General features: G+C 45.8%; 1 pseudogene; it reads right to left on the minus strand.

Annotated features, from left to right (window-relative positions):
- Window positions 1-7,991: 7,991 nt before the first annotated feature.
- On the minus strand, window positions 7,992-55,407 carry LOC129812500 (ras-related GTP-binding protein D-like; annotated as a pseudogene).
- Window positions 55,408-72,089: the final 16,682 nt, after the last annotated feature.

Below are 72,089 nucleotides of genomic sequence, written 5' to 3' on the forward strand. Positions count from 1 at the left end.
GTAGATATTCCATAAAAAAATATTCCATTTCCAACTACAATAGTCATTTACAACATTGACAATGTCTACACTGTGTTTCTGATCAATTTAATGTTATTTTAATGTACAAAAAAATTAGCTTTTCTTTCAAAAACAAGAACATTTCTAAGTGACCCCAAACTTTTGAACGGTAGTGTTTATATATTATACTGTACATATAGTATATTTTATTTTATTGGTTCTCTATTGAAACATGTTTATTCCGAATGAGACTAACCAGAAAATATAAAAGGTTAAATCAATCAAATATTGCATTGTTGAAACCCACTCAGGAAACCCTTTCTCTCTCTCTCTCTCTCTCTCTCTCTGTGTGTGTGTAGAGCACCCTACAGAGCTCCCCACTGTGTGTGTGTGACAGCTAGCTATGCCTTAGAAACAGCCTGATCTACACTGACAGTCTCTGACACACAACCTGCTGAGTACACACGCAGACAAACGGACACACACACACACGGACACACACACACACACACACACACACACACACACACACACTGTGGAAACATGTCGTGCATGCATACATTTTCTGTAATGGTTTGTGATTATGGTAACATTGAGATTCATCAACGTAAACACATTTTTGTTGACAAATACAAAAAATAAATTACATTTTGAAACAAATAAAATGTTTCAGTAAATGAGTGAAGTAATAAAATGATGGGTAAAAAGAAACAGGCTTCAAGACCAAACTGCTTCCAAAGTCAAGTCAACAAGCTGTAGGTAGAACATTTTAGAATGGTGAAAATGGTATCATTGATGCCTTGACAGAACAACTGTAAGACACCACAATTATGATAGAAACCTTTGATTGTAATTGCTAGTCATTTAGATTTGGTGTTCCTATTAAAAAACGGTGACAATATACAGCATATATAAAATATACAGTACATATACAATATACAGTACCTATATACAGTACATATACAGTACATATACAGTACCTATATACAGTACCTATATACAATACCTATATACATTATACAGCACATATACAGTACATATATACAATATACAGTACATATACAGTACATATATACAATATACAGTACATATACAGTACATATACAATATACAGTACCTATATACAGTACATATACAGTACCTATATACAGTACATATACAGTACATATACAGTACCTATATACAGTACCTATATACAATATCTATATACAGTATACAGTACATATACAATATACAGTACCTATATACAATATACAGTACATATGCAATATACAGTACACATTTGCAATGTACAGTAAATATACAGTATACAGTACAGTAAGCTCTGTCAGGCTGGATGGGAGCATTGCAGCACAGCTATTTTCAGGTCTCTCCAGAGATGTTCGATTGGGTTCAAGTCCAGGTTCTGGTTGGGCCACTCAAGAACATTCAGAGACTTGTCTCAAAGCCACTCCTGCATCTTGGCTGTGTGCTGAAGGTTGTTGTCCTGTTGGAAGGTGAACCTTCAACCCAGCCTGAGGTCCTGAGCACTCTGGAGCAGGTTTTCATCAAGGATCTCTCTATACTTTGTTCTGTTCATCTTTCCCTTGATCCTGACTACTCTCCCAGTCCCTGTCACTGAAAAACATCCCCACAGCATGATGCTGCCACCACCATGCTTCACCGTAGGAATGGTGCCAGGTTTCCTCCAGACGTGACGCTTGGCATTCAGGCCAAATACTTCAATCTTGGTTTCATCAGACCAGAGAATCTTGTTTCTCATCGTCTGAGAGTCTTTATGGGCCTTTTGGCAAACTCCAAGCGGGTTGTCATGTGCCTTTTACTGAGGAGTGGTGTCTGGCCACTCTACCATAAAGGCCTGATTGGTGGAGTGCTGACGAGATGGTTGTCCTTCTGGAAGGTTCTCCTATCTCAACAGAGGAACTCTAGAGCTCTGTCAGAGTGACCATCGGCTTCCTTGTCACCTCCCTGATCAAGGCCCTTTTTATTTTATTTATTTTTATTTCACCTTTATTTAACCAGGTAGGCAAATTGAGAACACGTTCTCATTTACAATTGCGACCTGGCCAAGATAAAGCAAAGCAGTTCGACACATACAACAACACATAGTTACACATGGAGTAAAACAAACATACAGTCAATAATACAGTGAAAAATAAGTCTATATACAATATGAGCAAGTGAGGTGAGATAAGGGAGGTGAAGGCAAACAAAATATATATATAAATAAATAAAAATATAAAAAGGCCATGGTGGCGAAGTAAATACAATATGGCAAGTAAAAAAAAAAGTAAAAAAAAGTAGAGATAGTAGAGATAGAAAAAGTAGAGATAGAAATAATGGGGTGCAAAGGAGCAAAATAAATAAATACAGTAGGTAAAGAGGTAGTTGTTAGGGCTAAATTATAGATGGGCTATGTACAGGTGCAGTAATCTATGAGCTGCTCTGACAGCTGGTGCTTAAAGCTAGTTAGGGAGATAAGTGTTTCCAGTTTCAGAGATTTTTGTAGTTCGTTCCAGTCATTGGCAGCAGAGAACTGGAAGGAGAGGCGGCCAAAGGAAGAATTGGTTTTGGGGGTGACCAGAGAGATATACCTGCTGGAGCGCGTTGTCACGTTCCTGACCTGTTTTCCTTTGTTTTGTATTCATTTTAGTTGGTCAGGGCGTGAGTTGGGTGGGTTTGTCTATGTTTGTATTTCTATGTGGGGTTTTGTGTTCGGCCTGGTATGATTCTCAATTAGAGACAGGTGTGTATTGTTTGTCTCTAATTGAGAGTCATACAAAGGCAGCCAGGGTTTCACTGGTGTTTTGTGGGTGTTTGTTCCTGTGTCCTCACAGGACAGTTGAAGGTTAGTCACGTTTGTTGTTTTGTAGTTTTTGTAGTGTCTTGTTTTGCTGTGTTCATTAAAAGATGGCTTATTTCCCTCAATCCGCATCTTGGTCCTATCCATGCTCCTCCTCGTTTGAGGAGGAGAACAACAATGACTGCCTTTACACGCGTGCTACAGGTAGGTGCTGCTATGGTGACCAGCAAGCTGAGATAAGGGGGGACTTTACCTAGCAGGGTCTTGTAGATGACCTGGAGCCAGTGGGTTTGACGACAAGTATGAAGCGAGGGCCAGCCAACGAGTGTGTACAGGTCGCAGTGGTGGGTAGTATATGGGGCTTTGGTGACAAAACGGATGGCACTGTGATAGACTGCATCCAATTTATTGAGTAGGGTTTTGGAGGCTATTTTGTAAATGACATCACCGAAGTCGAGGATTGGTAGGATGGTCAGTTTTACAAGGGTATGTTTGGCAGCATGAGTGAAGGATGCTTTGTTGCGGAATAGGAAGCCAATTCTAGATTTAACTTTGGATTGGAGATGTTTGATGTGAGTCTGGAAGGAGAGTTTACAGTCTAACCAGACACCTAGGTATTTGTAGTTGTCCACATATTCTAAGTCAGAGCCGTCCAGAGTAGTGATGTTGGACAGGCGGGCAGGTGCAGGCAGCGATCGGTTGAAGAGCATGCATTTAGTTTTACTTGTATTTAAGAGCAAATGGAGGCCACGGAAGGAGAGTTGTATGGCATTGAAGCTCGCCTGGAGGGTTGTTAACACAGTGTCAAAAGAAGGGCCAGAAGTATACAGAATAGTGTCGTCTGCGTAGAGATGGATCAGAGAATCACCAGCAGCAAGAGCGACATCATTGATGTATACAGAGAAGAGAGTCGGTCCAAGAATTGAACCCTGTGGCACCCCCATAGAGACTGCCAGAGGCCCTTCTCCCCAGATTGCTCAGTTTGGCCAGGCCGCCTGCTTTAGGAAGAGTCTTGGTGGTTCCAATTTTCTTCCATTAAAGAAAGATGGAAGCCACTGTGTTCTTGGGGACCTTCAATGCTGCATAATTTTTTGGTACCCTTCCCCAGATCTCTGCCTCGACACAATCCTGTCTCGGAGCTCTACGGACAATTGCTTCAACCTCATGGTTTGATTTTTGCTCTGACACGCACTGTCAACTGTGGGACCTTATATAGACAGGTGTGTGCCTTTCCAAATCATGTTCAATCAACTGAATTTTCCACAGGTGGAATCCAATCAAGTGTTGGAAACATCTTAAGGATGATCAATGGAAACAGGATAGACCTGAGCTGAATTTCGAGTCTCATATTGAAGGGTCTGAATACTTATGTAAACAAGGTATCTGTTTTTTATTTGTAATAAATTCACAAACATTTCTAAAAAACTGTTTTCGCTTTGTCATTATGAGTTATTGTGTAGATTGCTGAGGATTTTATTTATTAATCCATTTTAGATTAAGGCTGTAACATAATTAAATGTGGAAAAAGCGAAGGGGTCTGAATACTTTCCAAAGGCACTGTATATTGTATTATACAATATTGATTTGTATATATTGTATGGATTTGTATATATTGTATGCAGACTTCACAAAATGAATTTCCATATAAATTGACAATTAAGTTATTGTATTGTACTGTATGAAATGGAAGTGTTACAGGAACAATTGATGTATAGTTCACAGTACAGTTCACATTACAGCTGGTAAATGTGAACTGTACATATATTTGCTATATTTGATTATGAATTTGCATTCTGTGTCAAAAATGTAATAAAGCACTTTTCAAAAACATAACATTGACATTCTGTGAGCTGACATTCTGTGAGCTGACCAAATCAAATCAAATGTATTTATATAGCCCTTCTTACAACAGCTGATATCGCAAGGTGCTGTACAGAAACCCAGCCTAAAACCCCAAACAGCAAGCAATGCAGGTGTAGAAGCACGGTGGCTAGGAAAAACTCCCTAGAAAGGCCAAAACCTAGGAAGAAACCTAGAGAGGAACCAGGCTATGAGGGGTGGCCAGTCCTCTTCTGGCTGTGCCAGGTAGAGATTATAACAGAACATGGCCAAGATGTTCAAATGTTCATACATGACCAGCATGGTCAAATAATAATAATCACAGTAGTTATCGACGGTGCAGCAAGTCAGCACCTCAGGAGTAAATGTCAGTTGGCTTTTCATAGCCGATCATTAAGAGTATCTCTACCGCTCCTGCGGTCTCTAGAGAGTTGAAAACAGCAAGTCTGGGACAGGTAGCACTTCCGGTGGACAGGTCAGGGTTCCATAGCCACAGGCAGAACAGTTGAAACTGGAGCAGAAGCACGGCCAGGTGGACTGGGGACAGCAAAGAGTCATCATGCCAGGTTGTCCTGAGGCATGGTCCTAGGGCTCAGGTCCCCTGAGAGAGAAAGAAAGAAAGAGAGAAAGAGAGAATTAGAGAGAGCATACTTAAATTCACACAGGACACCGGATAAGACAGGAGAAATACTCCAGATATAACAGACTGACCCTAGCCACCCGACACATAAACTACTGCTGCATAAATACTGGAGGCTGAGACAGGAGGGGTCAGGAGACACTGTGGCCCCATCCGATGATACCCCCGGACAGGGCCAAACAGGAAGGATATAACCCCACCCACTTTGCCAAAGCACAGCCCCCACACCACTAGAGGGATATCTTCAACCACCAGCTTACCCTCCTGAGACAAGGCCGAGTATAGCCCACAAAGATCACCGCCACGGCACAACCCAAGGGGGGGCGCCAACCCAGACAGGAAGACCACGTCAGTGACTCAACCCACTCAAGTGACGCACCCCACCTAGGGACGGCATGGAAGAGCACCAGTAAGCCAGTGACTCAGCCCCTGTAATAGGGTTAGAGGCAGAGAATCCCAGTGGAGAGAGGGGAACCAGCCAGGCAGAGACAGCAAGGGCGGTTCGTTGCTCCAGAGCCTTTCCGTTCACCTTCACACTCCTGGGCCAGATTACACTCAATCATAGGACCTACTGAAGAGATGAGTCTGACATTCTGTGAGCTGACATTCAGTGAGCTGACATTCTGTGAGCTGACATTCTGTGCCTGTGAATAAATACTTTGAGAGTTTACTTCAGTCTGCCTGGAGTGCCAGGTAGGCGGGGTTTGCACTTTTGTTTATTTTATTTAACCTTTATTTAACTAGGCAAGTCAGTTAAGAACAAATTCTTATTTCCAATGACGGCCGAGGAACAGTGGGTTAACTGCCTTGTTCAGGGGCAGAACGACAGATTTTTACCTTGTCAGCTCGAGGATTCGATCTAGCAACCTTTCGGTTACTGGCCCAATGTCTAACCCCTGGCCTACTTGCCGCACTTGATGGGACTTTTCTATTGATTCCATTACAACAGGCAAGCTAAATCAAAAACAGAAATCGTATAATTATTTAAATGATTTCAAATTGTGTTGGAACCCGGTCTGGTAGCTTTATGAACATCTGTTCATACAATCTGTTTCTTAGGTGGGCTGCTTTCATAAAGATCATGACTGCATCCCAAATGGCATCCTATTCCCTATATAGTGCACTACATTTGACCAGAGACTATGGGGCTTATAGACTATAAAGAGAATAGGGTGCCATTTGGGAAACAGTCGGTGTGATTTCAGTATCCGCCCTTCATCTGCAGTATTTAAAAGGCCCATCCATATTAATTTGACTATGGCCATGCATTATTACAAGTGATACATAAAAAAACACCTTATGGAACAGCGGGGTCTGTGAAGCAACACAAACATTGGCACAGACACACAGACACACACACAGACACACACACACACACACACACACACACACACACACACACACACACACACACACACACACACACACACACACACACACACACACACACACACACGCATGGATTTGGTACTGTAGATATGTGGTAGTGGTGGAGTAGGGGCCTGAGGGCACACAGTGTGTTGTGAAACCTGTGAATGTCTTGTAATGTTTTTAAAACTGTATAAACTGCCTTAATTTGGCTGGACCCCAGGAAGAGTAGCTGCTGCTTTGGCAGGAACTAATGGGGACCCATAATAAATACAATCAAATGACATGATGGCCTGTTCTTTCCTCAATTATTACAAAACTGTAAAATGTTAGCTTCCTTATTATCAACATACAGCTCAAATGTAACACATTTAGTCATTTAAAATATGCAATAATATGATTGGGGCACAGATAGAGATGTCCCTTGGTCTTGTGATTAAGAAAATCTTCTGGCCCCCAAGTTACAGTGGTGGAGAAAGTAAAGATACCTTAACAGAAAATGACTCAAGTAAAAGTGAAAGTCACCAGTAAAATACTACTTGAGTAAAAGTCTTAGAGTATTAAAGTATTTAAAGTATTTTATATACTTTTTCTTAAAGTATTTAAATATACTTAAGTATCAAAAGTGAAAGTAAAAGTATAAATAATTTCAAAATCCTTATATTAGGCAAACCAGACAGATCGCCAGGGGGACACTCCAACATTCAGACATAATTTACAAACTAAACATTTGTGTTTAGTGAGTATACCAGATCAGAGGCAGTAGGGATGACGAGGCATGTTCTCTTGGTAAGTATTTGAATTGGACCATTATCCTGTCAAAATGTAACGAGTACTTTTGGGTGTAAGTGAAAATGTATGGAGTAAAAAGTACATTATTTTCTTTAGGAATGTAGTGAAGTAAAAGTTGTCAAAAATATAAATAGTGAAGTAAAGTACAGATACCCCAAAAATTGACTTAAGTAAAAAATACTTTAAAGTACTTCTTAAATACTTTATACCACTTCCTAGTTATTGGCTATAGATAGGTTATGACTGAAATTCAAACTCAAATTATTGTTGTGCACAGTTGTGTACACTTGCTAGGGTTTAAAAATTCTGGAAACTGAAATTCCCAGGTTTTCCAGGCATCTTGATTGGTGGATTTCCTGATATCCTGTTATTCCCTTCTGATTCCAGGAATCTTCCAACCAGGATTTATGGAAAGTTACCATACTTTTACCACCTTTACACTTGCTCTTTGAGCCCAGGAGTAGAGAGGCACAAGTTCTCACATACCACCTACAAGTTACTGTATTAAAGATGGATGATTGACATGTGAGGACACCAATGGGGCGGCATTCAGTGCGGGTTGCTGAGAACATCATTGGGTGTTCTCAGCCAGTCTGCTCCACCTCCTCTGACTAAGGAGCTTCCTGTTTTCCTGCATCTTCACTTGTACATCAAACACCTCCTGAAAAGCGTTCTTGAAACAGTGGAAGTTGCAGTCGATAAGCCCTGTGGGAGACAGACGGGTAACACTTTACTTAAAGGGTGTATACATAAGGCGTTCAAAACCCTTTTATGAAACCATTCACAACACCTTTATGAGTGTTATAGTCTTTTTCATAACAACATTTATAGCACATGTATTCAGCATCATTCATGAGGAGTCTTACAAATAAAAGTCCCTTCCATGAGATCTTTGTTTTATCCATTGAAGATAGGATGAGATCAGTATTCAGACGGTACAAGCAGTTACCAAAGCCAGCCATTATCATGTGAATATTGGAAATTCATTTCATTCCAATTATGAGCTAAAATACCCTAAAGAATCAGACAACTTAATTTCATAACTTAAATCTTGTGTCTCATTTACGCTTGTTAGCTTAAAATTTAAAATAAATGTTGAATTTATGTGCCAAATTATCAAAGCTATATCTAATTATTTAGATAGCATTGCTCTGAATGTGCATATTTGACTATTGCCATGAGAATTGAATGTCTTTTATGTCACTGAATTTGAAGAGAAGCTAAATGTACCATTGTTGAGTGGTATTTGTCTAGAGAGTTGAAATTCTCAAATCACATAATGAAGACTTAAATATTATTTTACAATTGAAGGGAACATATTGCAGATGAATGCATGCTTTGAAGACAACTTTTACCTCCAGTCCTAATGAGTTTTGGAGGGTAAAGTTATTCGAAACTGCAGGTGAAAACAAAGCCTTCAGTAATATCTTGTGTATGATTTAACCTGGTGTAAGAACCCTGATGTTAATGAATACATTCAACATAATAATAACAAGAATAATATGTTAATGAATACATTCAACATAATAATAACAATAATAATATGTTAATGAATACATTCAACATAATAATAACAATAATAATATGTTCATTGGTGTAACCTTTTCATTGTTATTTTGGGGGAAATTAGATATTGTGTGGCTCATTGACAAACTGTTTGCCAGATGTACAAAGCTTCCATGCTTTTGTTCTGCTGACAACATTTATTACAGCTTTGTTTGTCCATCAAAGAGACAATGGAGGGGGGAAAGCAAAGCTGTCAATGCCAATGGAAATGTTAAAATGTGCTACACCAAAAAAGTTGAAGGCCATACTGTTGAATAGAATACACACAATACGATGACAGTACTCTGTTCCCATAGTTTGTGTGCCATACATCCACATGTAGTGTACCAAGAGAACACACCTATGAATGCCTATTAACTTGAAAGGAATATATTTCAAAGAAATCCTATTCTATTGTCACAAGGGGTGTGTCAGCTGTCTCCTAGCAGAAGAGCTGTCACAGACAGCCAAGGCTCAATCTAACCAGCGGGGAGGAATTCACAAGTTCACAACTTGAAAGAAAGCTTAGAGCCTTTGATCAGGGGTGCGAAGGTAACCATACTCTACTCATTATGAGAAAGAGAGAGATTCAAATATATACACTGTAATGACTTTATTATTTTGGAACTTCTATAAGTGTAATGTTTACTGTTAATTTTGATTGTTTATTTCACTTCTGTATATTATCTACTTCACTTGCTTTGGCAATATTAACATATGTTTCCCATGCCAATAAACCCCCTTGAATTCAATTGAATTGAGGGGGGGGGGGGGGGGGGGAGAAAGAGAGAGTTGGGGGAGTGAGAGAGAGAGAGACACAGGGGGACAAACACCTACCTGGAGGTGACAGCATTCCCTCCCCCATATGCCCCCCTAGACACAACTACGGGACCATAATCAACAAAAACGGGTCACAACTCCTGCAGCTCTGTCGCACGCTGGGTATGTGCATAGTCAATGGTAGGCTTCGTGGTGACTCCTACGGTAGGTACACCCAGGGTTGAGAAGTAACGGATTAGATGTTATCCGTTAGGTGTAAGGGATTACAACAAACGGTAACTATAACTCAGATTACAGATACTTTTGAAATACGAGATGATTACTTAGAGGATTACTGTTAAATGCAGAAATGGTGTTTGTGAGAAATGTTTGTGTTTTTCAATAACATTCAAATCAGCATTGAAAATGTTTAAGTTTGTTCCACCTGAGTGAGTCTGAGCACAAGTCAGAGCCCACTATGATGACACACCAGATGTGTTTGATGGATCATGGGAAAAGAGCAGAATAGGTTTTTGTAGGCTACAGTTCAAGCCATGTCTTCCACTGCTGAGACTGCTGAGGTAAGGATGACAGCAGTGTAGTCTACGGCGATATGGATACCACTTATTATTACTTGTTTATATATAAATAGAGCATTGACGTGAATCACACTGCTGCAATCTCATTTAGCTATTTGCGCCTAACGGATTGTGGTTGTTGTGGATGGCTGTTCACAAATCTAAATGTGTATTTGAACACAATAATGGTTGAATTTAAGCTGCCTATCAATCATTGTTTTTGAAGCCAGTGAACAGCCAGTGAAAATTCGCTCTTGCAACAGCTGCACAGTGTGGATCGCAGCCTATGGAATAAAAGTGGGGTATTTAATGCTCAATCTAATTCATGTTGAAACAAAAAAAATCCATAGGCCTAATGGAACGATGCTCAAACGCACACATTTTCGATAGACTTAATTAAAGGGGCAATCTTTAGCTGCTATATCCATTTTTGGACTTCTAAATATACATATCCATTGATTCCTGAAGAATATAACTTATAAATGCCTCATGAGCTTAGTTCAACTGTCACACCCATACCCATGAGAACCCAAAATATAAGCTTGTTTTTCTCTAATGTTTGTAAACACTGTAAATGTAAAAAAACACTGTATAGTCTCATAACATGGTTAAAACAATAATTTTGATATCATGGATGGCCAGTCCTTGCATCCATAGCTCTATTAATCTGAGAGTGGTTTCATTTCTCAAGGCCCATCCTTCAGCTTTTTTACCAAAACAGAGGTGGGGCTTCTGTTTTTTTTTTTTTTACCTTTATTTAACCAGGCAAGTCAGTTAAGAACAAATTCTTATTTTCAATGACGGCCTAGGAACAGTGGGTTAACTGCCTTGTTCAGAGGAAGAAAAACATATATTTTTTTACCTTGTCAGCTCGGGGATTCGATCTAGCAACCTTTCAGTTACTAGTCCAATGCTCTAACCACTAGGGTACCTGCCACCCCATTTTGTTATTGTTTCATCTGTGGATTTGCCCTTTAAACAGCTGCATATTATCAAGATATCAAAGTGTCACCAACAAAAAGGTAAACAAGGGGCCTATAGCAAATGCAGCATATGGCATTCATTTTTCACATGTAAATAGCACTTTTCAGTAGTGCTCAAAGCATGCCATTCCATGAGCACAGCATTTATTTTTCAACTCGAATAAATGAGCCCAATCAGTCCTGCATGACAACAAAATCATAAACAACAGAGAAGGGCTGGCTAGTAAGTCCTTAGTTGTGGGGTTATGCTCAGGTAAAACAATTTGGCTAATCTATACTTCCATATTTTCAAGTCCTATTCTAGAAGATCAAGGGGTATAACATTTATTGGAATGACTGGAATTCTGATAGACTTTGGTTTTTAATGTAAAGTTATAATTGAATCGTATTATTATATGTAGTAGAAAGTGATGGGTTAGGAGAAGCCTACATAATCAACCCATAAAGTAAAATGTAACATCTATTTACAGCCAGCTATGTAAACTTAAACATTGATTTATCCTGCAATAGATGTCGTTCATTTGGTAACATACATTTTTGTCTTCTTCTAACGCCTCTAAAGGGGAAAGTAATCTAAAAGTAACTGAATGTAATCAGATTACATTACTGAGTTTGCGAAATCCAAAAGCTTCGTTAAAGATTACTATTTTGCACAGGTAACTATTAGAAAGTGACCTATTCAACCCTGGGTACACCTGTAGCCCATCTCTTGGTAGTAGTACTGTAGACTTTATTAATGACCTCAACCCAGAGTCTCTTAGAGCGTTTACAGTCAGCCTACTGACACCACTATCAGATTACAGCAAAATCACAGTCTACTTGAACAGAGCAACAATCATGAGGCATCAAAGCAGAACAAACTGCATACTATAAAGAAATGCTATAGATGGAAGGAAAGTAGTGTGGAAACCTACCTTAAAACAATTAGGCATCAATAAATTAAAATCATTTCAGACAACTTCCTGGACAAATATTTCACTGTAATAGTGAATGTGTAAACTTGGCAGAAGAAAACCTAAACAGTATACTGTATTTTACCTCCCAGCTTCCCTATTAAATCTAAAAATGACAAGGAGACTACCTAAGAAAATTAACAACAATGACAAATGGTTAGATTAAGAATGCAAAAACCTGAGAAAGAAATGGAGAAACCTATCCAACCAATAAAATAGAGACCCAGAAAACCTGAACCAACGCCTTGACTATGGTGAATCCCTAAAACAATACAGAAATACACTACGGAAAAAGAAGAACAGCAAGTCAGAAATCAGCTCAATGTAATTGAAGAATCCATAGACTCCAACTACTTCTGGGAAAATTGGAACACACTAAACAACCAACACAATTAGACCCAAACAAATTGTGAGAAAATAAAAAGATAATTACTTGACACATCTCAAGAGAAGACTATTTGAACACTGCCCATAAAATGAAGTGGAAACTAAGCTGCACTTCCTTACCTCCTGCCAAATGTATGACGATACTAGAGACACATATTTCCCGGAGACACACAGACCCACAAAGAAATTGAAAACAAATCCAATATTGATAAACTCCCATATCTATTAGGTGAAATACCACAGTGTGCCATCACAGCAGCAAGATTTGTGACCTGTGCCACAAGAAAAGGGCAACCAGAGATGAACAAACACCATGGTAAATACAATCCGTATTTCTGTTTATTTATTTTCCCTTTTGTACTTTAACTATTTGGACATGGTTACAACACTGTATATATACATAATATGACATTTGAATTGTCTCTATTCCTTTGAAAATGTTGTGAGTGTAATGTTTACTGTACATTTTTTATTGTGTAGGGTGCCGTCTTTCGGATGGGACGTTGAAACAGGTGTCCTGACTCTCTGAGGTCATTAAAGATCCCAGGGCACTTCACGGTCACCTAATAATCCCCAGTTTACAATTGGCTCTTTCATCCCCCTCCTCTCCCTTGTAACTATTTCCCAGTCGTTGATGTAAATGAGAATGTGTTCTCAGCCAACTTACCTGGTAAAATAATGGATAAATAAATAAAATAGTTAATTTCATTTTTGTTCATTATTTATTTAATGTAAACATACATTGCCATGCCAATAAAGCCCATTGAATTGAGAGAGAGAAGGAGGTAAAGTGTCCATGGAATAATGAGTTCTCTATTGTAATTTATTGACTTTAGGTAGTGATACAGAGCCGTGAAAAATAATTTGCCAACTTTCTGATTTTCTCTATTTTTGATCTTCAACCAAAACCTAATATTAGATAAAGGGAACCTGAGTTCACAAATAACAAACAATGTTGGTACTTCCTTTATTAATTGAATCAACAAACTTATGCAACACCCAATTCCCCTGTATGAAAAAGTAATTGCCCCTTTACATCTAATAACTGGTTGTGTCACCTTCAGCTGCATTGATTGCAACCAAATGATTGCTGTAGTTGTTGATCAGTCTCCCATGTCGTCCAAAAAGTTGACTAAAGTTTGCCAAAAGCCCCTGGATGGTCATTTTTTATTGTATATTTTATTTCACCTTTATTTAACCAGGTAGGCTAGTTGAGAACAAGTTCTCATTTACAACTGTGACCTGGCCAAGATAAAGCAAAGCAGTGTGACACAAACAACAACAGAGTTACACATGGAATAAACAAACATACAGTCAATAATATAATAGAAAAAAAAAGAAAGTCTATATACAGTGTGTGCAAATGGCGTGAGGAGGTAAGGCAATAAATAGGCCATGGTAGCGAAGTAATTACAATTTAGCAGATTAACACTGGAGTGATAGATGAGCAAATGATGATTTGCAAGTAGTGATACTGGTGTGCAAAAGAGCAGAAAAGTAAATTAAAACAATATGGTGATGAGTTAAGTAGAATGGGTGGGCTATTTACAGATGGACTATGTACAGCTGCAGCGATCAGTTAGCTGCTCAGATAGCTGATGTTTAAAGTTAATAAGTCTCCAGCTTCAGCAATTTTCACAATTCGTTCCAGTCGCAGGCAGCAGAGAACTGGAAGGAAAGGCAGCCAAAGGAGGTGTTGGCTTTGGGGATGACCAGTGAGATATACCTGCTGGAGCGCATGCTACGGGTGGGTGTTGTTGAGGTTTACATAGCATAGACTTATAGATGACCTGGAGCCAGTGGGTCTGGCGACGAATATGTAGCGAGGGCCAGCCGACTAGAGCATAGAGGTCGCAGTGGTGGGTGGTATAAGGTGATTTAGTAAAAAAAAAAAACAGATGGCACTGTGATAGACTGCATCCAGTTTGCTGAGTAGAGTATTGGAAGCTATTTTGTAGATGACATCGCCGAAGTCGAGGATCGGTAGGATAGTCAGTTTTACTAGGGTAAGTATGGTGGCGTGAGAGAAGGAGGCTTTGTTGCAAAATAGAAAGTCGATTCTAGATTTGATTTTGGATTGGAGATGTTTAATATGAGAATGGAGGGATAGTTTACAGTCTAGCCAGACACCTAGGTATTTGTAGTTGTCCACATATTCTAGGTCAGAACCGTCCAGAGTAGTGACGCTAATCGGCGGGTGTGGGCAGCAAACGGTTGAAAAGCATGCATTTGGTTTTACTAGCGTTTAAGAGCAGTTGGAGGCCACGGAAGGAGAGCTGTATGGCATTGAAGCTCGTTTGGAGATCAGTTAACACAGTGGGCAAAGAAGGGCCAGATGTATACAGAATGGTGTCGTCTGCGTAGAGGTGGATCGGGGAATCAGAGAGCAACATCGTTGATGTATACAGAGAAAAGAGTCTGCCCGAGAATTGAACCCTGTGGCACCCCCATAGAGACTGCCAGAGGTCCGGACAGCAGGCCCTCCGATTTGACACACTGAACTCTGTCTGCAAAGTAGTTGGTGAACCAGGTGAGGCAGCCATTTGAGAAACCAAGGCTATTGAGTCTGCAGATAGAATATGGTGATTGACAGAGTCAAAAGCCTTGGCCAGGTCGATGAAGACGGCTGCACAGTATTGTATTTTATCGACGGCGGTTATGATATCGTTTAGTACCTTGAGCGTGGCTGAACCGCACCTGTGACCAGCTCGGAAACCGGATTGCACACCGGAGAAGGTACGTTGGGATTCGAAATGGTCGGTGATCTGTTTATTAAATTGGCTTTCAAAGACTTTGGAAAGACAGGGCAGGATGGATATAGGTCTATAACAGTTTGGGTCTAGAGTGTCACCCCCTTTGAAGAGGGGCATGACCGCACCAGCTTTCCAATCTTTAGGGATCTCGGACAATACGAAAAAGAGGTTGAACAGACTGGTAATAGGGGTTGCAACAATGGCGGCAGATAATTTTAGAAAGAGAGGGTCCAGATTGTCTAGCCCAGCTGATTTGTACGGGTCCAGGTTTTGCAGCTCTTTCAGAACATCTGCTATCTGGATTTGGGTGAAGGAGAAGCTGGGGAGGCTCGGGCAAGTAGCTGCGGGGGGTGCGGAGCTGTTGGCCGGGGTTGGGGTAGCCAGGAGGAAAGCATGTCCAGCTGTAGAGAAATGCTTCTTGAAATTTTTGATTATCATGGATTTATTGGTGGTGACCGTGTTACCTAGCCTCAGTGCAGTGGGCAGCTGGGAGTAGGTGCTCTTGTTCTCCATAGACTTTACAGTGTACCAACCCTAGTTAGAGCTACAGGATGCAAATATCTGTTTTTAAAAGCTAGCCATTGCTTTCCTGAGTGATTGCGTGTATTGGTTCCTGACTTCCCTGAAAAGTTTAATATCGTGGGGGCTATTCGATGCTATTGCAGTCTGCCACAGGATGTTTTTGTGCTGTTCAAGGGCACTCAGGTCTGGAGTGAACCAAGGGCTATATCTGTTCTTAGTTCTACATTTTTTGAAAAGGGCATGCTTGTTTAAGATGGTGAGGAAATTACTTTTAAAGAACGACCAGGCATCCTCGACTGAGGATGCCTGGTCGTCCTTCCAGGATACCTGGGCCAGGTCGATTAGAGGTCGATTAGAAAGGCCTGCTCGCAGAAGTGTTATAGGGAGCATTTGACAACATCTAATCAGCTAAGACAACAACAACAGGTAAAATGGCGATGAATAGGCAGAGAGGGTCGGTTAACTACACACAGGGCCTGGGTTCGGGGCTAGGGCCAACAGATAAATAAAAAATAAAGTGGAATGCCGTGATAAATTAACAGTCCAGCAGGCATCAGCTATGTAGCCAAGTGATCAAAGGGTCCAGTGAACAGCAATAGATGCAACAGGGAAGCCGCGGGGTAGTCGCTATTACGCTAGCTCCCGGGAGACACAGCGTTTAAAGTTAGCAGGCCGGGGTAAGTAGAAGCGTCTGCTCCGACGTCCGGCAAAGGCCGGTTGAGTGCACAGCGGATGGAATTATGTCTGCAGACCAGTCGTGGTGGTACGGCGGGGTGCCGTGTCGACAAAGGGTCCGGGCCAGATGGCAAAAGAGGTATTGTAGTTGTAGTAATTTCATTTGCTAGCCGGGAGATGCGCCTGACTCGCGGCAAACTGGTGCTAGCTTCAGGGCAGGGGCATTAGCCACTATAGCCACTCGGTAGCAGCTAGCTAGCAGCGATGATCCGATGCAAAGGTCCAGAACTTACGGCAAGTATCCGGTGGAGTAGTGGATTCTAGCCGTGTTGGGGGTAGAGTCCGGGACGCATCTGCTGAGTAGTCGGGTGATCACAGAGTGGGCCGGGAGGTGTGCCTGGCTCAGGGCTAGCTTCGGGGCTGGGTCACTCGGTGGCAGCTAGCTGTGATGATCAGGAGTAACGGCCCAGGGTTTACGGCAGGAAACCGGCGTTGTAGTGGAGAACAACAGTCTGAGGCTGGCAGGTATTATCCAGGCTAAAAAAATGGCTCATCCAGACTCTTTGAAGAATGTTTTATGGACAGATGGGTCCCATTACACCTGGCGAAAAACAAACATTCCACAGTAAGAACCTCATACCAACGGTCAGCATGATAGTGTGACGGTTTGGGGATGCTTTGCTGCCTCAGGATGACTTGCCTTCATCGAAGGAACCACAAATTCTGCTCTGTATCGGAGGATTCTACAGGAGAATGTCAGGCCATCCGTCTCTGAGCTGAAGCTGAAGTGCAGCTGGTTTGAGTCATTGCAACTGAAGGTGGCACGACCAGATATTGAGTGCAAGGGGCATTTACTCTTTCACAAAGGCATTGGGTGTTGACTACTTTTTTTATGAAATAAGTATGTAATTGTTGTGTTGTTTGTTCACTCAGTTTCCTTTTATCTAATATTAGGTTTTGGTTGAAGATCTGATAAAATTCAGTATCAAAAATATGCAAAAGTAGAGATAATTAGAAAGGGGCAAGTACTTTTTCACAGCACTGTATATACAGTACACTGTATGTAGTCTCTGGAGAATGTCAGGCAACATTTTGCTGTACCTTAATTTCATCATGATATTATGTTTTGCCAGCTGTCAATTAACACCCATCACTGTGCTCATCACAGATCACACCCCACGTTAGATACGGGCGGTTGGATTAGAAATACATGTTTTTCAGTTGTTAGTCTTTGGAACCATGTAGAGCAGCAGGAGAACTAGCATCAGCATGTATTCAGTACTGTACATGTGGATTCATGTTATGTCTTGTCGTCGTGATATCTGAACTTCACATATGCGCATGTACCTCTGCTAACTCAGATCATGGCATAAATCATGCATTGATGTAATTCGGATTTTTGCATAAATCATGCATTGGTGTCAACGGGAGACATGCATGAACAGCACCTAATTTCCTGGAAAACCTTTTGTATCGCAGATGACACAGCTAAATACGAGATATGAAACGTGAAACTTTGCGTTAGTACAAGCGCATGATATTCAAAGTTAGGATTCATCAGCACAAATCCCCTGTAAGGCTAGGGGTTCTTCTTGGGCCAGGTCCTGGTCAAAAGTAGTGCACTATAAAGTAAATAGGTGCAATTTGGGACGAAGACTGTCTCTCTCTCAATTTTCCTCTCGAAGCGCTCCTCCCTAACTCTCTCACCTTTCCTCTCGAAGCGCTCCTCCCTAACTCTCTCACCTTTCCTCTCGAAGCGCTCCTCCCTAACTCTCTCACCTTTCCTATCGAAGCGCTCCTCCCTACCTCTCTCACCTTTCCTCTCGAAGCGCTACTCCCTAACTCTCTCACCTTTCCACTCGAAGCTCTCCTCCCTAACTCTCTCACCTTTCCTCTCGAAGCGCTCCTCCCTAACTCTCTCACCTTTCCTCTCGAAGCGCTCCTCCCTAACTCTCTCACCTTTCCTCTCGAAGCGCTCCTCCCTAAGTCTCTCACCTTTCCTCTCGAAGCGCTACTCCCTAACTCTCTCTCACTCTTCCTCTCGAAGCGCTACTCCCTAACTCTCTCACCTTTCCTCTCGAAGCGCTCCTCCCTAACTCTCTCTCACCTTTCCTCTCAAAGCGCTCCTCCCTAACTCTCTCTCACCTTTCGTCTCGAAGCGCTCCTCCCTAACTCTCTCACCTTTCCTCTCGAAGCGCTATTCCCTAACTCTCTCACCTTTCCTCTCGAAGCGCTATTCCCTAACTCTCTCACCTTTCCTCTCGAAGCTCACCTTTCCTCTCGAAGCGCTCCTCCCTAACTCTCTCACCTTTCCTCTCGAAGCGCCCCTCCCTAACTCTCTCACCATTCCTCTCGAAGCGCTACTCCCTAACTCTCTCACCTTTCCTCTCGAAGCGCTACTCCCTAACTCTCTCTCACCTTTCCTCTCGAAGCGCTACTCCCTAACTCTCTCACCTTTCCTCTCGAAGCGCTCCTCCCTAACTCTCTCACCTTTCCTCTCGAAGCTCACCTTTCCTCTCGAAGCGCTCCTCCCTAACTCTCTCACCTTTCCTCTCGAAGCGCTACTCCCTAACTCTCTCACCTTTCCTCTCGAAGCTCACCTTTCCTCTCGAAGCGCTCCTCCCTAACTCTCTCACCTTTCCTCTCGAAGCGCTACTCCCTAACTCTCTCACCTTTCCTCTCGAAGCGCCCCTCCCTATCTCTCTCACATTTCCTCTCGAAGCGCTCCTCCCTAACGCTCTCACCTTTCCTCTCGAAGCGCTCCTCCCTAACTCTCTCACCTTTCCTCTCGAAGCACTCCTCCCTAACTCTCTCACCTTTCCTCTCGAAGCGTCCCTCCCTATCTCTCTCACATTTCCTCTCGAAGCGCTCCTCCCTAACTCTCTCTCACCTTTCCTCTCGAAGCGCTACTCCCTAACTCTCTCACCTTTCCTCTCGAAGCGCTCCTCCCTACCTCTCTCACCCTTCCGCTCAAAGTGCTCCTCCCTAACTCTCTCTCACCTATCCTCTCGAAGCGCTACTCCCTAACTCTCTCACCTTTCCTCTCGAAGCTCACCTTTCCTCTCGAAGCGCTCCTCCCTAACTCTCTCACCTTTCCTCTCGAAGCGCTCCTCCCTAACTCTCTCACCTTTCCTCTCGAAGCGCTACTCCGTAACTCTCTCACCTTTCCACTCGAAGCTCTCCTCCCTAACTCTCTCACCTTTCCTCTCGAAGCGCTCCTCCCTAACTCTCTCACCTTTCCTCTCGAAGCGCTACTCCCTAACTCTCTCTCACCCTTCCTCTCGAAGCGCTACTCCCTAACTCTCTCACCTTTCCTCTCGAAGCGCTCCTCCCTAACTCTCTCTCACCTTTCCTCTCGAAGCGCTCCTCCCTAACTCTCTCTCACCTTTCGTCTCGAAGCGCTACTCCCTAACTCTCTCATCTTTCCTCTCGAAGCGCTATTCCCTAACTCTCTCACCTTTCCTCTCGAAGCTCACCTTTCCTCTCGAAGCGCTACTCCCTAACTCTCTCTCACCTTTCCTCTCGAAGCGCTCCTCCCTTACTCTCTCACCTTTCCTCTCGAAGCGCTATTCCCTAACTCTCTCTCACCTTTCCTCTCGAAGCGCTACTCCCTAACTCTCTCACCTTTCCTCTCGAAGCGCTCCTCCCTAACTCTCTCACCTTTCCTCTCGAAGCTCACCTTTCCTCTCGAAGCGCTCCTCCCTAACTCTCACACCTTTCCTCTCAAAGCGCTACTCCCTAACTCTCTCACCTTTCCTCTCGAAGCTCATTTTTCCTCTCGAAGCGCTCCTCCCTAACTCTCTCACCTTTCCTCTCGAAGCGCTACTCCCTAACTCTCTCACCTTTCCTCTCGAAGCGCTCCTCCCTAACTCTCTCACCTTTCCTCTCGAAGCGCCCATCCCTATCTCTCTCACATTTCCTCTCGAAGCGCTCCTCCCTAACTCTCTCTCACCTTTCCTCTCGAAGCGCTACTCCCTAACTCTCTCACCTTTCCTCTCGAAGCGCTCCTCCCTACCTCTCTCACCCTTCCTCTCGAAGCGCTCCTCCCTAACTCTCTCTCACCTTTCCTCTCGAAGCGCTACTCCCTAACTCTCTCACCTTTCCTCTAGAAGCTCACCTTTCCTCTCGAAGCGCTCCTCCCTAACTCTCTCACCTTTCCTCTCGAAGCGCTCCTCCCTAACTCTCTCACCTTTCCTCTCGAAGTGCTCCTCCCTAACTCTCTCACCTTTCCTCTCGAAGCGCTCCTCCCTAACTCTCTCACATTTCCTCTCGAAGCGCTCCTCCCTAACTCTCTCTCACCTTTCCTCTCGAAGCGCTACTCCCTAACTCTCTCACCTTTCCTCTCGAAGCGCTACTCCCTAACTCTCTCACCTTTCCTCTCGAAGCGCTCCTCCATAACTCTCTCACCTTTCCTCTCGAAGCGCTCCTCCCTAACTCTCTCACCTTTCCTCTCGAAGCGCTCCTCCCTAACTCTCTCTCACCTTTCCCCTCGAAGCGCTACTCCCTAACTCTCTCACCTTTCCTCTCGAAGCGCTACTCCCTAACTCTCTCACCTTTCCACTCGAAGCGCTCCTCCCTAACTCTCTCACCTTTCCTCTCGAAGCGCTCCTCCCTAACTCTCTCACCTTTCCTCTCGAAGCGCTACTCCCTAACTCTCTCTCACCTTTCCTCTCGAAGCGCTACTCCCTAACTCTCTCACCTTTCCTCTCGAAGCGCTCCTCCCTAACTCTCTCACCTTTCCTCTCGAAGCTCACCTTTCCTCTCGAAGCGCTACTCCCTAACTCTCACACCTTTTCTCTCGAAGCTCTACTCCCTAACTCTCTCACCTTTCCTCTCGAAGCTCACCTTTCCTCTCGAAGCGCTACTCCCTAACTCTCTCACCTTTCCTCTCGAAGCGCTACTCCCTAACTCTCTCACCTTTCCTCTCGAAGCGCTCCTCCCTAACTCTCTCACCTTTCCTCTCGAAGCGCTCCTCCCTAACTCTCTCACATTTCCTCTCGAAGCGCTCCTCCCTAACTCTCTCTCACCTTTCCTCTCGAAGCGCTACTCCCTAACTCTCTCACCTTTCCTCTCGAAGCGCTCCTCCCTACCTCTCTCACCCTTCCTCTCGAAGCGCTCCTCCCTAACTCTCTCTCACCTTTCCTCTCGAAGCGCTACTCCCTAACTCTCTCACCTTTCCTCTCGAAGCTCACCTTTCCTCTCGAAGCGCTCCTCCCTAACTCTCTCACCTTTCCTCTTGAAGCGCTCCTCCCTAACTCTCTCACCTTTCCTCTCGAAGCGCTCCTCCCTAACTCTCTCACCTTTCCTCTCGAAGCGCTCCTCCCTAACTCTCTCACATTTCCTCTCGAAGCGCTCCTCCCTAACTCTCTCTCACCTTTCCTCTCGAAGCGCTACTCCCTAACTCTCTCACCTTTCCTCTCGAAGCGCTACTCCCTAACTCTCTCACCTTTCCTCTCGAAGCACTCCTCCCTAACTCTCTCACCTTTCCTCTCGAAGCGCTCCTCCCTAACTCTCTCACCTTTCCTCTCGAAGCGCTCCTCCCTAACTCTCTCTCACCTTTCCCCTCGAAGCGCTACTCCCTAACTCTCTCACCTTTCCTCTCGAAGCGCTACTCCCTAACTCTCTCACCTTTCCTCTCGAAGCGCTCCTCCCTAACTCTCTCACCTTTCCTCTCGAAGCGCTCCCCCCTTACTCTCTCACCTTTTCTCTCGAAGCGCTCCTCCCTAACTCTCTCACCTTTCCTCTCGAAGCGCTACTCCCTAACTCTCTCTCACCTTTCCTCTCGAAGCGCTCCTCCCTAACTCTCTCTCACCTTTCCTCTCGAAGCGCTACTCCCTAACTCTCTCACCTTTCCTCTCGAAGCGCTATTCCCTAACTCTCTCACCTTTCCTCTCGAAGCTCACCTTTCCTCTCGAAGCGCTCCTCCCTAACTCTCTCACCTTTCCTCTCGAAGCTCACCTTTCCTCTCGAAGCGCTACTCCCTAACTCTCACACCTTTTCTCTCGAAGCTCTACTCCCTAACTCTCTCACCTTTCCTCTCGAAGCTCACCTTTCCTCTCGAAGCGCTACTCCCTAACTCTCTCACCTTTCCTCTCGAAGCGCTACTCCCTAACTCTCTCACCTTTCCTCTCGAAGCGCTCCTCCCTAACTCTCTCACCTTTCCTCTCGAAGCGCTCCTCCCTAACTCTCTCACATTTCCTCTCGAAGCGCTCCTCCCTAACTCTCTCTCACCTTTCCTCTCGAAGCGCTACTCCCTAACTCTCTCACCTTTCCTCTCGAAGCGCTCCTCCCTACCTCTCTTACCCTTCCTCTCGAAGCGCTCCTCCCTAACTCTCTCTCACCTTTCCTCTCGAAGCGCTACTCCCTAACTCTCTCACCTTTCCTCTCGAAGCTCACCTTTCCTCTCGAAGCGCTCCTCCCTAACTCTCTCACCTTTCCTCTTGAAGCGCTCCTCCCTAACTCTCTCACCTTTCCTCTCGAAGCGCTCCTCCCTAACTCTCTCACCTTTCCTCTCGAAGCGCTCCTCCCTAACTCTCTCACATTTCCTCTCGAAGCGCTCCTCCCTAACTCTCTCTCACCTTTCCTCTCGAAGCGCTACTCCCTAACTCTCTCACCTTTCCTCTCGAAGCGCTACTCCCTAACTCTCTCACCTTTCCTCTCGAAGCACTCCTCCATAACTCTCTCACCTTTCCTCTCGAAGCGCTCCTCCCTAACTCTCTCACCTTTCCTCTCGAAGCGCTCCTCCCTAACTCTCTCTCACCTTTCCCCTCGAAGCGCTACTCCCTAACTCTCTCACCTTTCCTCTCGAAGCGCTACTCCCTAACTCTCTCACCTTTCCTCTCGAAGCGCTCCTCCCTAACTCTCTCACCTTTCCTCTCGAAGCGCTCCCCCCTTACTCTCTCACCTTTTCTCTCGAAGCGCTCCTCCCTAACTCTCTCACCTTTCCTCTCGAAGCGCTACTCCCTAACTCTCTCTCACCTTTCCTCTCGAAGCGCTCCTCCCTAACTCTCTCTCACCTTTCCTCTCGAAGCGCTACTCCCTAACTCTCTCACCTTTCCTCTCGAAGCGCTATTCCCTAACTCTCTCACCTTTCCTCTCGAAGCTCACCTTTCCTCTCGAAGCGCTCCTCCCTAACTCTCTCTCACCTTTCCTCTCGAATCGCTACTCCCTAACTCTCTCACCTTCCCTCTCGAAGCGCTCCTCCCTTACTCTCTCACCTTTCCTCTCGAAGCGCCCCTCCCTAACTCTCTCACCTTTCCTCTCGAAGCGCTCCTCCCTAACTCTCTCACCGTTCCTCTCGAAGCGCTACTCCCTAACTCTCTCACCTTTCCTCTCGAAGCGCTACTCCCTAACTCTCTCTCACCTTTCCTCTCGAAGCGCTACTCCCTTTCTCTCTCACCTTTCCTCTCGAAGCGCTACTCCCTAACTCTCTCACCTTTCCTCTCGAAGCGCTCCTCCCTAACTCTCTCACCTTTCCTCTCGAAGCGCTCCTCCCTAACTCTCTCACCTTTCCTCTCGAAGCTCACCTTTCCTCTCGAAGCGCTACTCCCTCACTCTCTCACCTTTCCTCTCGAAGCGCTACTCCCTAACTCTCTCACCTTTCCTCTCGAAGCGCTACTCCCTAACTCTCTCTCACCTTTCCTCTCGAAGCGCTACTCCCTAACTCTCTCACCTTTCCTCTCGAAGCGCTACTCCCTAACGCTCTCACCTTTCCTCTCGAAGCTCACCTTTCCTCTCGAAGCGCTCCTCCCTAACTCTCTCACCTTTCCTCTCGAAGCGCTACTCCCTAACTCTCTCACCTTTCCTCTCGAAGCGCTCCTCCCTAACTCTCTCTCACCTTTCGTCTCGAAGCGCTACTCCCTAACACTCTCACCTTTCCTCTCGAAGCGCTATTCCCTAACTCTCTCACCTTTCCTCTCGAAGCTCACCTTTCTCTCGAAGCGCTCCTCCCTAACTCTCTCACCTTTCCTCTCGAAGCGCCCCTCCCTAACTCTCTCACCGTTCCTCTCGAAGCGCTACTCCCTAACTCTCTCACATTTCCTCTCGAAGCGCTACTCCCTAGCTCTCTCTCACCTTTTCTCTCGAAGCGCTACTCCCTAACTCTCTCACCTTTCCTCTCGAAGCGCTCCTCCCTAACTCTCTCACCTTTCCTCTCGAAGCTCACCTCTCGAAGCGCTCCTCCCTAACTCTCTCACCTTTCCTCTCGAAGCGCTACTCCCTAACTCTCTCACCTTTCCTCTCGAAGCTCACCTTTCCTCTCGAAGCGCTCCTCCCTAACTCTCTCACCTTTCCTCTCGAAGCGCTACTCCCTAACTCTCTCACCTTTCCTCTCGAAGCGCTCCTCCCTAACTCTCTCACATTTCCTCTCGAAGCGCCCCTCCCTATCTCTCTCACATTTCCTCTCGAAGCGCTCCTCCCTAACTCTCTCTCAACTTTCCTCTCGAAGCGCTACTCCCTAACTCTCTCACCTTTCCTCTCGAAGCGCTCCTCCCTACCTCTCTCACCCTTCCTCTCGAAGCGCTCCTCCCTAACTCTCTCTCACCTTTCCTCTCTAAGCGCTACTCCCTAACTCTCTCACCTTTCCTCTCAAAGCTCACCTTTCCTCTCGAAGCGCTCCTCCCTAACTCTCTCACCTTTCCTCTCGAAGCGCTACTCCCTAACTCTCTCACCTTTCCTCTCGAAGCGCTCCTCCCTAACTCTCTCACCTTTCCTCTCGAAGCGCTCCTCCCTAACTCTCTCACATTTCCTCTCGAAGCGCTCCTCCCTAACTCTCTCTCACCTTTCCTCTCGAAGCGCTACTCCCTAACTCTCTCACCTTTCCTCTCGAAGCGCTCCTCGCTAACTCTCTCTCACCTTTCCTCTCGAAGCGCTACTCCCTAACTGTCTCACCTTTCCTCTCGAAGCGCTCCTCCCTAACTCTCTCACCTTTCCTCTCGAAGCGCTCCCCCTAACTCTCTCTCACCTTTCCCCTCGAAGCGCTACTCCCTAACTCTCTCACCTTTCCTCTCGAAGCGCTCCTCCCTAACTCTCTCTCACCTTTCCTCTCGAAGCGCTACTCCCTAACTCTCTCACCTTTCCACTCGAAGCGCTCCTCCCTAACTCTCTCACCTTTCCTCTGGAAGCGCTCCTCCCTAACTCTCTCACCTTTCCTCTCGAAGCGCTCCTCCCTAACTCTCTCTCACCTTTCCTCTCGAAGCGCTACTCCCTAACTCTCTCACCTTTCCTCTCGAAGCGCTATTCCCTAACTCTCTCACCTTTCCTCTCGAAGCTCACCTTTCCTCTCGAAGCGCTCCTCCCTAACTCTCTCTCACCTTTCCTCTCGAATCGCTACTCCCTAACTCTCTCACCTTCCCTCTCGAAGCGCTCCTCCCTTACTCTCTCACCTTTCCTCTCGAAGCGCCCCTCCCTAACTCTCTCACCTTTCCTCTCGAAGCGCTCCACCCTAACTCTCTCACCGTTCCTCTCGAAGCGCTACTCCCTAACTCTCTCACCTTTCCTCTCGAAGCGCTACTCCCTTTCTCTCTCACCTTTCCTCTCGAAGCGCTACTCCCTAACTCTCTCACCTTTCCTCTCGAAGCGCTCCTCCCTAACTCTCTCACCTTTCCTCTCGAAGCGCTCCTCCCTAACTCTCTCACCTTTCCTCTCGAAGCGCCCCTCCCTATCTCTCTCACATTTCCTCTCGAAGCGCTCCTCCCTAACTTTCTCTCAACTTTCCTCTCGAAGCGCTACTCCCTAACTCTCTCACCTTTCCTCTCGAAGCGCTCCTCCCTACCTCTCTCACCCTTCCTCTCGAAGCGCTCCTCCCTAACTCTCTCTCACCTTTCCTCTCGAAGCGCTACTCCCTAACTCTCTCACCTTTCCTCTCAAAGCTCACCTTTCCTCTCGAAGCGCTCCTCCCTAACTCTCTCACCTTTCCTCTCGAAGCGCTACTCCCTAACTCTCTCACCTTTCCTCTCGAAGCGCTACTCCCTAACTCTCTCACCTTTCCTCTCGAAGCGCTCCTCCCTAACTCTCTCACATTTCCTCTCGAAGCGCTCCTCCCTAACTCTCTCTCACCTTTCCTCTCGAAGCGCTACTCCCTAACTCTCTCACCTTTCCTCTCGAAGCGCTCCTCCCTAACTCTCTCACCTTTCCTCTCGAAGCGCTACTCCCTAACTCTCTCTCACCTTTCCCCTCGAAGCGCTACTCCCTAACTCTCTCACCTTTCCTCTCGAAGCGCTCCTCCCTAACTCTCTATCACCTTTCCTCTCGAAGCGCTACTCCCTAACTCTCTCACCTTTCCACTCGAAGCGCTCCTCCCTAACTCTCTCACCTTTCCTCTCGAAGCGCTCCTCCCTAACTCTCTCACCTTTCCTCTCGAAGCGCTCCTCCCTAACTCTCTCTCACCTTTCCTCTCGAAGCGCTACTCCCTAACTCTCTCACCTTTCCTCTCGAAGCGCTACTCCCTAACTCTCTCTCACCTTTCCTCTCGAAGCGCTAATCCCTTTCTCTCTCACCTTTCCTCTCGAAGCGCTACTCCCTAACTCTCTCACCTTTCCTCTCGAAGCGCTCCTCCCTAACTCTCTCACCTTTCCTCTCGAAGCTCACCTTTCCTCTCGAAGCGCTACTCCCTAACTCTCTCACCTTTCCTCTCGAAGCGCTACTCCCTAACTCTCTCACCTTTCCTCTCGAAGCGCTACTCCCTAACTCTCTCTCACCTTTCCTCTCGAAGCGCTACTCCCTAACTCTCTCACCTTTCCTCTCGAAGCGCTACTCCCTAACTCTCTCACCTTTCCTCTCGAAGCGCTACTCCCTAACGCTCTCACTTTTCCTCTCGAAGCTCACCTTTCCTCTCGAAGCGCTCCTCCCTAACTCTCTCACCTTTCCTCTCGAGGCGCTACTCCCTAACTCTCTCACCTTTCCTCTTGAAGCGCTCCTCCCTAACTCTCTCTCACCTTTCGTCTCGAAGCGCTACTCCCTAACTCTCTCACCTTTCCTCTCGAAGCGCTATTCCCTAACTCTCTCACCTTTCCTCTCGAAGCTCACCTTTCTCTCGAAGCGCTCCTCCCTAACTCTCTCTCAACTTTCCTCTCGAAGCGCTCCTCCCTTACTCTCTCACCTTTCCTCTCGAAGCGCCCCTCCCTAACTCTCTCACCGTTCCTCTCGAAGCGCTACTCCCTAACTCTCTCACATTTCCTCTCGAAGCGCTACTCCCTAACTCTCTCTCACCTTTTCTCTCGAAGCGCTACTCCCTAACTCTCTCTCACCTTTTCTCTCGAAGCGCTACTCCCTAACTCTCTCACCTTTCCTCTCGAAGCGCTCCTCCCTAACTCTCTCACCTTTCCTCTCGAAGCTCACCTTTCTTCTCGAAGCGCTCCTCCCTAACTCTCTCACCTTTCCTCTCGAAGCGCTACTCCCTAACTCTCTCACCTTTCCTCTCGCAGCTCACCTTTCCTCTCGAAGCGCTCCTCCCTAACTCTCTCACCTTTCCTCTCGAAGCGCTACTCCCTAACTCTCTCACCTTTCCTCTCGAAGCGCTCCTCCCTAACTCTCTCACCTTTCCTCTCGAAGCGCTCCTCCCTAACTCTCTCTCACCTTTCCTCTCGAAGCGCTACTCCCTAACTCTCTCACCTTTCCTCTCGAAGCGCTATTCCCTAACTCTCTCACCTTTCCTCTCGAAGCTCACCTTTCCTCTCGAAGCGCTCCTCCCTAACTCTCTCTCACCTTTCCTCTCGAATCGCTACTCCCTAACTCTCTCACCTTCCCTCTCGAAGCGCTCCTCCCTTACTCTCTCACCTTTCCTCTCGAAGCGCCCCTCCCTAACTCTCTCACCTTTCCTCTCGAAGCGCTCCTCCCTAACTCTCTCACCGTTCCTCTCGAAGCGCTACTCCCTCACTCTCTCACCTTTCCTCTCGAAGCGCTACTCCCTAACTCTCTCTCACCTTTCCTCTCGAAGCTCTACTCCCTTTCTCTTTCACCTTTCCTCTCGAAGCGCTACTCCCTAACTCTCTCACCTTTCCTCTCGAAGCGCTCCTCCCTAACTCTCTCACCTTTCCTCTCGAAGCGCTCCTCCCTAACTCTCTCACCTTTCCTCTCGAAGCTCACCTTTCCTCTCGAAGCGCTACTCCCTCACTCTCTCACCTTTCCTCTCGAAGCGCTACTCCCTAACTCTCTCACCTTTCCTCTCGAAGCGCTACTCCCTAACTCTCTCTCACCTTTCCTCTCGAAGCGCTACTCCCTAACTCTCTCACCTTTCCTCTCGAAGCGCTACTCCCTAACGCTCTCACCTTTCCTCTCGAAGCTCACCTTTCCTCTCGAAGCGCTCCTCCCTAACTCTCTCACCTTTCCTCTCGAAGCGCTACTCCCTAACTCTCTCACCTTTCCTCTCGAAGCGCTTCTCCCTAACTCTCTCTCACCTTTCGTCTCGAAGCGCTACTCCCTAACTCTCTCACCTTTCCTCTCGAAGCGCTATTCCCTAACTCTCTCACCTTTCCTCTCGAAGCTCACCTTTCTCTCGAAGCGCTCCTCCCTAACTCTCTCACCTTTCCTCTCGAAGCGCCCCTCCCTAACTCTCTCGAAGCGCTACTCCCTAACTCTCTCACATTTCCTCTCGAAGCGCTACTCCCTAACTCTCTCTCACCTTTTCTCTCGAAGCGCTACTCCCTAACTCTCTCACCTTTCCTCTCGAAGCGCTCCTCCCTAACTCTCTCACCTTTCCTCTCGAAGCTCACCTTTCCTCTCGAAGCGCTCCTCCCTAACTCTCTCACCTTTCCTCTCGAAGCGCTACTCCCTAACTCTCTCACCTTTCCTCTCGAAGCTCACCTTTCCTCTCGAAGCGCTCCTCCCTAACTCTCTCACCTTTCCTCTCGAAGCGCTACTCCCTAACTCTCTCACCTTTCCTCTCGAAGCGCTACTCCCTAACTCTCTCACCTTTCCTCTCGAAGCGCCCCTCCCTATCTCTCTCACATTTCCTCTCGAAGCGCTCCTCCCTAACTCTCTCTCAACTTTCCTCTCGAAGCGCTACTCCCTAACTCTCTCACCTTTCCTCTCGAAGCGCTCCTCCCTACCTCTCTCACCCTTCCTCTCGAAGCGCTCCTCCCTAACTCTCTCTCACCTTTCCTCTCTAAGCGCTACTCCCTAACTCTCTCACCTTTCCTCTCAAAGCTCACCTTTCCTCTCGAAGCTCTCCTCCCTAACTCTCTCACCTTTCCTCTCGAAGCGCTACTCCCTAACTCTCTCATCTTTCCTCTCGAAGCGCTCCTCCCTAACTCTCTCACCTTTCCTCTCGAAGCGCTCCTCCCTAACTCTCTCACATTTCCTCTCGAAGCGCTCCTCCCTAACTCTCTCTCACCTTTCCTCTCGAAGCGCTACTCCCTAACTCTCTCACCTTTCCTCTCGAAGCGCTCCTCGCTAACTCTCTCTCACCTTTCCTCTCGAAGCGCTACTCCCTAACTGTCTCACCTTTCCTCTCGAAGCGCTCCTCCCTAACTCTCTCACCTTTCCTCTCGAAGCGCTCCTCCCTAACTCTCTCTCACCTTTCCCCTCGAAGCGCTACTCCCTAACTCTCTCACCTTTCCTCTCGAAGCGCTCCTCCCTAACTCTCTCTCACCTTTCCTCTCGAAGCGCTACTCCCTAACTCTCTCACCTTTCCACTCGAAGCGCTCCTCCCTAACTCTCTCACCTTTCCTCTCGAAGCGCTCCTCCATAACTCTCTCACCTTTCCTCTCGAAGCGCTCCTCCCTAACTCTCTCTCACCTTTCCCCTCGAAGCGCTACTCCCTAACTCTCTCACCTTTCCTCTCGAAGCGCTCCTCCCTAACTCTCTCTCACCTTTCCTCTCGAAGCGCTACTCCCTAACTCTCTCACCTTTCCACTCGAAGCGCTCCTCCCTAACTCTCTCACCTTTCCTCTCGAAGCGCTCCTCCCTAACTCTCTCACCTTTCCTCTCGAAGCGCTCCTCCCTAACTCTCTCTCACCTTTCCTCTCGAAGCGCTACTCCCTAACTCTCTCACCTTTCCTCTCGAAGCGCTATTCCCTAACTCTCTCACCTTTCCTCTCGAAGCTCACCTTTCCTCTCGAAGCGCTCCTCCCTAACTCTCTCTCACCTTTCCTCTCGAATCGCTACTCCCTAACTCTCTCACCTTCCCTCTCGAAGCGCTCCTCCCTTACTCTCTCACCTTTCCTCTCGAAGCGCCCCTCCCTAACTCTCTCACCTTTCCTCTCGAAGCGCTCCACCCTAACTCTCTCACCGTTCCTCTCGAAGCGCTACTCCCTAACTCTCTCACCTTTCCTCTCGAAGCGCTACTCCCTAACTCTCTCTCACCTTTCCTCTCGAAGCGCTACTCCCTTTCTCTCTCACCTTTCCTCTCGAAGCGCTACTCCCTAACTCTCTCACCTTTCCTCTCGAAGCGCTCCTCCCTAACTCTCTCACCTTTCCTCTCGAAGCGCTCCTCCCTAACTCTCTCACCTTTCCTCTCGAAGCGCTCCTCCCTAACTCTCTCACCTTTCCTCTCGAAGCGCTCCTCCCTAACTCTCTCTCACCTTTCCTCTCGAAGTGCTACTCCCTAACTCTCTCACCTTTCCTCTCGAAGCGCTATTCCCTAACTCTCTCACCTTTCCTCTCGAAGCTCACCTTTCCTCTCGAAGCGCTCCTCCCTAACTCTCTCTCACCTTTCCTCTCGAATCGCTACTCCCTAACTCTCTCACCTTCCCTCTCGAAGCGCTCCTCCCTTACTCTCTCACCTTTCCTCTCGAAACGCCCCTCCCTAACTCTCTCACCTTTCCTCTCGAAGCGCTCCACCCTAACTCTCTCACCGTTCCTCTCGAAGCGCTACTCCCTAACTCTCTCACCTTTCCTCTCGAAGCGCTACTCCCTAACTCTCTCTCACCTTTCCTCTCGAAGCGCTACTCCCTTTCTCTCTCACCTTTCCTCTCGAAGCGCTACTCCCTAACTCTCTCACCTTTCCTCTCGAAGCGCTCCTCCCTAACTCTCTCACCTTTCCTCTCGAAGCGCTCCTCCCTAACTCTCTCACCTTTCCTCTCGAAGCGCCCCTCCCTATCTCTCTCACATTTCCTCTCGAAGCGCTCCTCCCTAACTCTCTCTCAACTTTCCTCTCGAAGCGCTACTCCCTAACTCTCTCACCTTTCCTCTCGAAGCGCTCCTCCCTACCTCTCTCACCCTTCCTCTCGAAGCGCTCCTCCCTAACTCTCTCTCACCTTTCCTCTCGAAGCGCTACTCCCTAACTCTCTCACCTTTCCTCTCAAAGCTCACCTTTCCTCTCGAAGCGCTCCTCCCTAACTCTCTCACCTTTCCTCTCGAAGCGCTACTCCCTAACTCTCTCACCTTTCCTCTCGAAGCGCTACTCCCTAACTCTCTCACCTTTCCTCTCGAAGCGCTCCTCCCTAACTCTCTCACATTTCCTCTCGAAGCGCTCCTCCCTAACTCTCTCTCACCTTTCCTCTCGAAGCGCTACTCCCTAACTCTCTCACCTTTCCTCTCGAAGCGCTCCTCCCTAACTCTCTCACCTTTCCTCTCGAAGCGCTACTCCCTAACTCTCTCTCACCTTTCCCCTCGAAGCGCTACTCCCTAACTCTCTCACCTTTCCTCTCGAAGCGCTCCTCCCTAACTCTCTCTCACCTTTCCTCTCGAAGCGCTACTCCCTAACTCTCTCACCTTTCCACTCGAAGCGCTCCTCCCTAACTCTCTCACCTTTCCTCTCGAAGCGCTCCTCCCTAACTCTCTCACCTTTCCTCTCGAAGCGCTCCTCCCTAACTCTCTCTCACCTTTCCTCTCGAAGCGCTACTCCCTAACTCTCTCACCTTTCCTCTCGAAGCGCTACTCCCTAACTCTCTCTCACCTTTCCTCTCGAAGCGCTACTCCCTTTCTCTCTCACCTTTCCTCTCGAAGCGCTACTCCCTAACTCTCTCACCTTTCCTCTCGAAGCGCTCCTCCCTAACTCTCTCACCTTTCCTCTCGAAGCGCTCCTCCCTAACTCTCTCACCTTTCCTCTCGAAGCTCACCTTTCCTCTCGAAGCGCTACTCCCTAACTCTCTCACCTTTCCTCTCGAAGCGCTACTCCCTAACTCTCTCACCTTTCCTCTCGAAGCGCTACTCCCTAACTCTCTCTCACCTTTCCTCTCGAAGCGCTACTCCCTAACTCTCTCACCTTTCCTCTCGAAGCGCTACTCCCTAACGCTCTCACTTTTCCTCTCGAAGCTCACCTTTCCTCTCGAAGCGCTCCTCCCTAACTCTCTCACCTTTCCTCTCGAAGAGCTACTCCCTAACTCTCTCACCTTTCCTCTCGAAGCGCTCCTCCCTAACTCTCTCTTACCTTTCGTCTCGAAGCGCTACTCCCTAACTCTCTCACCTTTCCTCTCGAAGCGCTATTCCCTAACTCTCTCACCTTTCCTCTCGAAGCTCACCTTTCTCTCGAAGCGCTCCTCCCTAACCCTCTCTCAACTTTCCTCTCGAAGCGCTCCTCCCTTACTCTCTCACCTTTCCTCTCGAAGCGCTCCTCCCTAACTCTCTCACCGTTCCTCTCGAAGCGCTACTCCCTAACTCTCTCACATTTCCTCTCGAAGCGCTACTCCCTAACTCTCTCTCACCTTTTCTCTCGAAGCGCTACTCCCTAACTCTCTCTCACCTTTTCTCTCGAAGCGCTACTCCCTAACTCTCTCACCTTTCCTCTCGAAGCGCTCCTCCCTAACTCTCTCACCTTTCCTCTCGAAGCTCACCTTTCTTCTCGAAGCGCTCCTCCCTAACTCTCTCACCTTTCCTCTCGAAGCGCTACTCCCTAACTCTCTCACCTTTCCTCTCGAAGCTCACCTTTCCTCTCGAAGCGCTCCTCCCTAACTCTCTCACCTTTCCTCTCGAAGCGCTACTCCCTAACTCTCTCACCTTTCCTCTCGAAGCGCTCCTCCCTAACTCTCTCACCTTTCCTCTCGAAGCGCCCCTCCCTATCTCTCTCACATTTCTTCTCGAAGCGCTCCTCCCTATCTCTCTCTCAACTTTCCTCTCGAAGCGCTACTCCCTAACTCTCTCACCTTTCCTCTCGAAGCGCTCCTCCCTACCTCTCTCACCCTTCCTCTCGAAGCGCTCCTCCCTAACTCTCTCTCACCTTTCCTCTCGAAGCGCTACTCCCTAACTCTCTCACCTTTCCTCTCGAAGCTCACCTTTCCTCTCGAAGCGCTCCTCCCTAACTCTCTCACCTTTCCTCTCGAAGCGCTACTCCCTAACTCTCTCACCTTTCCTCTCGAAGCGCTCCTCCCTAACTCTCTCACCTTTCCTCTCGAAGCGCTACTCCCTAACTCTCTCACATTTCCTCTCGAAGCGCTCCTCCCTAACTCTCTCTCACCTTTCCACTCGAAGCGCTACTCCCTAACTCTCTCACCTTTCCTCTCGAAGCGCTCCTCCCTAACTCTCTCTCACCTTTCCTCTCGAAGCGCTACTCCCTAACTCTCTCACCTTTCCTCTCGAAGCGCTCCTCCCTAACTCTCTCACCTTTCCTCTCGAAGCGCTCCTCCCTAACTCTCTCTCACCTTTCCCCTCGAAGCGCTACTCCCTAACTCTCTCACCTTTCCTCTCGAAGCGCTCCTCCCTAACTCTCTCTCACCTTTCCTCTCGAAGCGCTACTCCCTAACTCTCTCACCTTTCCACTCGAAGCGCTCCTCCCTAACTCTCTCACCTTTCCTCTCGAAGCGCTCCTCCCTAACTCTCTCACCTTTCCTCTCGAAGCGCTCCTCCCTAACTCTCTCACCTTTCCTCTCGAAGCGCTCCTCCCTAACTCTCTCACCTTTCCTCTCGAAGCGCTCCTCCCTAACTCTCTCTCACCTTTCCTCTCGAAGCGCTCCTCCCTAACTCTCTGTCACCTTTCCTCTCGAAGCGCTACTCCCTAACTCTCTCACCTTTCCTCTCGAAGCGCTATTCCCTAACTCTCTCACCTTTCCTCTCGAAGCTCACCTTTCCTCTCGAAGCGCTCCTCCCTAACTCTCTCTCACCTTTCCTCTCGAATCGCTACTCCCTAACTTTCTCACCTTTCCTCTCGAAGCGCTCCTCCCTTACTCTCTCACCTTTCCTCTCGAAGCGCCCCTCCCTAACTCTCTCACCTTTCCTCTCGAAGCGCTCCTCCCTAACTCTCTCACCGTTCCTCTCGAAGCGCTACTCCCTAACTCTCTCACCTTTCCTCTCGAAGCGCTACTCCCTAACTCTCTCTCACCTTTCCTCTCGAAGCGCTACTCCCTATCTCTCTCACCTTTCCTCTCGAAGCGCTCCTCCCTAACTCTCTCACCTTTCCTCTCGAAGTGCTCCTCCCTAAGTCTCTCACCTTTCCTCTCGAAGCGCTCCTCCCTACCTCTCTCACCCTTCCTCTCGAAGCGCTCCTCCCTAACTCTCTCTCACCTTTCCTCTCGAAGCGCTACTCCCTAACTCTCTCACCTTTCCTCTCGAAGCTCACCTTTCCTCTCGAAGCGCTACTCCCTAACTCTCTCACCTTTCCTCTCGAAGCGCTCCTCCCTAACTCTCTCACCTTTCCTCTCGAAGCGCTCCTCCCTAACTCTCTCTCACCTTTCCCCTCGAAGCGCTACTCCCTAACTCTCTCACCTTTCCTCTCGAAGCGCTCCTCCCTAACTCTCTCTCACCTTTCCTCTCGAAGCGCTACTCCCTAACTCTCTCACCTTTCCACTCGAAGCGCTCCTCCCTAACTCTCTCACCTTTCCTCTCGAAGCACTCCTCCCTAACTCTCTCACCTTTCCTCTCGAAGCGCTCCTCCCTAACTCTCTCACCTTTCCTCTCGAAGCGCTCCTCCCTAACTCTCTCACCTTTCCTCTCGAAGCGCTCCTCCCTAACTCTCTCTCACCTTTCCTCTCGAAGCGCTCCTCCCTAACTCTCTGTCACCTTTCCTCTCGAAGCGCTACTCCCTAACTCTCTCACCTTTCCTCTCGAAGCGCTATTCCCTAACTCTCTCACCTTTCCTCTCGAAAGTCACCTTTCCTCTCGAAGCGCTCCTCCCTAACTCTCTCTCACCTTTCCTCTCGAATCGCTACTCCCTAACTTTCTCACCTTTCCTCTCGAAGCGCTCCTCCCTTACTCTCTCACCTTTCCTCTCGAAGCTCTACTCCCTATCTCTCTCACCTTTCCTCTCGAAGCGCTACTCCCTAACGCTCTCACTTTTCCTCTCGAAGCTCACCTTTCCTCTCGAAGCGCTCCTCCCTAACTCTCTCACCTTTCCTCTCGAAGAGCTACTCCCTAACTCTCTCACCTTTCCTCTCGAAGCGCTCCTCCCTAACTCTCTCTTACCTTTCGTCTCGAAGCGCTACTCCCTAACTCTCTCACCTTTCCTCTCGAAGCGCTATTCCCTAACTCTCTCACCTTTCCTCTCGAAGCTCACCTTTCTCTCGAAGCGCTCCTCCCTAACTCTCTCTCAACTTTCCTCTCGAAGCGCTCCTCCCTTACTCTCTCACCTTTCCTCTCGAAGCGCTCCTCCCTAACTCTCTCACCGTTCCTCTCGAAGCGCTACTCCCTAACTCTCTCACATTTCCTCTCGAAGCGCTACTCCCTAACTCTCTCTCACCTTTTCTCTCGAAGCGCTACTCCCTAACTCTCTCTCACCTTTTCTCTCGAAGCGCTACTCCCTAACTCTCTCACCTTTCCTCTCGAAGCGCTCCTCCCTAACTCTCTCACCTTTCCTCTCGAAGCTCACCTTTCTTCTCGAAGCGCTCCTCCCTAACTCTCTCACCTTTCCTCTCGAAGCGCTACTCCCTAACTCTCTCACCTTTCCTCTCGAAGCTCACCTTTCCTCTCGAAGCGCTCCTCCCTAACTCTCTCACCTTTCCTCTCGAAGCGCTACTCCCTAACTCTCTCACCTTTCCTCTCGAAGCGCTCCTCCCTAACTCTCTCACCTTTCCTCTCGAAGCGCCCCTCCCTATCTCTCTCACATTTCTTCTCGAAGCGCTCCTCCCTATCTCTCTCTCAACTTTCCTCTCGAAGCGCTACTCCCTAACTCTCTCACCTTTCCTCTCGAAGCGCTCCTCCCTACCTCTCTCACCCTTCCTCTCGAAGCGCTCCTCCCTAACTCTCTCTCACCTTTCCTCTCGAAGCGCTACTCCCTAACTCTCTCACCTTTCCTCTCGAAGCTCACCTTTCCTCTCGAAGCGCTCCTCCCTAACTCTCTCACCTTTCCTCTCGAAGCGCTACTCCCTAACTCTCTCACCTTTCCTCTCGAAGCGCTCCTCCCTAACTCTCTCACCTTTCCTCTCGAAGCGCTACTCCCTAACTCTCTCACATTTCCTCTCGAAGCGCTCCTCCCTAACTCTCTCTCACCTTTCCTCTCGAAGCGCTACTCCCTAACTCTCTCACCTTTCCTCTCGAAGCGCTCCTCCCTAACTCTCTCTCACCTTTCCTCTCGAAGCGCTACTCCCTAACTCTCTCACCTTTCCTCTCGAAGCGCTCCTCCCTAACTCTCTCACCTTTCCTCTCGAAGCGCTCCTCCCTAACTCTCTCTCACCTTTCCCCTCGAAGCGCTACTCCCTAACTCTCTCACCTTTCCTCTCGAAGCGCTCCTCCCTAACTCTCTCTCACCTTTCCTCTCGAAGCGCTACTCCCTAACTCTCTCACCTTTCCACTCGAAGCGCTCCTCCCTAACTCTCTCACCTTTCCTCTCGAAGCGCTCCTCCCTAACTCTCTCACCTTTCCTCTCGAAGCGCTCCTCCCTAACTCTCTCACCTTTCCTCTCGAAGCGCTCCTCCCTAACTCTCTCACCTTTCCTCTCGAAGCGCTCCTCCCTAACTCTCTCTCACCTTTCCTCTCGAAGCTCACCTTTCCTCTCGAAGCGCTCCTCCCTAACTCTCTCTCACCTTTCCTCTCGAATCGCTACTCCCTAACTTTCTCACCTTTCCTCTCGAAGCGCTCCTCCCTTACTCTCTCACCTTTCCTCTCGAAGCGCCCCTCCCTAACTCTCTCACCTTTCCTCTCGAAGCGCTCCTCCCTAACTCTCTCACCGTTCCTCTCGAAGCGCTACTCCCTAACTCTCTCACCTTTCCTCTCGAAGCGCTACTCCCTAACTCTCTCTCACCTTTCCTCTCGAAGCGCTACTCCCTATCTCTCTCACCTTTCCTCTCGAAGCGCTCCTCCCTAACTCTCTCACCTTTCCTCTCGAAGTGCTCCTCCCTAAGTCTCTCACCTTTCCTCTCGAAGCGCTCCTCCCTACCTCTCTCACCCTTCCTCTCGAAGCGCTCCTCCCTAACTCTCTCTCACCTTTCCTCTCGAAGCGCTACTCCCTAACTCTCTCACCTTTCCTCTCGAAGCTCACCTTTCCTCTCGAAGCGCTACTCCCTAACTCTCTCACCTTTCCTCTCGAAGCGCTCCTCCCTAACTCTCTCACCTTTCCTCTCGAAGCGCTCCTCCCTAACTCTCTCTCACCTTTCCCCTCGAAGCGCTACTCCCTAACTCTCTCACCTTTCCTCTCGAAGCGCTCCTCCCTAACTCTCTCTCACCTTTCCTCTCGAAGCGCTACTCCCTAACTCTCTCACCTTTCCACTCGAAGCGCTCCTCCCTAACTCTCTCACCTTTCCTCTCGAAGCGCTCCTCCCTAACTCTCTCACCTTTCCTCTCGAAGCGCTCCTCCCTAACTCTCTCACCTTTCCTCTCGAAGCGCTCCTCCCTAACTCTCTCACCTTTCCTCTCGAAGCGCTCCTCCCTAACTCTCTCTCACCTTTCCTCTCGAAGCGCTCCTCCCTAACTCTCTGTCACCTTTCCTCTCGAAGCGCTACTCCCTAACTCTCTCACCTTTCCTCTCGAAGCGCTATTCCCTAACTCTCTCACCTTTCCTCTCGAAAGTCACCTTTCCTCTCGAAGCGCTCCTCCCTAACTCTCTCTCACCTTTCCTCTCGAATCGCTACTCCCTAACTTTCTCACCTTTCCTCTCGAAGCGCTCCTCCCTTACTCTCTCACCTTTCCTCTCGAAGCGCCCCTCCCTAACTCTCTCACCTTTCCTCTCGAAGCGCTCCTCCCTAACTCTCTCACCGTTCCTCTCGAAGCGCTACTCCCTAACTCTCTCACCTTTCCTCTCGAAGCGCTACTCCCTAACTCTCTCTCACCTTTCCTCTCGAAGCTCTACTCCCTATCTCTCTCACCTTTCCTCTCGAAGCGCTACTCCCTAACTCTCTCACCTTTCCTCTCGAAGTGCTCCTCCCTAAGTCTCTCACCTTTCTTCTCGAAGCTCACCTTTCCTCTCGAAGCGCTACTCCCTAACTCTCTCACCTTTCCTCCCGAAGCGCTACTCCCTAACTCTCTCACCTTTCCTCTCGAAGCTCTACTCCCTAACTCTCTCTCAGCTTTCCTCTCGAAGCGCTACTCCCTAACTCTCTCACCTTTCCTCTCGAAGCGCTACTCCCTAACGCTCTCACCTTTCCTCTCGAAGCTCACCTTTCCTCTCGAAGCGCTCCTCTCTACCTCTCTCACCTTTCCTCTCGAAGCGCTACTCCCTAACTCTCTCACCTTTCCTCTCGAAGCGCTCCTCCCTAACTCTCTCACCTTTCCTCTCGAAGCGCTCCTCCCTAACTCTCTCACCGTTCCTCTCGAAGCGCTACTCCCTAACTCTCTCACCTTTCCTCTCGAAGCGCTACTCCCTAACTCTCTCACCTTTCCTCTCGAAGCTCATCTTTCCTCTCGAAGCGCTCCTCCCTAACTCTCTCACCTTTCCTCTCGAAGCGCTCCTCCCTAACTCTCTCACCTTTCCTCTCGAAGCTCACCTTTCCTCTCGAAGCGCTCCTCCCTAACTCGCTCACCTTTCGTCTCGAAGCGCAACTCCCTAACTCTCTCACCTTTCCTCTCGAAGCGCTCCTCCCTTACTCTCTCACCTTTCCTCTCGAAGCGCCCCTCCCTAACTCTCTCACCTTTCCTCTCGAAGCGCTCCTCCCTAACTCTCTCACCGCTCCTCTCGAAGCGCTACTCCCTAACTCTCTCACCTTTCCTCTCGAAGCGCTACTCCCTAACTCTCTCTCACCTTTCCTCTCGAAGCGCTACTCCCTATCTCTCTCACCTTTCCTCTCGAAGCGCTCCTCCCTAACTCTCTCACCTTTCCTCTCGAAGCGCTCCTCCCTAACTCTCTCACCTTTCCTCTCGAAGCGCTCCTCCCTAACTCTCTCACCTTTCTTCTCGAAGCTCACCTTTCCTCTCGAAGCGCTCCTCCCTAACTCTCTCACATTTCCTCTCGAAGCGCTCCTCCCTAACTCTCTCACCGTTCCTCTCGAAGCGCTACTCCCTAACTCTCTCACCTTTCCTCTCGAAGCGCTACTCCCTAACTCTCTCACCTTTCCTCTCGAAGCTCACCTTTCCTCTCGAAGCGCTCCTCCCTAACTCTCTCACCTTTCCTCTCGAAGCGCTCCTCCCTAACTCTCTCACCTTTCCTCTCGAAGCTCACCTTTCCTCTCGAAGCGCTCCTCCCTAACTCGCTCACCTTTCGTCTCGAAGCGCTCCTCCCTAACTCTCTCACCTTTCCTCTCGAAGTTCTCCTCCCTAACTCTCTCACCTTTCCTCTCGAAGCGCTCCTCCCTAACTCTCTCACCTTTCCTCTCGAAGCGCTACTCCCTAATTCTCTCACCTTTCCTCTCGAAGCGCTCCTCCCTAACTCTCTCACCTTTCCTCTCGAAGCGCTCCTCCCTAACTCTCTCACCTTTCCTCTCGAAGTGCTACTCCCTAACTCTCTCTCACCTTTTGTCTTAAAACTCTCCTTCCTAACTCTCACCTCTCAGAGGAAGCAGACAAGAGCTAGGATCTTGGTGACCTCTTTCAGGTACATGACGGTGGTGTTGTTCAGGTGGATGATCACCATTGACTTCTTATGATAGGGCTGACCTGCCTCCTCCTCTGTCAGCCTAGGAATGAGGGATGAGAACGAAGGGATGAGAACAAGCAGATGAGAGTTAGATTAAGGCTGGAATTCATTAAAATAAGAAAAGGGGGGTGATATCCACATCCTAACTGGACTAAAAATGCATAGGAAAGGGGAAGACCTAGTCAGTTGCACAACTGAATGCATCTTCCGCATTTAAACAAAATAATAATAATTTCACCTTTATTTAACCAGGTAGGCCAGTTGAGAACAAGTTCTCATTTACAACTGCGACCTGGCCAAGATAAAGCAAAGCAGTGCGACATAAACAACACAGAGTTACACATGGGATAAAAAAAAGTACAGTCAATAACACAATAGAAAAGTCTATATACAGTGTGTGCAAATGTAATAAGATTAGGGAGGTAAGGCAATAAATAGGCCATAGTGGCGAAATAATTACAATTTAGCAATTAAACACTGGGGTGATAGATGTGCAGAAGAGGAATGTGCAAGTAGAGATACTGGGGTGCAAAGGAGCAAAAAGGAAATAACAATATGGGTATGAGTTAGTTGGGTGGGCTATTTAGAGATGGGCTGTGTACAGGTACAATGATCGGTAAGCTGCTCTGACAGCTGATGCTTAAAGTTTGTGAGGGAGATATAAGACTACAGCTTCAGTGATTTTTGCAATTCATTCCAGTCATTGGCAGCAGAGAACTGGAAGGAAAGACGGTCAAAGTAGGAGTTGGCTTTGGGGGTGACCAGTGAAATATACCTGCTGGAGCGAGTGCTATGGGTGGGTGCTGCTATGGTGACCAGTGAGCTGAGATAAGGCGGGGCTTTACCTAGCAAAGACTTATAGATGACCTGGAGCCAGTAATTTTGCAACGAATATGAAGCGAGGGCCAGCCAACGAGAGCATACAGGTCGCAGTGGTGGGTAGTATATGGGGCTTTGGTGACAAAACGGATGGCACTGTGATAGACTGCAACCAATTTGCTGAGTAGGGTGTTGGAGGCTATTTTGTAAATGACATCGCCGAAGTCAAGGATCGATAGGATAGTCAACATGTTTTGCAGCATGTGTGAAGGATGCTTTGTTGCGAAATAGGAAGCTGATTCTAGATTTAATTTTGGATTGGAGATGCTTATCGTGAATCTGGAAGGAGAGTTTAGTCTAACCAGACAACCAGACACCTAGGTATTTGTAGTTGTACACATATTCTAGGTCAGAACCGTCCAGAGTAGTGATGCTAGACGGGCGGGCGGGCGGGCGCGGGCAGCGATTGGTTGAAGAGCATGCATTTAGTTTTACTTTCATTTAAGAGCAGTTGGAGGCCACGGAAGGAGAGTTGTATGGCATTAAAGCTCATCCAGAGGTTTGTTAACACAGTGTCCAAAGAAGGGCCTGAAGTATACAGAATGGTGTCGTCTGCGTAGAGGTGGATCAGAGAATCACCAGCAGCAAGAGTGACATCGTTGATGTATAAGGAGAAAAGAGTCAGCCCGAGAACTGAACCCTGTGGCACCACCATAGAGACAGCCAGAGGTCCGGACAACAGACCCTCCGATTTGACACACTGAACTCTATCTGAGAAGTAGTTGGTGAAGCAGGTGAGGGAAATAGACTACCGTTCAAAAGTTTGGGGTCACTTACAAATGTCCTTGTTTTTGAAAGAAAATCAAATTTTTTAACATTAAAATAACAAACTTGATCAGAAATACAGTGTAGACATTGTTAATGTTGTAAATTACTATTGCAGCTGGAAATGGCTGATTTTATATGGAATATCTACATAGGCATACAGAGGCCCATTATCAGCAACTTTTGAACGGTAGTGAATGTGTCTCTTATATGATCATATATTTGGCAGGAGGTTAGGAAGTGCAGCTCAGTTTCCACCTCAATTTGTGGACAGTGTGCACATAGCCTGTCTTCTCTTGAGAGTCAGGTCTGCCTTCTGCGGCCTTTCTCAATAGCAAGGCTATGCTCACTGAGTTTGTACATAGTCAAAGATTTCCTTAATTCTGGGTCAGTCACAGTGGTCAGGTGTTCTGTCACTGTGTACTCTCTGTTCAGGGACAAATAGCTTTCTAGTTTGCTCAGTTTAATTAGTAAATTCTTTCCAATGTGTCAAGTAATTCTGTCTCGTCTTGTCTTGTCGTCTTATTTCGTTAACCAAAGAACAACCAGCAAAGACAGTAGCCACCCACACGTTGTTGAATAGAATAGTTGCATTTTTTTTTGGTTCTAAAAAAACAGTAAACTCACGGACGATTAGTAAAGCTCAAACCAAGTTTATTCACTCACTGGGTCACACAGCTGCATAAGGCAAAGACATGTTCCCACCAGCACAAGCATATACTGTATACCCCACTTTAGATGGAGTCTCTTCCCTTTCTCTGAACATTACATCTTTATTGCTAGGCAAGTGATGTGTGTAATAAACTGTTCATTCTCCCTTAATGTGACCTGACCTGGGCCCCCATTCCTCACCAATCCACAGCCCACCACCCTTATCAGTGACCACAACCATCTGATGGCCTTTCCCTTACTCAGTAACATTACAAGCCGCTGGCTCATGTCCATTCCTCCAACAGATAACCATTCACTTCTGGTGTAGCAACTATTTCAAATTACAACCCAACAATTGAAAGCAGACTGTGGCCCTTCTCCTTTCCACAGGATACCTGATGTCTAACAATAACATGTTCTGCATTCCCCTCTCTCCCTCAGTACCATTAACATGGATATTTCATATTTCAACTTTAGAAGATTTAGAAGTACATCTTTCCAGAGCAACTGACAATAAGTGCAACCACATATCACCATCATTGCAAGTACAGTAAAACCTTTCAAATAGACAGTATCGGTGTAATCAGTGCTAACAGTAAATTAAGAACAAAAAGAACAGTTAAGGCATCCATCTTGATTTATCCACTGAGAAAGTAATGTACATTCTATAGCATCAGCAGTTATGGCCCAATTGATGTACGGATACAAATAATCTACTGTATATTCCCCCATGCATTAAAACAATTAAATACATTTCTACCTTTGTGATCCCTGCCCGCAACATATACAGATGCCGATCAAATGGTAATAATCAAAATGAACATAAACGAACTTAACCCCATGCTTTCGTGAGCTCTAGGGGAAAATGCATTGACATAGGTTCCACAAGTTAAGAATAGTTTCTCACTACATGTCACTGAGGGGATACAGCAAGTAGTTATGATTTGTGAAAAGAGCAAAAAGATAACCTCAATCAAGACAGACCCTTTCAAAGAATGGCCTACTTCAATGACTGATATGTGGTTGTTTCCACTACTAGTGGAATGTACTGACTACTAGTCGCTCTGGATAAGAGCATCTGTTAAATGACTAAAATGTCAAATGTAATTACGAGGAAAAGAAGCGGATATTCAATGTGGTGGCCAGGGGACATTTCAGTGCCATCTGAGCAGCAAGCCAAATGATTAGCATGCCAAGTTGCACACTACACCAGAGAGCTTTATTAACTAAATGAGGTGAAAAATACTCCATTTGCTAAAACCTCTAATTAATTTTAATAACCCAGCTGTTTTGTCATGGGCTGCATCCCAAATAGCACTATGCAGACACGGTAGAGAAAGCAAGATGTCACACTCCCTCATTTTTTCTGATCAGGGCAAGGCCATTCCGGTCTACTTATTGGCTCCGCCCTACGGAGGGGGCGCCCCAGAGCGAAACATCTCACTGGCAATTTTCTTCTGGTCGGGCAGGGTGGGTGGGGCGAGCGGGAAGGGACAATAAGTAGACCAGAGCCAGCTGTTCCCTCTTTCCCATGAACATTCCAGATATTATGGAGGAACATTGGACTCGTGCGGAAAAGCATGCTCACACGAGAGAGGAAACGTCTACTTACACAGACAGGAACATTCAATATTCTTTACAATGGTAAACGGCTTGAGGGAACTCTCTTAATTTATCCACCATCTTTGGCACCCATTCCATACATAGTCTAGACTATAAAGGAGATAGAGCGCCATTTGGGAAGCAGACCCTGATAATGCTGTCCAACCTCATGTTAGTAATCCCAGTATTTGGGGGAGAGCTCAATCAACTGGTCCAATGAAACCTTGAGAGCTCCACACTCGATTTGCATGATCACTAAAAACAATTACCTGCTTACAAGAAAACATACGCACACACACACACACACACACACACACACACACACACACACACACACACACACACACACACACACACACACACACACACACACACACACACACACACACACACACACACACACAGGAAAATAAAGTATCCTAAAGCCTGCACAGTGTGCCAGTCTGACGTACCGTCAGAGCTCATTTCATCTAGAGTTTAGTTGCCCTGAGGCGTAAACACAGTAAACAGCCTTCCTTAGCTCAGCCCTCCTAAGGCCTAGTGTTGCATATCTCCATCCTCTTCCATTCTGACCCACAGTGCCCAGGGACAGGCCTACATCCCCAGCAGCAGCCTCTCTGCCAGGGCACAGCAGTCCAACAGCAGACCTGGTTCATATTGGGGCAACCCAGAGGGGGCTGACGTTACCACATGGCTTACCCCGGCTGGCTTGTTTACTATCATCCTCTCATGGCTACGAGGAAGGGTCTGCTACAGTCAGCCTGACAGCCAGGACAGGGCAGGGCAGGACAAGGCAGGGCAAGACAGACCATGGCAGGGTATGGCAGAGCAGAACAGGACACAGGTTTACATTTATTGTCAATGGTCTTGTCCTGAAGGCAGAACTGAGTGATTTCCCCTTAGATAAGCAGTGGTGGAAAAAGTACCCAATTTTCATACTTGGGTAAAAGTAAAGATAACTTAATTAAAAACAACAACTAAAAGTAAAAGTCACCCAGTAAAATTCTACTTGAGTAAAAGTCTAAAAGAATTTGGTTTCAAATATACTTAAGTATCAAAAGTTAATGTAATTACTCATATATACTTAAGTATCAAACGTAAAAGTAAAAGTATAAATCATTTTAAATTCCTTATATTAAGCTAACCAGACGGCACAATTTTCTTATTTTACGAATAGCCAGAGGCACACGCCAACTTTCCAACATAATTTACAAATGAAGCATGTGTGTTTAGTGAGTCTGACAGATTTTTAAAATCTAAAATGTAACATTTATTTAACTAGGCAAATCAGTTAAGAACAAATTGTTAGTTACAATGACGGCCTACCGGTGGGAACAGTGGGTTAACCGCCTTGTTCAAGGGCAGAACGACAGATTTTTGCCTTGTCAGAGGCAGTAGGAATGAACAGGGATGTTCTGTTGATAAGTGCATGAATTAGAGCACTTTCCTGTCCTGCTAAGCATTTAAAATGTAATGAGTACCTTTGAGTGTCAAGGAAAATGTATGGAGCAAAAAGTACATTATTTTCTTTATGAATGTAGTGAAATAAAAGGAAAAGTAGTCAAAAATATAAATAGTAAAGTAAATTACAACTACTTAAGTAGCACTTTAAGTATACAGTTGAAGTTGGAAGTTTACATACATTTAGATTGGAGTCATTAAAACTTGTTTTTCAACCACTCCACAAATTTCTTGTTAACAAACTATAGTTTTGGCAAGTTGGTTAGGACATCTACTTTGTGCATGACAAGTAATTTTTCCAACAATTGTTTACAGACAGACTATTTCACTTATAATTCACTGTATCACATTTTCAGTGGGTCAGAAGTTTACATACACTATGTTGACTGTGCCTTTAAACAGCTTGGAAAATTCCTGAAAATGATGTCATGGCTTTAGAAGCTTCTGATAGGCTAATTGACATCATTTGAGTCAGTTGGAGGTGTACCTGTGGATGTATTTCAAGGCCTACCTTCAAACTCAGTGCCTATTTGCTTGACATCATCATCAAACCAGAAACCTTTCAATATATACATTTAAACATTATTCTAAAACCATTTAAATATAATACATAGAAATGTTGTGGGACTATAGTAGATGAAGAATCAATATTTTTTAGATTGAGTATTTATTGGGTTATTATGTTAGTATATTATGTATGTTTGTAATAGTGTGTTATATGTGAAAATATGCTCTTATTATAAATTGTATTTTAATGTTTAAGGACTTTTGGAAGATTAGTCCAAATGGGGACTAAATGAGATCCAAATCAAATCATGGGAAAATCAAAAGAAATCAGCTAAGACCTCAGAAAAAAAATGGAAGACCTCCACAAGTTTGGTTCATCCTTGGACTACGGTTTGCAACTGCAAATGGGGACAAAGATCGTACTTTTTGGAGAAATGTCCTCTGGTCTGATGAAACAAAAATAGAACTGTTTGGCCATAATGACCATCGTTATGTTTGAAATAAATCATTCTCTCTACTATTATTCTGACATTTCACATTCTTAAAATAAATTGGTGATCCTAACTGACCTAAAACAGGGAAAATTTACTAGGATTAAATGTCAGGAATTGTGAAAAACTGAGTTTAAATATATTTGGCTAAGGTGTATGTAAACTTCTGACTTCAACTGTATTTACTTAAGTACTTTACACCACTGTAGATAGGACAAATGCAAAGTCAAAATTGTCTACGTTGTAAAAATGCATGAAAACAAAAATTTGCTTTTGGGTCTTAATTTAAGGTTAGGGTTAGGCATTAGGGTTAGCAGTGTGGTTAAGGTTAGATCTGTTTAAATCTGTTAATCTGTTTAAAAACAGATTGTATTACTTTATGACTGTGCCAGCTAGTGACTGATGACAACACAACACGCTAGATTTATAGAAAATAATTGTCAAATAAGAATGCAGTCATTCGTGAGAGAAATACTTTTGATGGAGTTGTGCTTGTAATCATGATTTCTTCATTTCAGATGTGTTTGTTTGTGTGTGTTTGAGTGAGACAGACAGACAGACAGACAGACAGACAGACAGACAGACAGAGACAGACAGACAGACAGACAGACAGACAGACAGACAGACAGACAGACAGACAGACAGACAGACAGACAGACAGACAGACAGAGAATGACTCTCTACTAAAACAGACTGGGATTTCAGATTAGGTTCTAATTAGTGTCTCAGCTGGAGTGAAATTGAACAGAGACACACAGAGTCTGAGACCAGGATTCACACACACTCCCTCTCTTTTACCCAATATCAATAAAGGCTGGATTTAGAGAATAGAAATGTCAACACGAATGTAGTCATTCGTGAGAGTAATAATATTGATGAGGATGTGCTTGTACTCTTGATTTTTTCATTTCAGATGTGTGTGTGTGTGTGTGTGTGTGTGTGTGTGTGTGTGTGTGTGTGTGTGTGTGTGTGTGTGTGTGTGTGTGTGTGTGTGTGTGTGTGTGTGTGTGTGTGTGTGTGTGTGTGTGTGTGTGTGTGTGTACGAGTATATTTGAGAGACAGACAGACAGACAGACAGACAGACAGACAGACAGACAGATGATGACTCTCTACTAAAACAGACTGGGATTTCAGATTACGTTCTAATTAGTGTCTCAGCTGGAGTGAAATTGAACAGAGACACACAGATCACACAGACCAGGATTCACACACACTCCCTGCCTGGGTCTCTCTGAATAAGACAGAGAGTTCACTTTTCCTCAACTTCCAGATGGAAGACAAGATATTTTGAATATACAATCCATTTTGGAGGTCGGCTACACATATACTGATGGGTCAGATTGCTCAATTGGCTTGGGTTGGGGCATAGTGTTGCTGGCAACTCCAGGGTGGTGGGTTTAATGCCTGCATGGGTCCCATCTACTGTCTGTTTTGACAGTGCTTTCAGTCACTTAGAATAAAGCGTTTGCTAAATGCTAATTTCATTATCCGAATTGGGCTGGAACTGTCATGGTTCCACCTGTCACCAGAGGGCGGCAGAGACCATCCTAGAGACATTAACGAGACAGAGGTGTCTCTAAATTTACTCATTATGATTTCCCTGTTAAAAGAGGTGTGTTTTCCATTGTCCTTTGCAGAAGCTTGAATTGTTTACCGTGTGCAGTCGTTTCCTGAGTGAGTGGTTGAGACTTAGTGTTTGTTGGTTTTCAAGTGTACTGTGATCCTGTGGCTACCTTTTCTCAGTAAAGTATTATGTTTATCCTTAACCACTGATTCCTCATCTGGTCTCTTCTCTGCATCTGGGTCCAACCTTACCACCTCACAGGAACAAACACCTGCAAAGCCCGGGGTCCCCAGGACCAGAACTAAAATTCCCTGCCTTGTGTGAAGGTCTGGTTGTGACTGAGACTCAAGACAATACCATCTTTGTTGGTCCATTATATGTAGGATACAACAGAAATGTGTTTGTTTTTGCTGTCAGAGTAGCCAGTCCAACCACACAACGTTTAAGTCACCTGTAGATGCAGGAGATGTTTCTGCCCAAGTCTATCATGTCGCAGCACAGCTCGTAGGTCTGCATGTCCACAAGACTGGCTGAAGCGATATAGATCTTACTGACCACGTCAAACAGAAAGAACTTCTCTATGCCCGAGTTCTGAAGGTACACACATTTTGGAAACCACATGGTAGAGCAAACGCAGCAGAAGGATTAGAAACAGCAGGTTGGCCCGCTTTTGTCTCTGAATCAGAATACCAGCCGTAATTTTCTGTACATTTCTACATGTGGAAATGCCACTGTTCGTCACCACGTAGCAGTTGATTGCTAGCACACCATGGCCACCCTCTGCTTATAACCGTTGGTCGGTTCTCTCCATGACGTGGTCAGAGACATCTTCTGCATCTACAGGTGACTTAAAAATTGTGTTGTTGGACTGGCTACTCTGACCACAAAAAATAACACATTTCTGTTGTTCTGCTCCGATTAAAAGGATGGCAGCTCACTTCACATTAGACAGGATCAATGTTGTACACATCAATTATTACATTCGCCCTGTCAGTCTAACAGAGTCAACGCCCTGTCAGTCTAACAGAGTCAACGCCCTGTCAGTCTAACAGAGTCAACGCCCTGTCAGTCTAACAGAGTCAACGCACGCTTACTGACTTATTATATCTGAGTTGGAATTTTGTGCCAAAAGACTGAACAAACAAATTGGACCTCAGACCAGGAAGGGGATGAACAATGTTCCAAACCTTTTTCGGTTAATGTACCAACAACTGAATTTTGCTCTGCCAGGAGTATCCCTGAAGTACCCCCTTGTGCATTTTACTAGTCTATAGTCTCATGTGGTAAATTCAATTGATTGGAGATGATTGGGAAAGGCTCACACCCGTCTATATAAGGTCCCACAGTTGACAGTGCATGTCAGAGCAAAAACCAAGCCATGAGGTCGAAGGAATTGTCCGTAGAGCTCCGAGACAGGATTGTGTCGAGGCACAGATCTGGGGAAGGGTACCAAACAATTTCTGCAGCATTGAAGGTCCCCAAAAACACAATGGCCTCCATCATTCTTAAATGGAAGAAGTTTGGAACCACCAAGACTCTTCCTAGAGCTGGCTGCCCAGCCAAACTGACCAATCAGGGGAGAAGGGCACTGGTCAGGGAGGTGACCAAGAACCCAATGGTCACTCTGACAAAGCTCCAGTTCTTCTGTGGAGATTGGATAACCTTCCAGAAGGACAACTACCTCTGCAGTACTCCACCAATCAGGCCTTTATGGTAGAGTGGCCAGACGGAAGCCACAGCCTGCTTGGAGTTTGCCAAAAGGCACCTAGAGAACTCAAACCATGAGAAACTTGATTCTCTGGTCTAACGAAACCAAGATTTAACTTTTTGGCCTGAATGCCAAGCATCACGTCTGGAAGAAACCTGGCACCATCCCTACAGTGAAGCATGCTGGTGGTGGCATCATGCTATTGGGGTGATTTTCAGCAGCAGGGACTGGAGACGAGTCATGATCGAGTGAAAGATGAACGGAGCAAAGTACTTCTCCGGAGCGCTCAGGATCTCAGACTGGGGCAAAGGTTCACCTTCCAACAGGACAACGACACTAAGCACACAGCCAAGACAATGCAAGTCTCTGAATGTCCTTGAGTGGCCCAGCAGGAGCCTGGACTTGAACCCTGATCTAAAATCTTTGGAGAGACATGAAAATAGCCGAGCAGCGGTATTCCCAATCCAACCTGGCAGAGCTTGAGAGAATCTGCAGAGAAGAATGGAAGAAACTTCCCAAAAAAGGTGTGCCAAGCTTCTAGCATCATACCCAAGAAAACTCAAGGCTTTAATCGCTGCCAAAGGTGCTTCAACAAAGTACTGAGTAAAGGGTCTGAATAGTTAAATTTCGAAAAAACGGTTTTGCTTTGTCATTATGGGGAATTGTGTGTAGATTGAGGGAAAAAGGCTGTTTAATCAATTTTAGACTAGGGCTGTAACGTAACAAAATGTGGAAAAAGTCAAGGGGTCTGAATACTTTCGGAATGCACTGCATGTGGTGTAGACCAATACAAGTTTCCATGTAAAGTCCAGAGATTAAAGGGATCACATACTGTGTACTTATTTATTTATGAACATACATATTTATGAACATACTAATGAGATACAACAAACACTTTGCTAATTACATTGGTGAAGGCTTTAAAACGTTGCCTCCTCTCAATATTCTAGGGAGATGAATAAATATAAAAGCTAAGTTAAATGTTTATATTATAAAGTTTGTAACCTTGGTATTAATAATTATTTAATCCGTAAAATATGTATTTTCTCATATGTTTGTAGTTATAAACTGAGGGTGAGGGTATGGTTTCATCTACTGTAAGATGTTAGTTACCAAATTAAATACGTACGACAACAGGTTGTCATAATAGTACTTAAACAATATCTCTCACGCTGTTCATTTTCTGTGCAGTTTGTTTACAAAAGAACCTCAATGAAACAAATCAGAAATCTTCTCTTTACACAGTATATATATTCCTCTTTCTACAATACGCCTGCGATGCTTTACTTATTACTGCCACCTTCTGGATGAAATTTGAAGTGTTCATAATCAACCATTCGATTCAGCAATGTCATTCATCTTTTGTTTCTGTCAAAGCACTTCTGCCCAAACAACCAGCCTGGTTGGTCTCTATGGGCCCTGGTCAAAAGTGCTGAATTACACCTTATTACTCCTGAGGATAGTTCTGTGTACTCACACATAGTAAGATATTAAAGGGTAAGTTAATTATATTGACATCTTAATGTTAGATCGTAGCTTGAAGAGGGCACTCTGGCCATCCACTAGTAATTCATGCTATGGTAGCTTCATTTGAAGACACCTCCTTATAGAATACCACAGTATGAGTCATAATACCCATAAAACCGAGCAGTCAAACAGGGAAATGCTTTCACTCGTTTTCCCACCATAAATTTTTCCCATATGGGATTTTTTCCCATAAGGGTTGTGTTTCGTGACGTTTTGATATCCGTGTAAATCTCTCTAGGACAAGGGGACATTTATCAATATATTTGCCTGTATTTACCACCCCAAAATGAAATGCTAATTAGCTGTTCATAAAGAACTAAAGATGCCATGATGATCTGCCAAATCGAGGCAAAGGTAAGACTCTCTGGATTAACTATCAGCTAACTGTTAGCTAAATGTAGTCATGAATAAATTGGCCACATTTTACAGAGGTAGATTTATTGAAGCTGAAAAGATTTTGATATGGAGCCACGACAGATTTGTCCCTTCTTACAAAATTGCCGCTGACTGTATTACCTTAGATGTATCCTCTCTAAGCTGACGTTAGCCAGGTCGTCATTGGCCCATTTGTCCCTGTGCTTCTAGAACTTAGCGTCGTCCGACAGCCTGTCCACCTTGTGGATAAACACCTCAAAGTTGATGTCTGGGTTGACCTTGTAGGCCCTGGTTACTGTGAGGTGGAGCCGACTCAGTGCCTCCTCATCCTAGAGACAGACAAGGACAGGAAAGAACAGTAAGTCTTATTTAAGTTATTTAATGTGTACTAATGCAGCTAAAAACTTACTTGCAGTAGCACCTACCAGAAAACACGTAAAGCAATAAAGTGAGATACAGAAAAATGTAATTCATAAAGAGAGTTGAATCAGGAATGTAAGGTCCATCACGGTCTGAGTGGTGGAGGGAGGTTCTCACTGGTTTAATACAGCAAGTTTGACGCTATTCTACTGTTTTAACAGAAGTAAGGTAGCTAACGCATTCTATGCACAACCCGAGTGTAATCAATGCATTTATAGTGCCTTATAGGATTACTATTACACTCACAGTAGTCTTTCGAGTCCATCCTTCCAAATCTCGTTTCGTTGACAACGTGAGTGATGTCTGGGCATCCGAAGCTAAACTCTAGACATGCTTTAAAACATTTATAATATCGTTGTATAAAAATCCACAAATCCCTTTTGATGCATTCACAATAGATAACACCATGGACTCAGAAGATATCTGGCCCTAGCTCTTCTATAACACATAGACGGTTCAAAGACAGCGGTCACCAAAAGGAATTGCTGATTGCTGATTGAAGCGCCTCACAGCGATACTCATCAAAGAGGTGTGGAACACATCTAACAACTTTTAGTTTCTATCACAATCCAAGGAGACTTTGCTTTTCTACTTGCACTGTACAATAGACAGTTCTGAGAAGTTCTTTAAATGTATTTGAGCTGAACTTTATCAATCCCAGAAAGAATCCTGCAACCTGGAATTCTTCAACCAGGATTTCTGGAAAACCAAGGAGTTTTCAGAAAGTTTTGGGAACTTTGCAACCCTAGTACGGACACCACAGTTTCCATGTAGTCCCCTGTGAGTTGATGATGAAGATGAGGGCCCCTGTTCCTCGGAGATCATCTTGAAAATTCCAAATGTTTTGCATAGTCAACTTACACACAGCTCTGACACACACACTTACCCCACCAGACATGCCACCAGGGGTCTTTTCACAGTCCCCAAATCCAGAACAAATTCAAGAAGGCATACAGTATTATAGACAGCCATTATTGCATGGAACTCCCATCTCATATTGCTCAAATGAACAGTAAACCTGGTTTAAAAAAACCCAGATTAAGCAACACCTAACAGCACAAAACCTCTCCCCAAATGTTTTTCTTTTTTTGTACTTTTTAACCCATTTTTCTCCCCAATTGGTAGTTACAGTCTTGTCCCATCCTTGCAACTCCCGTACGGACTCACTAGAGGCGAAGGTTGAGAGCCATGCATCCTCTGAAACACGACCCTGCCAAGCCACACTGATTCTTGACACTGCTTGCATTAACCCAGAAGCCAGCTACAACAATGTGTTGGAGGAAACACCGTACACCTGGTGACACGAGTACAAGGAGTTGCTAGAGCACGACGGGACATCCCGGCCAGACCTTCCCCTAACCCGGACGACGCTGAACCAAACCTTCCCCTAACCCGGACGACGCTGAACCAAACCTTCCCCTAACCCGGACGACGCTGAACCAAACCTTCCCCTAACCCGGACGACGCTGAACCAAACCTTCCCCTAACCCGGACGACGTTGGGCAAATTATGCGATGCCTCATGGGTCTCCCGGTCGCGGCCGGCTATGACACAGCCCGGGATCGAACCTGGGTCTGTAGTGACGCCTCTAGCACTGCGATGCAGTGCCTTAGACCGCTTCCCCACATGAGAGGCTGCCTCTCCCCTATTTGACCTTGATATTTTGTGTGTATGTATTGATATGTATTGATGTGAATTGATATGTATTGATATGGATTGATATGGATTGATATGGATTGATATGGATTGATATGGATTAATATGTATTGATATGTGTTGATATGTGTTGATATGTGTTGATATGTGTTGATATGTGTTGATATGTATTAATATGTATTGATATGTATTAATATGTATTAATATGTATTGATATGTATTGATATGTATTGATATGTATTAATATGTATTAATTTGTATTGGTATGTATTGATATGTATTGATATGTATTGATATGTATTGATGTGTATTAATATGTATTGATATGTATTGATATGTATTGATATGTATTGATATGTATTGATATGTATTAATATGTATTAATATGTATTGATATGTAGACTGTGTGCTGTTTTTTTATTTATGTTGTTCTTTCCTTGAGCTGTTCTTGTCTATTAATGTTCTGTATTATGTCATGTTTCATGTTTTGTGTGGGCCCTAGGAAGAGTAAACACTAAATATTCATACATTTGTTGTATAAAAATGCATAAATGCCTTTTGATGCATTCACAATAGATAACACCATGGACTTAGAGATCTGGACCGAACTCTTCAATAACACATAGACGGTTCAAAGACAGCAAAGTCACCAAAAGGAATTGCTGATTGAAGCGCCTCACAGCGATACTCTTTATCAAAGAGGAGTGGAACACATCTAACAACTTTTCGTTTCTATCACAAACCAAAGATACTTTGCTTTTCTACTTTCACTGTACAATAGACAGTTCTGAGAAATTCTTAGAATTTATTTGAACTGAACTTTATCAATCCCAGAAGGAATCCTGCAACCTGGAATTCTTTAACCAGGATTTCTGAAAAACCTAGAGTTTTCAGAAAATGTTGGGAACTTTGCAACCCTAGCACGGACACCACAGTTTCCATATAGTTACCTGGGAGTTGATGATGATGATGAGGGCTCCTGTTCCTCTGAGATACTCTCGTAGTCGAAGGTCGGGTCGAAAGGTCGAAGAAGTCGATCTGTCCGGTTATGTCCCAGATCTGACAAAAGAACTGTTGGACAGGTCCTCCCTGCAGAGCTTGTTGGTTCTCACATAGGGGACATATTGTAGAAAATCACCTTAGATAAAATAAGATTTGACCGTCTGTTTCATTTGCATTGCATCATGGAAAACTCCTTACAAGACAAAAACAAGGGTACATTCAACGTTCTCCACCTCAGACCCATCAGGAGGATCCTGGGCTTCACCTCCCCACTGAGAGGGTCACTAATACCACCTGGGGGTGGAGAGAGACATATATTTGGGGGCAGACAGACTGATCAATAAGATCAGTGTTTCCCAACTCCAGTCCTCGAGTACCCCCAACAGTACCCATTTTTATTGTAGTCCCAGACAAACTCAGAGCAAACAGTGCCATCTCTGGCCCTGGCGCTAAGCTAGCCCAATAAAATGCTTCCTCTGACCTTGATAGCTGCCTATCAAGGAATTACATTTATATTTTGACATTTGTCATTTAGCAGACACTGTTATCCAAAACGACTTACAGGAGCAATTAGGGTTAAGTGCTTTGCTCGAGGGACTGTCTAGATCTCTGCTGTTTGTTGAGGTTTACATCTTCCCTGCGACCTGCCCTGTCTGGATCTGCGAGGAGTAACAGCGTAGACTACGTTGCTACCATGACAAAGATCAAAGCCAGTGGGAGTACTGTTGAGGACAGTGGTGTCTCTCTATTACAGGTGAAGGATCTTTTAAACAAACACAAATATTTCCACAAGCAGTTGTTACAACAACAAGAAAATAGTGTTGTGTCCAAATACTGGTGGAGCCAACAAATAAAATAATGGACGACCAGACCAGAGGTCCAGGACCTGAAGAACAGTTTGCAGTTCTCCCAGAGTCAGCTCAATGAGTTGAAACAGAAGAACGGCAAGATGACAGCAGTCTGTAAGTTATTGAGAGAGGACATCAGTTCTGTATGTGAATCCATGATAACAATGACGCAGAAATCAGATTATCTCAAGGGACAATCAAGGCGGAACAACATTGTTGTGGACGGGATTGCAGAATCTCCACAAGACCTGGACGGAGTCTGAGGACAAAGTGAGGGAAATTATCTTGGAGAAACTGAAGATGGACCACAGGAAGATTGAGGTGGAGTGCCCACATGACTGGAAAACCCACCCCTGGCCCAGGTGACAGGCCCAGGCAGTTAGTGGTCAAGTTTCTGAGGTTCAAGGACAAGGTAGCTGTTCTAGAAAGAGCCAAGAACATGAGAGGAACATACAGTACCATGAAACAGTATTTGCCCCCTTTCTGATTTTCTCTATTTTTGCATATTTTTGATACTGAATGTTATCAACCAAAACCTAATATTAGATAAAGAGAACGTGTGTTTACAAATAAAATAAAAATGATACTTTAATTATTTATTTAATTAACAGAGTTATGCAAAACTAAATTCCCCTGTGTGAAAAAGTAATTGCCCCCTTACGCTGAATAACTGGTTGTACTACATTTAGCTGTAATGACTGCAACCAAATGCTTCCTGTAGTTGTTGATCAGTCTCTCACATCTCTGTGGAGGAATTTTGGCCCACTCTTGAAGGCAGAGCTGTTTTAACTCAGCGACATTTGTGGGTTTTCAAGTACGACTGCTCATTTCAAGTCCTGCCACAACATCTGAATTGGGATTAGGTCTGGACTTTGAATAGGCCATTAAAAAAAATATATGTGTTGCTTTTTTATTTTTATTTTTATTTTTATTTTATTTTTTTTCCAATTAACAACATTCAAGACAAACGTGAAAAGATATTAGACAACAATAGAAAAAAGTGACAATAACAGATGAGCGTAACAAAGAAAGAAAAAATAAAACAAATTATAATTATATATACAGACATACAATAAAAAAAATTAGGCTACATTTTATACGTTACGTGTGAAACATTATGTAAGGAAAATATAGAGATTCATTCAATGTGATGTGGGGGGAGATTCTCCATATAGTCAATAAAAGGTTGCCAAATTTTGTAAAATGTATTTAACTTATTCCTCAAGCGGTAAGTAATTTTCTCCAGTGGGATACAACTATTAACTTCTGATAGCCACATTGCAACTGGCAGGGGGGAATCCAATTTCCATTTCAAGGCGATACATTTCTTGGCAATCGCTAGCAATATTTCTGTTAGCTTTATAGTATGGCTTTGCCTAAGATTGGTGTTAGTAAAGTTGCCCAGTAGACAGACCTCCGGGTCTAAAGGGAATGCAACCCCATGAATTGAGGATATGGTATCGCATACCCCCTGCCAGAAACCGTGTAGTTTTGAACACTGCCAAGTGGAATGGAGGAATGTTCCTTCATCTGAGCCACATCTAAAACATAGGGAGGAGATATCAGGGTTGAACTTGTGCAGTCTAGATGGGGTGATATAGAGCTGATGGAGGAAATTAAACTGGATCAGTCTGTATCTGGAGTTCAATGTGGATGTAACACCATCCCTGCATAGGTCACTCCATAGACCCTCATCAAGATCAATACCCAGATCTTTTTCCCATCTAAGTCGGGGTTTATCTAGCCCTGGCAGTGTTAGTCCTGACATAAGAGCATCGTAAACACGGGAAATGGTCTTGAACAGTGGTTGGTCTGCGTGGCAGAGTTGTTCAATAGGTGACATCTTAGGTAGGTTCCATTGTCCCTTGAGAGACACCCTAATAAAGTTTCTTAGTTGTAAGTAGCTAAAGAAGTCCCTGTTAGGTAAGTGGTATTTCTGTTTCAGCTGATCAAAAGACATAAGAACTCCCTCCTCGTAACAATGTTCCAGAAGAGTGATCCCCTTATCAGACCATGGTCTAAAGTTACTATTCTGGAAAAACATAGGAATCAATCTATTGTTCCATAAAGGGGTTTTAGGGGAAAGGAATCCCCCTCGTCCGAACAGCTCATGCAGTTTGCACCATGCCAGGACAGAATGTATGATTAAAGGGTTGTCCGTGATGGTTTTTATAGATTTTCTGTCCCATTTGTAAAACAATTCTGCCCCAGTGTCATCATTTACCTCAAGCTTTTCAATGTTCAACCATGAGGGAGAGGGACCCTTGTCAAACCTCTGAGCCAGAAACCTAGACTGTGCTGCCCAGTAGTACATTCTAAAATTGGGGAGGTTTAAGCCCCCTTGACTGTAATCCAGGGTCAGTTTATCCAGGCCAACCCTAGGGGTTTTGCCGTGCCAGATAAACCGTCTGGTCATCTTGGTGAGAGAGGAAAAGAATGCTGCGGGAACAGGGATAGGGAGAGATTGAAACAGATATAGAAATCTGGGCAGGACATTCATTTTAATTACTTTGATTCTACCCAGTAGATTGAGAGGAAAGTCCATCCATTTACAAAGGTCACCCTCCACCTTTTGCAACAAATTGGCCAGATTGAGTTTATAGAGGTTGTTCAGGTTACCATCCACCATTATGCCCAAATATATGAATCCCATTGGCGACCATCTAAAAGGAAACTTGTGCTTGATGGTATGATGGTCAAAGACAGACAACGGTAAGATTTCGCTTTTATCTAAATTGACCTTATATCCAGAGAAAGAACTATAACACTGTAGTAGGATCTGCAAGTGAGAGAGGGAGTGTTCTGGGTTTGTTAGAAATAAGATAAGGTCGTCCGCCTCAAAGCCATGTATGTCAGGGCACGTTCTAATAGCCTCAGCCAACGGTTCGATGGCTAGGGCAAAGAGGTGGGGGCTAATTGGGCAACCTTGTCTGTTCCCCCTATAGAGAGGGAAAGAGGAGGAAGTAATCCCGTTGGTAGAAATCCTAGCTTTAGGAGATTTGTAGAGTGATTTTATCAAATTTACAAACCCGGTACCTAAACCAAACTTTTCCAAGACGCGAAAGAGGTATGGCCATTCAACCCTATCAAAGGCCTTTTCAGCGTCGAGGGAGACTGCGACACTAGGTATTTTGTTTTTGTTAGCAAGGTGAATTATATCAAAGAACCTTCTGAGATTATTGGAGGACAATCTATTAATCATGAAGCCAGTCTGATCTGGGTTGTCCAACAGGGGAAGACATGACTCCAGTCTCTTAGATAGCATCTTGGTGACCAGTTTACAATCTGTGTTAAGGAGAGAGATTGGTCTATATGAGGCGCACTTTAGTGGATTTTTCCCTGATTGTGGATTACAGTAATCACTGCTTGAGAGAAAGACTCTGGAAAGCAGTTGTCTTCCCTGGCTTTTTTAAGTACCTCCATAAGGTAGGGGACCAACAGCTCCCTAAATTCTTTATAGAACTCTGGAGGGAAGCCATCCTCCCCAGGAGATTTATTAGAAGGTAAGGATTTAATGGCCTCCAACAATTCAGGAACTGAGAAGTGTTCACTCAGGCGCTCGCTGTCTTCCCCTGACAGGCATGGGAGGTTGAGAGAGGAGAGAAAGGAGTCGATCTCTGATAGATCATCGCTTGATTGGGAAGTGTAGAGGTCTTCATAGTATTTCTTAAAAGTATTATTAATTTCAGTAGGGTCGAAAGATATCTCATTAGTAAGAGTTTCTATAGCATTAATTGTCCTCTTACTTTCCTCTGCTTTCAGTTGCCATGCCAATACTTTGTGTGCTTTCTCTCCAAGCTCGTAATAACGCTGTTTTGATTTAGTGATGGTCCTCTCAGCTTGATATGTGTTCAGAATATTATATTTCAGTTTTTTATTTACCTAAAGCCTGTATAGATCTTTAGTTGGACCTCTTTGGTAGGTTTTCTCTAGCTCTGAGATTCCAGATTCAAGGGTACTCAGTTCCGCACCGTGTTTTCTCTTCAGCCCTTTAGTATAGGAAATGATCTGTCCCCTCAGATAGGCCTTCAATGTGTCCCAAAGAATGAAACTGTCAGGAGCGGAGGGTTTGTTTGTCAAAGTGAAAATATTGATCTGCTCTTTGATGAATGCACAAAATTCAGGTTGCTTTAGGAGTGTAGAATTTAGTCTCCATCTATATGCTCCATTTACCTTGGTAGGAATGGGGATTGATAATACCAGGGGAGAATGGTCACTAAGCAATCTGGGGAGATACTCGACATCTAACACTCTATGAAACAGTTGTGTCGATATTAAAAAGTTATCTATGCGTGTGTGTGTCTTGTGTGGGTGTGAATAAAAAGAGTAGTCCCTATCCTGTGGGTGCAACTGTCTCCAGATGTCTAGTAAATTGAGATCTTTCATGAATGACATGGTGAGCTTGCTGGCTTTGGTAAGAAGTGAGGGTTTATCAGAGGACCTATCAAGAACTGTGTCTAAACAAAAATTAAAATCTCCTCCAACCAGTAACCACCCTGGTGGTGCTTGAGCAACCTGAAGGAAGACATTCTGAATAAACATATGGTCATCGAAGTTAGGAGCATAGATGTTCAATAAGGTCCAAGACTCTGAAAACATATGCCCCTGCACCAAAACAAACCTGCCAGAGGGATCAGAGATGGTGTTGCTGATGCAGAAGGGGATGTGTCTACTTATCAAAATTGCAGTTCCTCTTGCTTTGGAGTTAAAAGAGGACGCAAAAACTTGTCCTACCCATTCCCTCTTCAATTTATTGTGTTCACTGGCTGTAAGATGTGTTTCTTGTAAAAACACAATGTCAGCCTTTAATTTCTTAAGGTATGTATAGACTCTCTTCCTTTTAATCGGGCTGTTAAGACCTTTTACGTTGAATGTGACATATTTTAGTGGATTAATCATAGTAGGGTTTCAAATATGTAACTGAATGGAAATCTATCATATGTAGATAGTTAGGAAATGTTTCAACTTTGGTTTGAACACAGAAGTGACCTATGTGTCTCTTTAGGAAGGAAACAATAAACATAGAAAAAAGGGGAAAAAATAAAGAATCCCACCCACCCCGATTGTTAGGCTAAAACCACAATCCCAACAATCAAACATGAATACACTTGTAGAGATACGTTGCTGCTCGCTTTCCATCTTGCTCTTACTAGCTAAACCTTGGCGTAAACTAAAACCTGCGAGCTCTCTAAATTGAAAACAAACGTTGTGAATAGATATTTATGGCTGAATATTTACTGCCCACGGTAAGGGCTGCTTGAGTCTCTTTTCGAAAGATGAACATAAATGAAGGGGAAAGCAGTGGGCCTAAAGCCACTTATTTGCTTCGCCCAGTAATATGGACTAAACCAAAATATACTCTACTGTAAATGTAATAGAACTCACCCCGGAAAGATACGGTTAGTTGAAAATGTACAAATCAATTATAGCGACCGGAGGATATCAGCGGTTCAGTCCGGATAAGAGAAAACAAACAAACTGCATCTTATCCCCCAGAGAGACCGTCCTGGCTCAGACGTTGCTCAGTTCTTTGAGAAAAGTGTACACTTCTCCCGGTGTGTTGAAGAGATGGCTTCGGCCTTTGTACTGAACTTTCATCTGCGCAGGGTGAATGGAGTAGCCGATGATGTTCTTCTCCTTCAGTGCTTTGGCGGCAGGTCTGAACTGCTTGCGACGTCTTGCGAGATCCGCGCTCATATCCGGGAAAAGGCTGACCCTCTTGCCATCAATGGTTATGTCCCCTTTGGCTCTTGCGAGTTGCAGTACCTTCTCTCTGTCTTGGAAACGGAGGAACCTGATCAGGACGGCCCGTGGGGGCTCATCTGGCCGGGGTTTCGGCGCTGATGTTCTGTGGGCGCGTTCGATTTCCAGTGGCTTGGTGAAGTTGATTGTGCCTAGGACATCCGGGATCCATTGAGTGAAGAAACGGACCGGGTCACGGCCCTCGCTGTCCTATTTCAATCCCACCACACGGATATTACTACGTCTGCTCTGGTTCTCCATCTGATCTACCTTGTTTTTGAGGTAGGCATTGTCCTTTTGTTGTTGTATCAAGACCTGGTCATGTCGAGCGATGGTGTCTTCAAATGTGCTAATGCGCAACTCTGCCTCAGTTGTTCTCAAAAGGAGATCATTCATGGAGGATTTCAGGTCGTCAATGGAAGAATGGAGTTCAGCCGTTCTCTTATCGATATTCATAGAAAGACCTTTGTTACCATCCTGAATTTCCCGGAGGGGAGTAGCCAGCATGTCGGCAGGCTCGCAAGGGGCCCGAGAGCAACAGTCTGGAACTGTCGTTTGAGTTATGAGGGCTAATGCTAATCTTGCTAGCGTTATCGTTATCTTGGGAATCAACGACGTTTTGGTCGTCCTTCTTGCCTCTCTGTCGGCATTCCATGGCTCTTTGGGAAGATAAGTACTTGACAATTTATCAGCCGATGTTAGAATATTGTTTCAACGTTGTTATTTAGGTAATAATAGAATAACTTTGAAGAGCTCGGTTTGTCAACGTCTGCTCAGCTCCGCGGCATCACGTGCTCCCATGTGTGTTGCTTTTTAACCATTTTCATGTAGACTTGATTGTTGATTGTGTGTTTTGGATCATTGTCTTGCTGCATGGCCCAGCTGCACTTTAGCTTCAGCTCACAGACAGATGGCCTGACATTCTCCTGTAGAATTCTCTGATACAGAGCTGAATTCATGGTTCCTTCTATTACAGCAAGTCATCCAGGTCCTGAGGCAGCAAAGCATCCCCAAACCAAAAAGCAGCTGGAAGATCATCAATACTCTTGGAAGAATGTTCTATGGGCAGATTATTAAAATAGCCCTTATTGGTATGTATCCTTTGAATTAAGGTTCATGAATTCAATAACTTGCTAACATCAGATAACATTCATATACAGAGCATTCTGAAAGTATTCCTTCACTTTTTCCAAATTTTGTGACGTTACAGCCGTATTCTAAAATGTATTAAGTAGTTTTTCCCCTCATCAATCTACCCACAATACCCCATAATGACAAAGCAAAAACAGATTTGTAGAAATGTTTGCAAGTGTATTAAAAATACAAAACTCAAATATCACATTTACATAAGTATTCAGACCCTTTACTCCGAACTTTGTTGGAAGGAACTTTGGCAGCGATTACAGCCTCAAGTCTTCTTGGGTATGACACAACAAGCTTGGCACACCTGTATTCGGGGAGCTTCTCCCATTTTTCTCTGCAGATCCTCTCAAGCCCTGTCAGGTTGGATGGGGAGAGTTGCTGCAGAGCTATTTTCAGGTCTCTCCAGAGATGTTGGATCAGGTTCAAGTCTTGGCTCTGGCTGGGCCACTCAGGGACAGTTAGAGACTTGTCCGAAGCCACTCCTGTGTTTTCTTGGCTGTGTGCTTAAGGTCGTTGTCCTGTTGGAAGGTGACCCTTCGCCCCAGTCTGAGGTCCTGAGCACTCTGGAACAGGTTTTCATCAAGGATCTCTCTGTACTTTGCTCTGTTCATTGTTTTCTCAATCCTGACCAGTCTCCCAGACCCTGCCGCTGAAAAATATCCTCACAGCATGATGCTTCCACCACCATGCTTCACCGTAAAGATGGTACCTGGTTTCCTTCAGACGTGATGCATGGCATTCAGGCCAAAGAGTTCAATCGGACCAGAGAATCTTGTTTCTCATGGTCTGAGAGTCCTTTAGGTGCCTTTTGGCAAACTCCAAGCGGGCTGTCATTTGCCTTTTACTGAGGAGTGGCTTTCGTCTGGCCACTATACCATAAAGGCCTGATTTGTGGAGTGCTACAGAGATGGTTGTCATTCTGGAAGGTTCTCCATCTCCACATAGGAACTCTATAGCTCTGTCAAAGTGACCATCGGGTTGTTGGTCACCTCCCTGACCAAGGCCCTTCTCCCCCAACTGCTCAGTTTGGCCAAGCGGCCATCTCTAGGAAGAGGCTTGGTGTCTCCACCCGGCACAGCCAGAAGAGGACTGGCCACCCCTCATAACCTGGTTCCTCTCTAGGTTTCTTCCTAGGTTCTGGCCTTTCTAGGGAGTTTTTCCTAGCCACCATGCTTCTACACCTGCATTGCTTGCTGTTTGGGGTTTTAGGCTGGGTTTCTGTACAGCACTTTGAGATATCAGCTGATGTAAGAAGGGTTTTAGAAATAAATTTGATTTGGTTCCAAACTTCTTCCAGCGACGCTCCAGAACTGCCAGCGACGGTCCACAGTCCGGAACCTCCTGCGACGGTCCACAGTCCGGAACCTCCTGCGACGGTCCACAGTCCGGAACCTCCTGAGACGGTCCACGGTCCAGAACTTCCAGCTCCAGGGCAGGAGCCTTCCTCTGCGCCGATGTCCAGTCCAAACACGGCGTCCAGTCCAGCTCCATGGCAGGAGTCTTCCTCTGCACCGATGTCCAGGCCAGGGTCGGTGTCCAGTCCTGCTCCATGGCAGGAGCCTTCCTCGGCATCTAGGTCCAGTCCAGGCACAGTGTTCAGTCTGGGTCCATGGCTGGATCCGCGAGCTGAGCCGACCTTTGGGGGGGGGGGGGGGGGGGGGCGAAGGTCCTGACCATTTCTATGGTAGAGTAGGTCAGGGCGTGACTGGGGATAGTCTAGTTTATATTTTCTATGTGGGGTTCTAGTTTGTTTTTCTATGTTGGTGATTTTGTATGATTTCCAATTAGAGGCAGCTGGTAATCGTTGTCTCTAATTGGGGATCATATTTAGGTAGCTTGTTTCAACCTGTGTTTTGTGGGATATTGTTTATGGGTAGTTGTATATGTCAGCACTCCATTGTCGTCATGTTTCGTTATTCTTTATTGTTTCGTGTGTTTCACTAAATAAAGATGTGGAACCCAGATCACGCTGCACGTTGGTCCGAGTATGCTTCAAATGATTGTGACATTCTGTCACTTCGCAGCAAATTCTGCAGAGCTGGGATGGTTGCATCCCCCATATAAACTCAGCAAAAAAATAAATGTCATCTCACTGTCAACTGCGTTTATTTTCAGCAAACTTAACATGTGTAAATATTTGTAATGTATGAACATAAGATTCAACAACGGTGACATAAACTGAACAAGTTCCACAGACATGTCACTAACAGAAATTGAATAATGTGTCCCTGAACAAATGTGGGGTCAAAAACGAAAGTAACAGTCAGTATCTGGTGTGGCCACCAGCTGCATTAAGTACTGCAGTGCATCTCCTCCTCATGGACTGCACCAGATTTTCCAGTTCTTGCTGTGAGATGTTACCCCACTCTTCCACCAATGCACCTGCAAGATCCTGGACATTTCTGGGGGGAATGGCCCTAGCCCTCACCCTCCGATCCAACAGGTCCCAGACGTGCTCAATGGGATTGAGATCCAGGCTTTTCGATTGGCCATCACAAAACACTGACATTCCTGTCTTGCAGGAAATCACGCACAGAACAAGCAGTATGGCTGGTGGCATTGTCTTTCTGGAGGGTCATATCATGATGAGCCTGCAGGAAGGGTACCACATGAGGGAGGAGGATGTCTTCCATGTAAAGCACAGCGTTGAGATTGCCTGTGTCATGACATGGCCATCTTTGGGTATAGCGAGTGGCTTCCCCCTCTCTCCCTACAACACCCAGGTACTGTTATCTCAGGTTATCTCAGAAAATTCCTGGAGGAGACTCTCTCCTCCTGGCCATGCAAAAAGAGACACATAGAGAGAACAAAGGAACTGCTTCTACATCACATAACTTGAGAATTGAACAATATCCATGTTTTGGAGAATGTGTAAACGGTCAGTGGAGAAGCCAGCTACGACCCGGTCCGTTTTGTTTCATGTTTGTGACCTCATGAAAGACAATACAGCCACATTACCATAACTCTGTTTATACAGGAGCCTCCGTTATGAGGTTTGCATCTAATTATTATATAAAATGAATGAGTAAAGATAAAACTATTTGTGAAATTATGTAATGTGATTTTAAACTGTTTAAAGGGAATATAATTCTCTCACATTTAAGTTGAACTAAGTCATTGGCACGCCTCCATGAGCACCGACATGATCTGGCTCATGGGACAGCCCTTTTCTACTGTTAGGAATAAAACACCACCCGAAGAAATCCTCTTTAGACCACGCATACCTCGGTCAGTTGGGGGCTGAAGGTTGAGTAGAGACCACGCGTACCTCGGTGAGGGGGCGAAAACCTCAGTATAAGCTAAGGTTGTAATGGTTGTTGAATTGCTGACCATACCACGTGGAGCATTGGCTACACGAGTGGAAATGCTTAAACTCTGAAACAATCGATCCCGACAGAATAAGAGCAAATCTTCGATACTAATTACTAGTCTGCAGCTAGAAATTATGTCAACCTGACAATTATTCCTGAATGAGTGAGCGTTCATGTGCAAAGGATTAGCATTTCAATTAATACAATTATCAACTGTGTAGTGACTCGTTTTTGTCTTTCCCGCACTTCCCAGTCCACACCCACTTCCCTTTGTCCGCCAAGCCGTCATATTGGCTTAGACCGCTAGGGAACCTCTCCTATCATTTCCTTGTAACCATATCTACTCTTTGTTTGTTTATGCATTTCTGTGATTATTTATTTAGTTTGTAAATAAATTAAGACAATTGACGTATGGATGATTCATAGTAAAGGCTGGGTTTGTGCAGATAACCAACAATTTACGACGTTTGGAATGAGACTAACGTGAGGTGAAGAATAATTCATTAATTAAAAGACTAAGAGTTATATTAGGAAAATTATAACTTTGTAATCTGAAGATTTTCCTTGGTGCCCCGACTTTCTAGTTAATTACATTTACATGATTAGTTTAATCACATAATAATAATTACAGAGAATTGATTTGATAAAATAACAGTCTTCACTTTAATGATGCCAAAGACACGACACCTGCAATGACAACCAGCTCAGTCCGATGATGCGGTGACACACCGCCCCAGACCATGACGGACCCTTCACCTCCAAATCGATTCTGCTCCAGAGTACAGACCTCGGAGTAACACTCATTCTTTCGACGATAAACGCGAATCTGACCATCACCCCTGGTGAGACAAAACCGCGACTCGTCAGTAAAGAGCACCTTTTTGCCAGTCCTGTCTGGTCCAGCGACGGTGGGTTTGTGCCCATAGGTGACGTTGATGCCTGGTGATGTCTGGTGAAGACCTGCCTTAAAACAACCTTTCTGGGATAGGGGGCGGTATTTTCACGTCCGGATGAAAAGCGTGCTTAAAGTAAACTGCCTGCTACTCAGGCCCAGAAGCTAGGATATGCATATTATTGGTATATTTGGATAGAAAACACTCTGAAGTTTCTAAAACCGTTTGAATAATGTCTGTGAGTATAACAAAACTGATTTGGCAGGCAAAACCCAGAGCACAATCCATCCAGGGAATTTCTTTTTTGAGGTCAATCTGTTTTCCATTGGTTTCCTGTGGCAAGCCCATTTTAATAGAAATATGCTTGCAGTTCCTATAACTTCCACTAGATGTCAACAGTCTTCAGAATTTGGTTGATGTTTTTCCATTGAGTAGTGAAGAAGTAGCCCTTTCCTTTCTGGGTGTATAGCCAAGTGTACTCTTTTGTTTGGGGCGCATGACCTGAAGCTCGCTCCACTTTCATTTTATCCGCTATTGAACGCAGTTTATCCCGTCTGAAATTTTATCGATTATTTATGTTTTAAAACACTTAAAGTTGGATTAGGAAAGTTGTTTGAAATGTTTGGACAAAGTTTACAGGTAACTTATTAGATATTTTGTAGTCATGCTGGGCGAGTTGGAACCGGTGTTTTTCTGAATCAAATGCGCAAAAATAAATGGACATTTTGGGGATATAACGACGGAATTAATCGAACAAAAGGACCATTTGTGATGTTTATGGGACATATTGGAGTGCCAACAGAAGAAACTCTTCAAAGGTAAGGCATAAATTATATCGTTATTTCTGAGTTTTGTGTCACGCCTGGCGGGTTGAAATATAATTGTTATGTGTTTGTTTGATGGGGTTCTGTCCTCCGATAATAGCATAGTTTGCTTTCGCCATAAAGCCTTTTTGAAATCTGATATGGTGGCTAGATTAACAAGAAGTTAAGCTTTAATTTGGTGTATTGCACTTGTGAATGTATGAAAGTTAAATATTTCAAAAAAAAGAAAAAAGAAATTGCGCTCTGCAATTTCACCGGATGTTGTCAAATCGATCCCGCTAACGGGATTTGATCCATAAGAAGTTTTTAAAACAGGCCAACAAGCTCTCAGTCCAGCCTCTTGCAGACAGTCTGAGCACTGATGGAGGGATTGTGCGTTCCTGGTGTAACTCAGGAAGTTGTTGTTGCCATCCTGTACCTGTCCCGCAGGTGTGATGTTCGGACGTACCGATCCTGTGCAGGTGTTACACGTGGTCTGCCACTGCGAGGACGATCAGCTCTCCGTCCTGTCTCCCTGTAGCGCTGTCTTAGGTGTCTCAGTATGGACATTGCAATTTATTGCCCTGGCCACATCTACAGTCCTCATGCCTCCTTGCAGCATGCCTAAAGCTCGTTCATGCAGATGAGCAGGGACCCTGGGCATCTTTCTTTTGGTATTTTTCAGTGGTGCACAACTGAGCAAGAGGACTCCTTGCAGCATGCCTAAAGCATGTTCATGCAGATGAGCAGGGACCCTAGGCATCTTTCTTTTGGTATTTTTCAGTGGTGCAACCCCGGTGCACAACTGAGCAAGAGGACAAGTACATTAGAGTGTCTAGTTCGAGAAAGACGCCTCACAAGTCCTCAACTGGCAGCTTCATTAAATAGTACCCGCAAAACACCAGTCTCAACGTCAACAGTGAAGAGGCGACACTGGGATGCTGGCCTTCTAGGCAGAATTCCTCTGTCCAGTGTCTGTTCTTTTGCCCAGTCTGAGATATGGCTTTTTCTTTGCAACTCTGCCTAGAAGGCCAGCATCCCAGAGTCGCCTCTTCACTGTTGACTGGTGTTTTCTTTCCATCTATAGCATTTCTTAATAGTATGCAGTTTCAATCATGCCTCATGGTTGAGTTTTACTCTGTTCAAGTAGGCTGTGATTTTTCTGTGATCTGTGAACACTGAGATACTCTGGGTTGAGGTCAGTGATAAAGTAGTCTACAGTACTGCTACCAAGAGCTGAGCTGTAGGTGTACCTACCGTAGAAATCACCTTGAAGCCTACCATTGACTATGTACAGATCCAGCTTGTGACAGAAATGCAGGAGTTGTGACTCGTTTTTGTTGGTTGTTTTGTCGTAGTTGTGTCGTAGTTGTGTCTAGCAGGGCATATAGGGGAGGAAATGCTGTCACCTCCAGTTGGGTGTTTGGACCCCTGTGTGCTGTGTGTCAGGTTCTTGTCCAGTTCTGGTGTTTAGGTCGTCACAGACTAGTACAACCTAGAGCACAGGTGTCAAACTCATTCCACGGGGGGCCGAGTGTCTGCGGGTTTTCGCTCCTCCCTTATACTTGATTGAGGAATTAACATCACTAATTAGTTAGGAACTCCCCACACCTGGTTGTCTAGGGCTTTATTGAAAGGAAAAACCAAAAACCTGCAGACACTAGGCCCTCCGTGGAATGAGTTTGACACCCCTGACCTAGAGTCTCGAAATTATTGATCTCACCCTCTAGGATGAAAAATCTGTCTTCATTAAATTATGGGGATTCTAGTGGTGGGATATAGGTAGCACACAGGAGGACACTGTTCTCTGTTAAGTTCTTTATGAATTTCTAGGAAGGTGTAAAATGTTCCTGTTTTGATTAATTTAAATGAGTGGTTTAGGTCTGCTCTAATCCAAATTAGCATACCCCCAGAGACGCTTCCCTGTTTCACACCTGGTAGTTAGTTGGATGGGACTACCAGCTGTCTGTAACCTAGAGGGGAACCAGTGGGTCAGTTACCTTTATACCATGTTTTTTGTATTTCCAATTTCTTTGGTATATCCCAGAATCAGATAGTAAAAAGTTTTATGTTCCATCGTGTCTTGTGTTGTTATTTGTGTGGTTTAGGCTCGGACCATTAGGTGTGAGTAGAGCATGCTGAGTATCTGGAGCATTACGGAGCTTGGGTTGGTGTAATAGTTTGGGGTTGGGCCTGTTGCTCTGCTCACGGCCTGGGCATATGTGTGGAAACAGTGTTGAGAAATTCAGCAGGGGATTTCATAATTCTCCCGCCCACTGTTGAACCTCGTACAATCATTCGGAAGTTTTGCGAGATTACATTCTGTTTCGGTAAACGGATTCTGAATTGATAGCGCAGCAGCTATCAGTCTGCTAGTTACGAGGCTTATTCTGTTAAATGACCAGTCACCACTGTATTTTACTTCTACCTTCCAATTATTCTGCAGGAAAATATTTTCAAAAGCTCAGAGGTCCTCAATCTGTTCTGAAAGACTATTTCCAATAGCTTATTGGGCAACAGTGCTCTCAATGCATACGCTGCTAATAGCCTAACTGGGCCGTTCACTGCAGTGTACCAGCCAGCCATTTGTGATGAATCACTCAGATCAGTTCAGTGAAAGAAGAACTGATAGCAAGGTTCCTGTTCCCGAAGCTATAAACTCTGGAATGCCCATCAGAATCTATAAGGGTGAATACATTACCACGGAGGTGCTTCCCCATCTCAACCCCATAACATTACATTATAGGATTGCCCAGTCTCAGTCTTAGTCCCAATTGACATTCTATTGCCCTGTAGTAATAGTGCACAACAACCTTATACACAGTGTACAAAATATTAAGAACACCTTCCTAATATTGAGTTGCACCCCCTTTTGCCCTCAGAACAGCCTCAATTCATCTGGGCATGGACCCTACAAGGTGTTGAAAGCGTTCCACAGGGAAGCTGGCCCATGTTGACTCCAATGCTTCACACAGTTGTGTCAAGTTGGCTGGATGTCCTTTGGGTGGTGGACCATTCTTGATACACACAGGAAACTGTTGAGTGTGAAAAACCCACCAGCATTGCAGTTCTTGACAGAAACCAGTGCGCCTGGCACCTACTACCATTTCTAGTTCAAAGGATCTTAAATCTTCTGTCTTTCCCATTCACCCTCTGAATTGCACACACCCAATCCATGTCTGAATTGTCTCAAGGCTTAAAAATCCTTCTTTAACCTGTCTCCTCCCCTTCATGTACACTGATTGTTCTTCAGGACATCTACAGAACCCGATGTCACAGGAAGGCCAAGAAGATCATCAAGAACCTCAGCCACCCGAACCACGGACTGTTCATCCTGCTATCATCCAGAAGGCGAGGCGGGCAGAAGGCGTGGCGGCTCCGGCACTGGTCGTGGTCCCCACCCCACCACAGTCACTAACCGCCTCCTTAGCTTCCTCCAAATGACCCCCCTCCACATTAACCCCACTGAATTAAGGGGCAGCTCCGGACTGAGGGACTGCAGCTCCGGACTGAGGAACGGCAGCTCCGGACTGAGGAACGGCAGCTCCGGACTGACGGATCTGGCCGCTCATGGCTGGCTGACGGATCTGGCCGCTCATGGCTGGCTGACGGATCTGGCCGCTCATGGCTGGCTGACGGATCTGGCCGCTCATGGCTGGCTGACGGATCTGGCCGCTCATGGCTGGCTGACGGATCTGGCCGCTCATGGCTGGCTGACGGATCTGGCCGCTCATGGCTGGCTGACGGATCTGGCCGCTCATGGCTGGCTGACGGATCTGGCCGCCCATGGCTGGCTGACGGATCTGGCCGCCCATGGCTGGCTGACGGATCTGGCCGCCCATGGCTGGCTGACGGATCTGGCCGCCCATGGCTGGCTGACGGATCTGGCCGCCCATGGCTGGCTGACGGATCTGGCCGCCCATGGCTGGCTGACGGATCTGGCCGCCCATGGCTGGCTGACGGATCTGGCCGCTCATGGCTGGCTGACGGATCTGGCCGCTCATGGCTGGCTGACGGATCTGGCCGCTCATGGCTGGCTGACGGATCTGGCCGCTCATGGCTGGCTGACGGATCTGGCCGCTCATGGCTGGCTGACGGATCTGGCCGCTCATGGCTGGCTGACGGATCTGGCCGCTCATGGCTGGCTGACGGATCTGGCCGCTCATGGCTGGCTGACGGATCTGGCCGCTCATGGCTGGCTGGCGGATCTGGCCGCTCATGGCTGGCTGGCGGATCTGGCCGCTCATGGCTGGCTGGCGGATCTGGCCGCTCATGGCTGGCTGGCGGATCTGGCCGCTCATGGCTGGCTGGCGCCTCTGGCAGATCCTGTCTGGT

The sequence above is a fragment of the Salvelinus fontinalis genome, chromosome 16 (assembly GCF_029448725.1).
Source record: "Salvelinus fontinalis isolate EN_2023a chromosome 16, ASM2944872v1, whole genome shotgun sequence".
Lineage (NCBI taxonomy): Eukaryota > Metazoa > Chordata > Actinopteri > Salmoniformes > Salmonidae > Salvelinus > Salvelinus fontinalis.